The sequence below is a fragment of the Phoenix dactylifera genome, chromosome 4 (genome assembly GCF_051530095.1).
Source record: "Phoenix dactylifera cultivar Ajwa chromosome 4, Ajwa_hap1_PhDact_Kaust_v1.1, whole genome shotgun sequence".
In the NCBI taxonomy this organism is placed as follows: domain Eukaryota; kingdom Viridiplantae; phylum Streptophyta; class Magnoliopsida; order Arecales; family Arecaceae; genus Phoenix; species Phoenix dactylifera.
The window spans coordinates 12560818-12632906 of NC_143193.1; the positions used below are offsets into that span (position 1 = coordinate 12560818).

The window sequence follows — 72089 nt, forward strand, 5'->3', positions numbered from 1 at the left end:
ATCTCGATGATCGATAAACCCTAATGAGTTGAGTTGGAATCGTTCCAACCCATTGAAAGGAGTTTTCAATGATATTGTGATAGAGATCGCAATATATCTCACTACCAGTCAGAGTAGAGCTTATGGGGTCACACACACTAGAAGTATTGACCGATCCGATGGTTGAAAAGTGATTATGAATCACAAGTAATCAATTCGATTGATAAGAAGCTGAAGAAGGAACAAAGGAAATTAATTAATTGGACTTAAACATAAATCCTACTTCGGGTAGGATTCCTAGAGTCCTAATTGGATTAGGACTTGGAATCCTAGTTGGAGTAGGACTGGGATTCCTACTTGGAATAGGATTCCTACAATCCTAATGAGATTAGGAATTTTGAATTAAAATTGGATTCCTACTTGGAGTAGGATTCCTAGAGTCCTAATCGGATTAGGACTTCGGATTCAAATAGAGTCCTAATTGGATTAGGACTAAAATTAAATATGTCCTAATTTGGATTAGGATTTCTTAAGTCCTAATTAATTATTAATCTAATGAATCAACATGACTCCTAATTGGATTAGGATTAAAGAGTTCAATTGAGTCATAGTTCATTCAAGTCCTAATTGGATTAGGACTAGCATAGATTAAACCCGATTGATTCATGATTTGGTTAATCCTAATTAGATTAGGACTAAACCATGAGAAGGGCACCTAATCCTCTTTGGAAGAGGATTGGGTTAACCAAGTAAGAGGGGCATAAGCCCCTCTCATCCTTGATTAGGTGCGGCATGAAGAGAGGGGGCCGGCGCCCCCTCTTGGAAAGTATTCAAGGGCTCCTAACTTGTAGGAGCCCTTCATCCTTATTAAAGGAGGACTAGGGCCGGCGCCCTAGATGAAGCTTTTCTCCTCTTCAAGCCGTGGCCACCTCCCTCTATCTCCTCTTGGTTCAGCCGCAAGCAAAGGGAGAAGAAAAGTCCAAGAGTTGGCGTCCTCCTCCCCTTCCCTTCCTTCATCCAACGCAAGGAAGAAAAGAGGGCTGCGTGGGGATTCTTCTTCTTCCTCTTCTTCATCCTTCTTCTTCCTCCTCTCAAGCACAATCAAGGGTTGATTGAAAGAGAGGAGATCAGCCATCAAAAGAAGTCTTTGCAAGGGAGCTAGCACCCCGAGAAGACAAGAAAGATTTGATCGGTCCTCTACTTCGTGTGGATACCCGTAGAGGCCGGACGTTTGAACGGTTTCAAGCGAACCCTCTTCCGAAAACCACGAATTCAGATTTGCGGTGATCATCTACCCGCGCAAGGTGAAGATCTGATCTTCCTAATGGTTTTAAAAGTTTTAATTCTTACCTAATTACGAAAGGTCTCGAAACAACGTTCATGCGATGAACGTTGATCCCGCACATGCCCCCTTTCCGCTGCCATCTGATTTTGTTTTGAAATATCAGCGGCATGGGCGGGTTCCCAACACATGCAAGTGATTGTTTCATTAGAATCCATCTTAAATAATTCATATTTATGAACTAATATATTTATTTTGGATTCTTTTACTTGATTTGTGCCCTCATGGGTCACTTCAAGTCTATCCCAAATCTCTTTTGCAGAAATGCAAGTAGAGACTCTATTGAATTCATTTCTATCTAATGCACAGTAAAGCATATTCATTGCTTTGGCATTTAGTTGTGCCTTCCTAATGTCATTGTCATCCCAATCCTTTTCAAGCTTGGGTATGGTGACACCCTCTACATAAATGAATGGGATGTATGGTCCATTTAGAATGGTGGTCCACATCTCATAGTCTTGGGCTTGGATAAATATTCTCATCCTAGCCTTCCAATATGAGTAGTCGGATCCATTAAAGAATGAAGGTCTATGTGTGGACTGGCCCTCAATGTGAGAAGATCCAAATGGGGTTGTCATTTTGATCTTTTACTCTTTGGGTAATAGAGTTCCCGCTCTGATACCACTTGTTGCCCAGATAGACAACCCAAGAGGGGGGAGGGTGAATTAGGTTTTAAAATAATTATTGCAATTAAATGGTTTGTGAAATACTAATTAATACTTTTTGCAAGTTGATTAATTAGATGCTATGTGTAGTGAATGAAATGAAAGTAAAGACGACAAGGCAATCACAAACACAATGATTTTATAGTGGTTCGGAGCTAACCCTTGCTCCTACGTCCACTTTCCAAGCCTCACTTGGGAATTCACTATAACCCCTCGGATTACAGCCGGTTGTTTTACAAGCTCACAACCTAACTTGTGTTAGATGTATGCCCTAGAAGCCAATCTAGCTGACACATTGTTAATTCTAGGGACATAATTTTGTACTTGACTATTTATTATTGAATAAATAAAAGGCATTTTTTTATTCATATTATTTATGTGTCTATGAATCGTCCAAAAAATTAATAAGATGATGATGCATATTCTCAAGAGTTGAGAATTTGAGCCATGTATCATTGGTGATTAATTTCTAAATGCTCCTGATCAATGGATCATCACGAGGACGGTGATCGATCCGATCAGTGCACAGATCACTTTCCTTCTGGATGGACGAGACTTGAGTCCACAGTGTAGGGACACTGAAGTGATAGTGCAGGTGCTTGTTAGAGAACAAGGGTACTGAGCGTGACCAAGACAAGAAGTCACTTGGATGTCTATCCACTCGTCAGTGACTTGCTTGATGTTGCAGTAGTATGACTGGTCCTTTGACCTGCGGTGCTTCAGCTACTCACAGTGAGGTTATTGTAGTTTGACTACACGTATACATGGTCTCTAGTCATATGGGTCCTTGTAGTGTAGATTGGCTGCAGTAAGTTCACTGTAGGAGTAGGGTATGCACTCACATGGAATCTATCGACCTTGATAGAAGAGGAGTGATCCTATGTGATTTGTTAGACTGAGTTCTAAGACCTTGGCCAGGGCAGTAATATAAAGTGGAGAAAGAGTTTTCCACTAACGAACTCGAGTCGAATAAATCTTGACATATGACAGACGAAGGGGTTTGACGAGTTATCCATGACCTCCGTCCTGTAGGGATCCACGATAGTAGGACTGTATCACACGATAACTGCACCTAGAGGTTCATCATTCTATTCTACTGGGTAGCCACTACATGCTGCTAGGTGTCACTGGTGGATGGTGGGACTCACAGGGATTATCTCGATGATCGATAAACCCTAATGAGTAGAGTTGGAATCGTTTCAATCCATTGAAAGGAGTTTTCAATGATATTATGATAGAGATCATAATATATCTCACTACCAGTTAGAGTAGAACCTATGGGGTCACACACACTAGAAGTATTGACCGATCCGATGGTTGAAAAGTGATTATGAATCACGAGTAATCAATTCGATTGATAAGAAGTTGAAGAAGGAATGGAAATTGATTAATTGGACTTAAAACACAAATCCTACTTGAAGTAGGATTCCTAGAGTTCTAATTGGATTAGGACTGGGAATCCTATTTGGAGTAGGACTGGGATTCCTACTTGGAGTAGGACTCCTACAATCCTAATTAGATTAGGATTTTGAATTCATCTTTGGATTCCTACTTAGAATAGGATTCCTAGAAATCCTAATTGGATTAGGACTTCGGATTCAAATAGAGTCCTAATTGGATTAGGACTAAAATTAAATATGTCCTAATTTGGATTAGGATTCCTTAAGTCCTAATTAATTATTAATCTAATGAATCAACATGACTCCTAATTGGATTAGGATTGAAGAGTTCAATTGAGTCATGGTTCATTCAAGTTCTAATTGGATTAGGACTAGCATAGCATAGAACCCGATTGACTCATGATTTGGTTAATCCTACTTAGATTAGGACTAAACCATGAAAAGGGCACCTAATCCTCTTTGGAAGAGGATTAGGTTAACCAAGTAAGAGGGCCCCTCTTCACTTGGTTGGTGCGACATGAAGGGAGAAAGGGGCCGGCGCCTCCTCTTAAGGAAGATAGTCTAGGGCTCCTAAATTGTAGGAGCCCTAGATAGTTTTTAAAGAGGACACAAGGGGGCTGACGCCCTAAGCTTGGAACTCCTCTCCTTCAGCCGTCATCACCCTCTCCCCTCTCCTTGTTTCATCCGCAAGCAAAGAAGAGAAGAAAGAAGGGTTGGCGGCACTCTTCTTCCTCCAATCCTTCTTCCAACGCAGGGAAAAGAAAGGCTGTGTTCTTCTTCCTTGAGTTCATCCTTCTTCTTCCTCCTCTCAAGCACAATCAAGGGTTGATTGATAGAGAGGAAATCAGCCATCAAAAGAAGTCTTTGCAAGGGAGCTAGCACCCCGGGAAGACAAGAAAGCTTTGATCGGTCCTCTGCTTCGTGTGGATACCCGTAGAGGCCGGGCACTTGAACGGCTTCAAGCGAACCTTCATCCAAAACCACGATCATCAGTTTGCGGTGATCATCTATCCGCACAAGGTGAAGATTTGATCTTCTAAAAGTTTTAAAAGTTTTAATCCTTATCTATCTACGAACGGTTTTTGAACAACGTTCATGCGATGAACGGTTGATCCCGCGCATGCCTCTTCCGCTGCATCTGAATTTTTTTAAATTTCAGCGGCATGATCGGGATTTTCTAACAACTTGTTGTTTTACGAGATCACAACGAACTCGGTCGGTTTTTCCAGGCTCACCGACTAGAACCACCCAATTGTTTTTCCGGGATCACAATCAAACCCTTACACGTTGGTTTCAACCTAGGCTCACCAACAAACCTTTACACCCTTGATTCAATCCCCTGATTGAATCAAGTAAGGACCAAATGAATAGAAAAACAAACAGAAAAATACAGCTTCTAAACAAGCAGATATTCAGCTATATGAAATAGGAGAGAAGTTAAGAGCCCTCAAACAAGTTTATGATGATGTAGAGGAGGGCTTCTCGAACTCTGGGTCTCCTCTTGAATGTCTTGACGACTTGAAGGCTGAAGGAGACTTCTTTAATGCTGGAAAGAGTTGGTTGAATGGAGTTAATGGCCCTCTTCCTTCTTTTCCGTTGAAATCCTTTGGCAGATGAAGATTTCGTGTTTTCTTTGAAAGGAATATCACTTCTCTACCTTGCTACAGTTCTCTGTGGCTATTTAAGCCATTCCCCACAGAAACTAGCCGTTAGACACAATCTTCTAGCCGTTCTGCACATTCTGCACATCCTGACAATGTTTCCGTTGGGATCGGAGTCGACTCGCGCGATCTGGAGTCGACTCGGCTGCAGCAGGAGTCGACTCATGCTTTTCTGGAATCGGCTCGGCAACTATTCCGGATTTGAATTAAAGTGCTCTTCTCGACTGGGAGTCGACTCGACTTAACTCAGAGTCGACTTCCCAAAGTCTGGAGCTGACCTGGCACTTTTGGAGTCGACTCATTCCAAGGAATCCATAGAGGTATTCTTCAACTTTGCTCACTCGAGTCGACTCGAAAATTCTGGGAGTCGACTCGGCGCTCAGAGTCCGAACTCCCGATCTTCTGTCTTTTGGCTCGTGCTGTCTTGGAGTCGACTCGGACTGTTTCGGAGTCGACTCGGCTCTCAGTATCCGAAAAACAGTCTTCTGTCTTTTTGGGATAGCGCTGCCTTGGAGTCGACTCGAACTGTCTTGGAGTCGACTCGCCTCTCAGAGATGAAAATACTGTCTTCTGTCTTTTTGGGGTCGCGCTGTCTCGGAGTCGACTCGGGCTTTGCGGGAGTCGACTCGGCGCTCGGTGTCCGAAAGTTGCTCTCTGACTTTTGCCTTGTATTACACTGGGAGTCGACTCTCGCTTCCTTTGGAGTCGACCAGCCAACCATCGGAGTCAACTCGAGTTCCTCAGGAGTTGACTCGGCTCTCAGAGTCCAAAATAACTTCTCTGTCTTTCTGTCTGTAACTCCCTGGAGTCGACTCATACTACTCTGGAGTCGACTCGGCAAGCATCGGAGTCGACTCGCGCTCTTCAGGAGTCGACCCGTTGACAGGTTTTGAGTTGGATCTTTCTGTCTGTCTGTCTGTTCTCAGTCGGAGTCGACTCGTAAGGTACAGAAGTCGACTCGAGCCTGTGCCAGTGCTTCTGATACGCTTTGAGGATGATAGTGTTATTTTGATAATTAACAAATAATTATCTAGAGTATGTTATAAGTTAAATTGATACTTCATTTATAAGTTCATTACTCTCAGTATATTTGTGTGATTGATAATAGATACATGCTTTGTTCATTTGAATGAATCTAACCTTGAGAATGCAGCAAAGTGTGGATTGAGTCGACCCAAAGATTGTTTGAGTCGACCCCGGCACATCAAGAAATCATTTGGCACACTCCTGCAAAAATGGCACAGATGAACAGTTGGTTGGGTCGACCTAAGGTAAGCATGAGTCGACCCAAACTTCAAGAACCTCAAACCATGAAGGAAATATGTTCTCTGGATTTACTGAGAGGGTCGACCCAAACAGTGGTTGAGTCGACCCAAGCTTGAGTCGACCCAAACTCTGAGAGGGTCGACCCAAAGGCAAGACAGAAAGACAGACAGAAAATGGTTCTCTGAAATTACTGAGAGGGTCGACCCAAGAAGAAGTTGAGTCGACCCAAGTGAACTTTGAGTCGACCCAAAGAAAGGATGGGTCGACCCAAGTGAAGGAAGGCTGAAATCAAAGTTTCTGTGTTCTCTGAGAGGGTCGACCCAAGGAATGTTTGAGTCGACCCAAGGCAAAGTTGGGTCGACCCAAGGACAGGTTGAGCCGACCCAAACACGGGCTGAACAGTAACGGCTAGTTCTGCAGATGTACTTTTTGTCCTTTCCAAGGTCAGTAACGGCTAGTTTTTGAATTCTAACCATTGGGGCTTGACCAAAGAAGGTGGGAAGCTATTTAAAGAGGCACTATTCATCAGAGAGAACAACTTTTACAAAGGAATATCAAAGAGTACTCAAGAACACAAAAGTGCCCTAATCTTCTTCATCAAGAGCTTCATTCAAGAATCAAAGAAAGGGATTGAGCAGATTCAAAGAGGCATCAAGAGCTCCATCCCTCCTTGAAGAGTGAAGCATCCTTGACAAAGAAGAGCAAAGCCACTTCAAAGCGATAAATACTTTCTAACTCTTCTTTGTAGTTTATATTGTTTCATATGCTCATTTAGGAGTTTGAATCTTTTCTTTTTGTTTGTCAAACACTTTGTAAAGGTTCGTTGGTTAGCCCGCAAAACCAACAAAGGTTTTTGGTGAACCCGAAAAACCAAAGTGTAAAGGTTCGTTGGTGAGCCCGCAAAACCAACAAAGGTTTTTGGTGAACCCGAAAAACCAAAGTGTATAGGTTCGTTGGTGAGCCCGTAAAACCAACAAAGGTTTTTGGATTGTGAGCCCGGAAAACAATCCAACTGTAATCCGTGGGATTATAGTGAATTCCCAAGGGGACGCTTGGGGAGTGGACGTAGGTGCTAAGGAGAGCACCGAACCACTATATATTGTTGTGTTTGTGTTGTGCTTGTGCTTACGTTTATTCTTGCATCATCTTCTATCTTTGCACTAGTTTAAATCAGTCAAATAGTTTAAGAAAGCATCCACCGCACTTAATTAAGAAAATGGTTAAAGCACCAAAATTTGAAAGAAACCAATTCACCCCCCCCCCCTCTTGGCTTGTCTCCTTGGGCAACAAGTGGTATCAGAGCAAGGTGCTCTAATAGTACTCATTGATCTCACAATCAAGAGTTAAAGATCATGACGACCCAAGTGGGATGTTCTATGAGTGAGGGACAATTAATTGACAGACCTCCACTATTTGATGGTATAAACTACATATATTGGAAAGCACGCATGCGCATTTTCATTCAAGCACATGACTACGATTTATGGAGTATCATAGTCAATGGGCTACACACAAACACTAATCATGATAAAGAAAGGGCTCAGCAAAATGCAAAAGCCATGAATATTCTATATTGTGCATTGGATGATAGTGAACTTAATAGCATATCTTTTTGCATAACTGCTAAGGAAATATGGAATATGCTTGAAGTTAAATATGAATGCACTAACGTTTCTAGTGAATTTGAAACTAGTTCCGAAGAAGAAGAGTATCAAACTGAAACTGAAAATCTATGCTTTGTAGCACATGAAGATGAGGTATGTACTCGAACACAAAGTGATTTCTCATTCAAAAATCAAGTACATACTGAAGCTCAATCTGATTTTACATTTGATGAACTTCATGATGCTTTTTCTGATTTATACTTAGAATACAAGAAGCTTAATTTAAAAAATAAGAAGCTTAGTTTAAAGAATAAAAAGCTAAATCTGAAAATGTCAGAAGAAAGAAATTCTACCGTTGAAATGAAAGACAAATTAAATTTTGAGAATGAACATTTAAGGTTAAATTCAGAAGAATTAATTCAGAAAAATCAAAATTTAATTAAAGAAAATCAAAACTTAAGTAAAAAGGTTAACCAACTGAAATCTTTTATTAACAAATTTACTATAAGTTCAGAAAGATTAAAAACAATGTTTGAAAGCCAACATGCTGATTTTGATAAATCAAAACTTGACTGGACTTCCTTACTTAACAATAAATCCCTAAATAAAAAGGTAATTAATTCACCAAGCAAACCATCAAATAAGATAACTTGTTTCAAATATGAAAAGAATAGGCATAAAAACTTTACCTATTGTTTCAATACAAGCAAATCAAATGATAAAATTATTACAATTAAACATATTTGGATTCCAAAAGGAACCATATGCACTAACTCCCAAAGACCCAAGCAAGCTTGGGTACCTAAAATGAAAAACTGAGATTATCTTGCAAATGTGTCAAAGCAGCCCTTGAAGCTCATGTGAAACTCTTAATTGGGTGCCATGGCACGTGACTTGTAAATAAATTTTATTTCATCATTTGTGAATGTAATTTAAATTGTCATTTTATGTCTTGATATGCTTAACTTTATAAATTCAGTTAGGCTATTGAATATTTATTAAATGCCTTGTATGTATGACAAATCTTATCTACACGATCTTAGCATGAAATTTTCTAGTGCTTGCATGATGATAAGAAAACAATGAATGAATATGTATAACTTTCTCCTTCAAGTTTTCGAAATCTAAATTTTCTCTCTAGTATAAATGATTGATGCTGATTTCATGCTTTCATGTTAAAACTTCATTAAGCATAATCATTGTATCCATGATTAATATCTTTCTCTAAAATTATCTCAAATTCTACTGATTAATTGTAACATGTCATGCTTAACTTGATCATAATAATCTTTTAAAGCATGAATATTAATTCTTTTAAACTATCACTCATAAGTCAAAATAAAATCCTAATTGCTCTAAAAGAAGATTGCTCAACTCCCTGAAACATGATTATTAGTGTTGAAAACTAAATCATAATCAAAATTTTTGATAGAAACAACTGTTTAAGATAATTTGATTAAAACTCAACTTGTATATCTTATTGATAATTATCTTAAGCAAATAGAATCTAAGCTAAATTAATTCTGAAAATAAAAAAAAAAATTTGATTTGACCTTGATGAATCCTTCTATTGCCTCACATGCTTGTCCTTGAACCATTTTACTTAATGAAGTTATCTCTTTAGTTCAAGTGACTTGTGCTTGCTTATATTTAGGCAATCTTTTGAGTAAAGTGACTCAAATTCAATTATTATCATGTCTCATGTTGAGTCATCTAGTTAAGAAATATGTTGTATGAATGTTTTTGTATCCTAGAGAACCTAATGAATTGCCTTCAAGAAAAGAAAAAGATTTAGCTAATGATACAGGACTTATGAGCAAGAAATTTCAACTTGAAGGACACCTCGATGAAAGATACAACAAACATCCCCTTGCAAACAAAAAAAAGAGAGATTTTCTTCAGCCAAGGATGTAAAGAATTTAAAAGATATTTGGCTTGAAGAATGCTAAATGCATTGGTAATCTAAACCCTTCTCTTGTGAGTTAGTTGAGCAAAATTAATAGTCTGAAATTATATGGTAGCATGATTAAACATTTAATTGCTAATCTTCTTGATATCATGCTTCATTCTCATGCTAATGATAATTGTTTCATGGTATGATTAAATTGAAGTTCACTTTTGCCTGTATAATGCATAACCATGAAATACACAAGTTTATGCCTCAAGTTTCTAATTCAAAATAACTTGTGATAAGCTATGAATCATTGGGCATAATGAAAATGCTGTTTGCATGATATATATTTATATGCAGCATATTAGATTAATTCTTTATTCTGCTCTTTCATGTAACTACTTGAAAATGACAAAAAGAGAGAGAGATAAAGAAAAAGAAAATGAACATTGCTCAGAAGAAGTAAAAGCTAAGTAAATACTCCAATCTTAAGTAAAAGCAGCGCAAGCATAATATATTCATCATATTTGTGAGACTTGTGTGAACATTCTTTTGGAAGGGATAAAATCCATAATTAATTATATTTAAATAGGAGGAGTTTATTTGAAAAGAATTGATTTTGATCATTGACATGCTTGCTCTTAATATTTTAATGCATGACTTAACGCATAATATATTTTGCATATGGCATGATGTCTTGAATTATGGGTTCTCAATATTTTGTAATACTCCATGCTTGGACAATTTGATTGAATGTTTGAAATACTACATAAAATTTTTATTTGGTATTATTGAAAAGAAATTTCAGAATTGTCGTTCACAATCATCTTTAAAATCTGAAAGTTGAATAAATTTGTAAAAAGGAGAAGAGAAGGATATCTCTATTTAGGCAAAATGAATTGATTTTGTTTTATCCTTCAACTTGCTTAACTTTGGTATATAATGTTCAAATTCATACTAAAACTCAACATAAATACAAATATTCTGAATATGCTCTTATATGTTTGAAATATGTGTTTTCAATCGTAATGATTTAAGATGAGCTACAATGTGAAGATACATATCTCAAATTACAACTTTGAAAGCCTCCTTGAGAATCTTTATGAAATTCAGAATCTGATTTTGTATAAAAGCTTAAACTCAATATGAATTTCTAGATAAAACTACAGCTTAAGAAAAATAGAATAATTCTGATGCCTTGATTGCTTGCCCCGATACGCATCTGAAACATATCATTTCTTATCTTCAAAGTGTACTAATATTGGTCTGAATGATGTGTCTTTCGATGATCTTGATTGCAAACAAATATTTTTAAATATGTGATTTTATTTTGATATTGAAAAGATTTATTGTGCTTCATATATACATTGCTGAAAAACTTTGATTAAGAAATTGAGTTCTATAAATATATATACTTCAATGATCATCTATATATTTTTTTTTCCTCTCCTACATTATTAAAGACTTCTATCAAAATATATATGTATATATATATTATTAAAAGAGTGAATGATCTTAAGTTTAGAAATATTTCAGCTCACTCAAATGATTCTTAAAAGAAAGAAAATGTAAATGCTTTTGAAAGAATTTGAGCTTCAAATGAATTATTTTCTGATTAATATTTCAGTACATTTTCTCAAAGATTAAGAGGAAGCATAACTTGTTCTTAAAAGATTAAAAAGAGTGATTGCTATAAATTTTGAATAATTCTAGATCACTCTACATTCTTGATATCATAAAGTTTCAGTTTTATTCACGTTTATCATTAAAATCTGAAATTCAACAAAAGATAAGAATAATTAAAGAAGAATGCATCTTTTAAGGGGGAGCTTTAGATATTCAGTATCTTATCCTAAAGTTACTTTAATTTGATGCATACCTTGAATTTTATGGATTGATTTTGATGAACCTCCTTATATTGCAAGACTTGCTTTAATTATATAATAACTTTATACCTTGAGATGAGTTCTATAAAGGTTGTCTTATCTCAAACCTTGAGTCTTATGAAAATAAAATATATTTTCGAGATTGACAATTTTATTGAACAAATTCTAAAACTCTCAAATGGAATGATTAATTAAGGGGAAGAAAGAAAATTTCAGAGGGAGAGATCATATAGAACTTAATCATGTAAATTCACAACTAAAGATGAGAGAAAGAATACTAAATGTAAAGTGGTATTAAACTTTGTGCCTCATTGAATATCTTTTGAAAGTTGGATTTTCATCTGTACTTAATTGGTAAATCACTTGTTTTGAAAACTAAGTGAAAAGGATTCCATTTGTCTTAGTATTGGAAATTTACTTTGGAATCTACTAATGAGCTCTTATTGGCTTGCACTTTAGTGTTTCAATTATGAGCCAATTCATTTTAATTGATTTTGATGATATGATCTTTAAAGGAGTAAAAGAAAGTCTTTGAGAGAGCTTTCAAAGAACTTTCAAAGCCCTGAATTTTATGTATCCTACATTGCATAAATTCATATTTTGGTATCTATGCTCCAATACTTTTATATCATGAAAGAACTTTGAAGTCATTAAGAATTAAGGATTCAACATAATCTTATGTTTTTCGAGTATATAAGTTTTGATCTTTATCTGCTCTTATACTATACTCTAAAAATTAATTAGATTGCTCTCATGTTGCTATATATTTAATATATTAAAAAAAAAGGGTATTGAAGTTTCATTCGTGCTTTCTTTGAATATTATTCTTGATACTCCTTGAAATAACTTGAAAAAGATTCCATCTACACTTGATTTCAAAACTATCTTTGGAATCTACATTTAGAGATCACTTCTGGCTTATATCCTAAATATCTCATTCCTAAAGCCAAACACATAGAAATAAGATATGATTTTATTAGGGATCATGTGCAAAATGGAAACATATGTATTGAGCATATATGCACTGAAAAACAATTAGCCGACATATTCACAAAACCCTTGAGTGAAGATAGATTCTGCACGCTAAGGAGAGAATTAGGTATATGTGATCCTTTTTATTGAAGAAATATAAAAGGGAGCAAGTAGTCTCATGATACATTCCTCCAATTTCTAAAAATCCATGAAACATGAGTCAAACTTGTTATCTATAGATTCCTTACTCATGTATCATTGTCCCAGAAAGAATTTATAAGGATTGGAAGCAAGAAAAATTTTTAGAAGCAAAAAGGAAGAGAAAAGAAAAATTCTGCACTTGGGTCAACCCAACCCAGAATAGGGTCGACCCAACGTTGAGTCGACCCAAGAAGTTTCTTGAGTCAACCCAACGTCGGGATCCCACTGTTAAAAGGGGGACCCGTGAGCTATCTAGGGCACTGTTTACCCTTTGTCCTCTTCCGAAAACCTTATTTTCTACTCTCAAATCTTCTCCAATCATCTCCAAACAGTAGATTACTTCAAGATCTTGGAGAAATGGGACCCGAGAGAGCCGTAGCCAAGCGATCCGGGAGAGGAATATGTATCTAGTTCTCATATGTATTTAGTGGTTATCATGCATCTTTAAACTTTGATTGAGGAATATTGTATTTGCTTTTGCTTTTGATATACTAAAATGTTCCTATTTCGATCAATGAAGTTTGAAGTTTGGTATTTATTGCATCTTTCCCATGTATCTGTTTGATGATAACAAAAAGGGGGAGAAGAAAAGAAAGAGTATTTAATTTGAGAAGTAAAGAAAGAGTATTAATTTTGGGAGAAGTAAAGATATTGTTTAGGTTAAACAAAGTAACAAAAAGGGGAGAAGTAAAGATGTCTTAAGAGTAAGTAAAGCAAGCTAAAGAAAGGATTATGTAAAGAAAGAGAAATAAGAACTTATGCAAGAAAAGAGAAATAAATGGGCAAACAAATTGAAAATCATATAAGAAAGCTTATACATCTAAGGGGGAGCAATTTGTAACAATGAAATTGATTAAATCAAAAATTTCTATCAAATTTCAGAATTTGGCACATATAAATTCAGAATTTGGCACGCACCTCTCGCACCCCGATACATAAGCTGAAACTCATATTTTATCTCAAATTTTTGAAGTTTCATCACTAATGAATTATAAATGAAAGGGGGAGCAATTCAAAGAGTCAAATTGGCAACATTTAAATGATAAAGGGGGAGATTTCACTCGTATATATGAAAAGCTAAAATTCAGCAATTTAATCCCTTTTACAAACTGATTTTAAAGACAAGTATCAACAGGCTTATACTCTTTATTTTGTAATCATCAAAAAGGGGGAGATTGAGGATGATAGTGTTATTTTGATGATTAACAAGTAATTATCTAGAGTATGTTATAAGTTAAATTGATACTTCATTTATAAGTTCATTACTCTCAGTATATTTGTGTGATTGATAATAGATACATGCTTTGTTCATTTGAATGAATCTAACCTTAAGAATGCAGCAAAGTGTGGATTGAGTCGACCCAAAGATTGTTTGAGTCGACCCCGGCACATCAAGAAATCATTTGGCACACTCCTGCAAAAATGGCACAGATGAACAGTTGGTTGGGTCGACCCAAGGTAAGCATGAGTCGACCCAAACTTCAAGAACCTCAAACCATGAAGGAAATATGTTCTCTGGATTTACTGAGAGGGTCGACCCAAACAGTGGTTGAGTCGACCCAAGCTTGAGTCGACCCAAACTCTGAGAGGGTCGACCCAAAGGCAAGACAGAAAGACAGACAGAAAATAGTTCTCTGAAATTACTGAGAGGGTCGACCCAAGAAGAAGTTGAGTCGACCCAAGTGAACTTTGAGTCGACCCAAAGAAAGGATGGGTCGACCCAAGTGAAGGAAGGCTGAAATCAAAGTTTCTGTGTTCTCTGAGAGGGTCGACCCAAGGAATGTTTGAGTCGACCCAAGGCAAAGTTGGGTCGACCCAAGGACAGGTTGAGCCGACCCAAACACGGGCTGAACAGTAACGGCTAGTTCTGCAGATGTACTTTTTGTCCTTCCCAAGGTCAGTAACGGCTAGTTTTTGAATTCTAACCATTGGGGCTTGACCAAAGAAGGTGGGAAGCTATTTAAAGGGGCACTATTCATCAGAGAGAACAACTTTTACAAAGGAATATCAAAGAGTACTCAAGAACACAAAAGTGCCCTAATCTTCTTCATCAAGAGCTTCATTCAAGAATCAAAGAAAGGGATTGAGCAGATTCAAAGAGGCATCAAGAGCTCCATCCCCCCTTGAAGAGTGAAGCATCCTTGACAAAGAAGAGCAAAGCCACTTCAAAGCGATAAATACTTTCTAACTCTTCTTTGTAGTTTATATTGTTTCATATGCTCATTTAGGAGTTTGAATCTTTTCTTTTTGTTTGTCAAACACTTTGTAAAGGTTCGTTGGTTAGCCCGCAAAACCAACAAAGGTTTTTGGTGAACCCGGAAAACCAAAGTGTAAAGGTTTGTTGGTGAGCCCGCAAAACCAACAAAGGTTTTTGGTGAACCCGGAAAACCAAAGTGTATAGGTTCGTTGGTGAGCCCGTAAAACCAACAAAGGTTTTTGGATTGTGGGCCCGGAAAACAATCCAACTGTAATCCGCGGGATTATAGTGAATTCCCAAGGGGACGCTTGGGGAGTGGACGTAGGTGCTAAGGAGAGCACCGAACCACTATATATTGTTGTGTTTGTGTTGTGCTTGTGCTTACGTTTATTCTTGCATCATCTTCTATCTTTGCACTAGTTTAAATCAGTCAAATAGTTTAAGAAAGCATCCACCGCACTTAATTAAGAAAACGGTTAAAGCACCAAAATTTGGAAGAAACCAATTCACCCCCCCTCTCTTGGCTTGTCACCTTGGGCAACACTCTTGGAGTCGACTCGTAATATCCCGGAGTCGACTCGAGTCTCAGACTTTGGTTCAAATTGACTTCTTAACTTATCCAAAATGTCTTGAACCAAATCTAGAGACACTTAACCATAAATTTACAAGAATTTCACTAAAACACTAGATTGAATTCATTAGTAAACATAAGATATACTCAAATGCTTTGAGCTCATCAAAATCAAATAGGGTTATAATCAATCACTCCACAGCAGAAGTTTCAGCAGTGGATTAGGGGCAGCATTCAAAATTTTCTACCCATGATTGCTTTCTTTTATGTGTCTCGGAGACCTCACTTTGTGATCATATTGTTCGAGAGCTCCATGGCGGAGGCCTTGGTAGTCACTTTGGCTATGTCAGGATAGTCACTATGGTGGAGGATAGGTTCTATCTGCTAACCCTGCATAAGGAAGGAGACTTTGTGTTAATGCAGTTGAGTGCTGAACGCCGAAATTTTTGGAAGCTTCAACCTTGCCAAGTCGAATTCTTCAAGGTGCTGAAGTGGATGGGACCCAAGAACTTTGTGCTTGAGTTATCAGATGATTTGCAGGTTAGCTCCATCTTCTATGTTGAAGAGTTGCAGCCCTACGATGGTCACTATGTTGAAGAGTTGCAACCCTATGATGGTCGCCATGTTAAAGATGAAGACATCCCACCTGTATCATCATCACTTCTTCGACGATCAGCCCCGACGGACACCATTGAGGACATCCTAGTTGATCAGATCATGCCCACATGCCGAGGAGGATACCAAAGTTTTTTATTGGAGGACCGACTAATTTCAGATTGCACATGATTAAAGACGAAGGGAGTCCAACAGCCGAACCCGAACTTCTACGAGCTCTATCAATTGCAAAATTGGACGGAGTCGAGTCTTTTTTCAGAAGGGGGGAATTGATGTTAGAAAACCCCGATCATGCCGCTGAAATTTAAAAAAAATTCAGATGCAACGGAAGAGGCATGCGCGGGATCAACCGTTCATCGCATGAACGTTGTTCAAAAACCGTTCGTAGATAGATAAGGATTAAAAACTTTTTAAAACATTAGAAGATCAGATCTTCACCTTGTGCGGATAGATGATCACCGCAAACTGAAGTTCGTGGTTTAGGATGAAGGTTCGCTTGAAGCCGTTCAAGTGCCCGGCCTCTACGGGTATCCATACGAAGCAGAAAACCGATCCAAGCTTTCTATCTCCCCGGGGTGCTAGCTCCCTTGCAGAAATAACTTTGATGGCTGATATCCTCCCTTTCAATCAATCCTTGATTGTGCTTGGGAGGAGGAAGAAGAAGGATGAAGAGAAGAAGAGGAACGAAGCCCTGCAGCCTTCTTTTTCTTCCTTGCGTTGGAACCAAACGGAGGAGGAAGAAGGAGGCCACCAAGATCCTTTTCTTCCCTTTGCTGTTGGTGGCTGAAAAGAGAGGAGAGGAGGGTGGCCACGTGATGGAGAGGAGGAGGGCTTCACTTATCATTAGGGCACCTCCTTTCAAAGCCTTATAAAGGCATCTAGGGCTCCTATTTGGTTTAGTCCAAATCATGAATCAATTGGGTTCAATCTATGCTAATCCTAATCCAATTAGAACTTGAATGAACCATGACTCAATTGAACTCTTCAATCCTAATCCAATTAGGAGTCATGTTGATTCATTAGATTAATAATTAATTAGGACTTAAGAAATCCTAATCCAATTAGGACTTGTTTAATTCTAGTCCTAATCCAATTAGGACTCTAATTTGAATTCGAAGTCCTAATCCGATTAAGACTCTAGGAATCCTACTCCAAGTAGGAATCCAAATTTAATTCAAAACTCCTAATCTAATTAGGATTGTAGGAATCCTACTCCAAGTAGGAATCCTAGTCCTACTCCAAATAGGATTCCCAGTCCAAGTAGGAATCCCAGTCTAAGTAGGAATCTCAGTCCAAGTAGGATTCCTAGTCCTAATCCAATTAGGACTCTAGGAATCCTACTCCAAGTAGGACTCTTGTTTTAAGTCCAATTAATTAATTCTCTTTGTTCCTTCTTCAGCTTATTATCAATCGAATTGATTACTTGTGATTCCTAATCACGATTCAACCATCGGATCGGTCAATGCCTCTAGTGTGTGTGACCCCATAGGTTCTACTCTGACTGGTAGTGAGATATATTGTGATCTCTATCACAATATCATTGAAAACTCCTTTCAATGGGTCGGAACGATTCCAACTCTACTCATTAGGGCTTATCGATCATCGAGATAATCCCTATGAGTCCCACCATCCGCCAGTGACACCTAGAAGCATGTAGTGGCTACCCAGCAGAATAGAATGATAAACCTCTAGGTGCAGTTATCGTGTGATACAGTCCTACTATCGTGGATCCCTACAGGACGGAGGTCATGGATAACTCGTCAAACCCCTTCGTCTGTCATATGTCAAGATTTATTTGACTCGAGTTCGATAGTGGAAAACTCTTTCTCCACTTTCCATTACTGCCCTGGCCAAGGTCTTAGAACTTAGTCTAACAAATCACATAGGATCACTCCTCTTCTATCAAGGTCGATAGATTCCATGTAAGTGCATACCCTACTCCTACAGTGAACTTAATGCAGCCAATCTACACTACAAGGACCCATATGACTAGAGACCATGTATACGTGTAGTCAAACTACAATAACCTCACTGTGAGTAGCTGAAGCACCGCAGGTCAAAGGACCAATCATACTACAATAACCTCACTGACGAGTGGATAGACATCCAAGTGACTTCTTGTCTTGGTCATGCTCAGTACCCTTGTTCTGTAACAAGCACCTGCACTATCACTTCAGTGTCCCTACACTGTGGACTCAAGTCTCGTCCGTCCAGAAGGAAAGTGATCTTTTCACTGATCGGATCGATCACCGTCCTCGTGATGATCCATTGATCAGGAGCATTTAGAAATTAATCACCAATGATACATGGCTCAAATTCTAAACTCTTGAGAATATGCATCATCATCTTATTAATTTCTTGGGCGATTCATAGACACATAAATAATATGAATGAAACGATGCTTTTTATTTATTTAATAATAAATAGTCAAGTACAAAATTATGTCCCTAGAAGTAACAATGTGTCAGCCAGATTGGCTTCTAGGGCATACATCTAACAATCTTCCACTTGCACTAAAGCCAATCAGTCATATATGTAAGCCCCATCTTCTCAAGGTGGGCTTCAGTCTTTTGCTGACTTAGCTGCTTAGTGAACGGGTCTGCCACGTTATCCGCGGAGTCTACTCTCTGCACCTCTACATATTTCTTCTCAACATAGTCGCGTATGAGGTTGAAGCGCCGCTCTATGTGCTTGGACTTCTGATGAGACCTTGGCTCCATAGCTAGTGCTATGGTGCCAATGTTATCGCAGTAAAGTGTTATGGCATCTAATGACATTACACCTAACTCTGCAATGAACTTTTAACCAGATGGTTTTCACTGCACCCTTAGATACGGCTTAACATTCAGCTTCTAAGGTAGAATCTATAATGATCGGTTGTTTGGAACTCTTCCAATTTACTGAACCATCATTGCACATATTCTGATGTAGACTTTCTATCATCAATATGTGTGCATCCTTCTACCTTCAACTCTGATCTTCTCCCAAGGACCAAGAACATGTCCTTAGTTCTTCTCAAGTACTTAAGACTGTTCTTCACAGCTATCCAGTGCTTTTTGCCTGGATTTGATTGACATATGCTCGTGACATTCACAGCATGTACTATATCAAGTCATGTACACAGCATGGCATACATGAGGCTCCCTATTGCTGATGCATAGGGGATCTTGCTCATGCGTTGAATCTCTTCAGATGTGTTGGGGCACATCTTCTTGGAGAGATTTATTCCATGCCTCAGGGGTAAGAGACCCCTTTTAGAGTTTTCCATGCTGAACCTTTTCAGCACTTCCTCTATGTACATCTTCTATGATAGGCCAAGCATCCTTTTAGATCTAACTCTATAGACCTTTATTCCCAAAATATAGGATGCTTCCCCAAGGTCTTTCATGGAGAACCTTTTTGACAACCTGACCTTGACCGAGGTTAGCATGGGAATATCATTTCCTATCAGGAGGATGTCGTCCACATACAGTACGAGAAATACGACAGCGCTCCCACTAACCCTTTTGTAAACACATGGTTCCTCTTCGTTTTTTATGAAATCAAACGTTTTGATTGCGTCATCGAAACGAGTGTGCCAACTTCGAGATGCTTGCTTTAGTCCATAGATGGACTTTTGCAGCTTGCAGACCTTGTGATCTCCATCACTGGAAGTGAAACCCAAAAGCTGTTCCATATAGATGTCTTCATCAAGATATCCATTCAGGAAAGCTGTTTTCACATCCATCTGCCTCATCTTATTAATTTCTGAAATGCTGCAATGGCAAGCAATGTTCGGATGGATTTCAGCATGGCTACAGGTGAAAAGGTCTCCTGATAGTCAATGCCCTCGCGCTGACTATACCCTTTCGCCACAAGCTTCGCCAATGCTCCTCTGAGACGTAAAAATTGTATCCTAATGACTCTTTAGGATATCCTATAAAACGAGCACTTATGGTCCTAGCCTCTTGTTTGTCCGCCTGTAGTTTCTTGACGTGGGCCGGACATCCCCAAATCTTGAGATGACCAAGACTTGGTTTCTTACCATGCTATATCTCATACGGTGTGGTAGGAAGGGATTTAGAGGGAACTCTATTCAACAAGTAAATAGCTGAAAATAGGGCATCTATTTAAAGAAACAAGGGTAAATCAGTGAAGCTCATCATGGACTGGACCATATCAATAGAGTTCGATTCCTCCTCTCTGACACTCCATTGAGCTGAGGTGTTCCAGGAGGAGTCCATTATGAAACTATACCATTCTCCTTGAGATAATCACGGAACTCTCCATTAAGGTATTCACTTCCTCGATTTGATCGAAGAACCTTAATGAGTTTTTTGTGCTTATTTTTCTACTTCATATCTAAGCTTTTTGAACCTTTCAAAAGTTTCATATTTGTGTCTCATACACATATCCATACCGTGAGTAATCATCGGTAAATGAAGTAAAAAATTATAACCCCTAGCCTGCACATCGAATGGGCCACACACATCAGTGTGTACTAGGATAAGTATTTCAGTGGACCTCCCTGTGTCCTACAAAGGATAACTTGGCCATCTTTCCTTGAAGGCAGAATTCACAAATCAAATATGACTCGGAAGTCAATGAGCCCAAAAGCTTATGTTTCTCCAATTTGTTTATTCTGTCTTCTCCTATATGGCCAAGCCTGAGGTGCCACAAATACTTTAGATTTATCTCATTTTTGGATCTATTAGATCCTATGGTATTCACTGTTTGCTCAGATATATTCACAGATACATCCATATGTATGTGATAGAGACTGTCAATCATAAAACCATGTTGAATCAATTTATTTTTCAAATAAAAATCTTTCTGTGCTAAATAAAATACAGTAATCAAATTTCTGCTAGCAATAGGTAACAGTCCATAAGTATCCTGAGCATATCTGACATACCTTCTGAAGGTCTGTCACCCTTCATATTCTTTATGCTTTCCCATGTATGTAGGACAGTTCCTCTTCCAATGGCCATCCATGATGCAATGGAAACATTTTTCCTTGCAATTGGCCTTTTCTTGGAACTTCCTCATTTGGCATTTTCTCGGTCTTCTGTTTCTTCGCAGGCTTTTTCTTCTTCCAAATAGACTCTCTCTTGGAAGTAGAAATCAACTCAACAGTGAGAACGATGCCCTTTGAACTCTTCAGCGTCCCTAAGGTAGTTACCAATTTTTTTAACAATTCTGTTTTGGTGCATACAATCTTGTTCATATGGTAATTTACTATAAATTGTTCATATGAAGCTAGAAGGGATTACGGGATCAAATCCATTTGCAGTTTCTTGTGCATGGTCATGCCGAGCTTCTCAAGCTTCTTTAAGTCCTTTATCATGGTCAAACCATGATCATGGACATACTGCCCATCGTGCATCTTGGCTTTGAAGAGCCTCTTGGACACTTCAAACCGAGCTGCGTGACTCTGATCACCATACAACTCTTGCAGGTGATTTAATATGTCCCTGGCAGTCTTCATGTTCTCATGCTGGCATTGTAATGCATTGGACATGGATGCCATTGTGCAGCACCTAACTTTATTGTCATTGTTCGTCCACTTAACAAGCGTCTTATGCTGATCAGTGATCGGACGGATTGGTAACACGGAGATTCCATGGTCTAGCATATACCCGAATTTCTCATAATTCAAAACGATTTTTTTTTTTTTTGAAATTTGCTGAGCTAATCTTTATAATTGGGTTTGGTCAAACGGTTGTTCTATAGGATATGAGTTAAGAGTCTAGAAGCTGAATTTATAATCCTTAGAGAGTAAAGATTCTAGTTAGACTTTTGTACTTGATCCTAATCTGTTCTAAGGTCTTTTAGAACAAATGTAACTCCCACTATTTTTTCGAATTCCTCACACTCCCCTGGTAGGAAAACGGAAATCCCACACGACTAGGGTTTCTAGTGGGTACTGCGGTCCCACCGATTTACATGCCACCTCACCTAACAGTTATTGGTGACACATAGATTGATGAATGTACAACTCTTGTACAATGCTTCTCAAGCATGTTGCAGTGTAACTTGGTCTCTAAGCCATGAAAACCTCACCTAACAGTTATTGGTCTCATTTCTTAGTTAAGTCAGACCCACCGTATAACCGTAGGAATAAAGTCGTCATTGGGTCCTCACCTAACAGTTATTGGTGCCCAACCCCACCTTTACCCTACAACATCTCATGTCTATAGAGAGGTCCAGCCCCCCGATGCAACTTGACCACTGTATCCAGCCGAGACAAATCAACATCAGAAAGGCCTTAGCATCTCTACTACAGTGGAAGACCTATTGACTTAATATTGGTTAATCAGGTCTTAGTGTTTGCAACTTGAACTCTTCATAAGAGGTAATCGAACAATTGGCCAGGTAAGCAGGTAGGAGGCTCCCCTTACTCAGAGAGTAAGGTCCTAATTAAGTAACCACCTTTCATGCTTTCCTAGACACTAATTAGATCAATTAATCTAATATGACTTGCTCATGTTGGTTCACTCTTGACTTGATTGAGGAGGTTTTAATTTAGGTCTCAATTGGGTTTGTTACATCACATGTAAACCTATCTACCCAGCTTTCATTCACATCACATGCAAACGGCACATTGCAGGCAGTTATAATCGCAGCAATAATTAAAGCTAAACTTTAAATAGGTGATGATCATGGATTCTAGTTAGGTCGTATTACAAGCACATGCACATCAATCGATCAATTGGTCTTCAACTCTTGAATTGGTTCCAAGCCTCCTTGATTCGATCCTTGATCAACTCTTGATCCAATCGCTATCAACCGCTTAGATCACCTGTTCATCTCATGCCTTGTCTTCAACTTGATCGTTGACGTACATCACATCACAGAAATACAACCAGATGTAAAATAAAAATAATAATAAATTACATCTCCTTTTAGGAGGCACGCAGGCCTCTCAAAACATCAAATAAGATGCATGCAAGCATCTGAAAAATTACATGACATCACAGATCACATCGCAGGTCATTACATTTGATACCAAAAGAGTTTGAATCCTATGATCATCACCACATGCAGCAATTATAATTTTCAGATCTGAAAACTAACTAATTATCTCATGACATAGGTTGCTGATCATGCTAATCATGATTCTAAACTTTGTAATCTCATTAACAATGCAATTAGAATCATCATCTTATCATATAAAAATCAGCATGCAAAAATCAGCACCCTAGAAAAAATCTGCATGTAGAAAATTTTCAGCATGCATAATCTTTCAATTTTCAGATCTAATAAGCCTACTAATAATTAATCCTTACCTTAATCTATGAAGCCTAGGCTCTGATACCACTGTTAGAAAACCCCGATCATGCCGCTGAAATTTAAAAAAAATTCAGATACAGCGGAAGAGGCATGCGCGGGATCAACCGTTCATCGCATGAACGTTGTTCAAAAACCGTTCGTAGATAGATAAGGATTAAAAACTTTTTAAAACATTAGAAGATCAGATCTTCACCTTGTGCGGGTAGATGATCACCGCAAATTGAAGTTCGTGGTTTAGGATGAAGGTTCGCTTGAAGCCGTTCAAGTGCCCGGCCTCTACGGGTATCCACACGAAACAGAAAACCGATCCAAGCTTTCTATCTCCCCGGGGTGCTAGCTCCCTTGCAGAGATAACTTTGATGGCTGATATCCTCCCTTTCAATCAATCCTTGATTGTGCTTGGGAGGAGGAAGAAGAAGGATGAAGAGAAGAAGAGGAACGAAGCCCTGCAGCCTTCTTTTTCTTCCTTGCGTTGGAACCAAACGGTGGAGGAAGAAGGAGGCCACCAAGATCCTTTTCTTCCCTTTGTTGTTGGTGGCTGAAAAGAGAGGAGAGGAGGGTGGCCACGTGATGGAGAGGAGGAGGGCTTCACTTATCATTAGGGCACCTCCTTTCAAAGCCTTATAAAGGCATCTAGGGCTCCTATTTGGTTTAGTCCAAATCATGAATCAATTGGGTTCAATCTATGCTAATCCTAATCCAATTAGAACTTGAATGAACCATGACTCAATTGAACTCTTCAATCCTAATCCAATTAGAAGTCATGTTGATTCATTAGATTAATAATTAATTAGGACTTAAGAAATCCTAATCCAATTAGGACTTGTTTAATTCTAGTCCTAATCCAATTAGGACTATAATTTGAATTCGAAGTCCTAATCCGATTAAGACTCTAGGAATCCTACTCCAAGTAGGAATCCAAATTTAATTCAAAACTCCTAATCTAATTAGGATTGTAGGAATCCTACTCCAAGTAGGAATCCTAGTCCTACTCCAAATAGGATTCCCAGTCCAAGTAGGAATCCCAGTCTAAGTAGGAATCTCAGTCCAAGTAGGATTCCTAGTCCTAATCCAATTAGGACTCTAGGAATCCTACTCCAAGTAGGACTCTTGTTTTAAGTCCAATTAATTAATTCTCTTTATTCCTTCTTCAGCTTATTATCAATCGAATTGATTACTTGTGATTCCTAATCACGATTCAACCATCGAATCGGTCAATGCCTCTAGTGTGTGTGACCCCATAGGTTCTACTCTGACTGGTAGTGAGATATATTGTGATCTCTATCACAATATCATTGAAAACTCCTTTCAATGGGTCGGAACGATTCCAACTCTACTCATTAGGGCTTATCGATCATCGAGATAATCCCTATGAGTCCCACCATCCACCAGTGACACCTAGCAGCATGTAGTGGCTACCCAGCAGAATAGAATGATAAACCTCTAGGTGCAGTTATCGTGTGATACAGTCCTACTATCGTGGATCCCTACAGGACGGAGGTCATGGATAACTCGTCAAACCCCTTCGTCTGTCATATGTCAAGATTTATTTGACTCGAGTTCGATAGTGGAAAACTCTTTCTCCACTTTCTATTACTGCCCTGGCCAAGGTCTTAGAACTCAGTCTAACAAATCACATAGGATCACTCCTCTTCTATCAAGATCGATAGATTCCATGTAAGTGCATACCCTACTACTATAGTGAACTTAATGCAGCCAATCTACACTACAAGGACCCATATGACTAGAGACCATGTATACGTATAGTCAAACTACAATAACCTCACTGTGAGTAGCTGAAGCACCGCAGGTCAAAGGACCAATCATACTACTGCAACATCAAGCAAGTCACTGACGAGTGGATAGACATCCAAGTGACTTCTTGTTTTGGTCACGCTCAGTACCCTTGTTCTGTAACAAGCACCTGCACTATCACTTCAATGTCCCTACACTGTGAACTCAAGTCTCGTCCATCCAGAAGGAAAGTGATCTGTGCACTGATCGGATCGATCATCGTCCTCGTGATGATCCATTGATCAGGAGCATTTAGAAATTAATCACCAATGATACATGGCTCAAATTTTCAACTCTTGAGAATATGCATCATCATCTTATTAATTTCTTGGACGATTCATAGACACATAAATAATATGAATGAAACGATGCCTTTTATTTATTTAATAATAAATAGTCAAGTACAAAATTATGTCCCTAGAATTAACAATGTGTCAGCCAGATTGGCTTCTAGGGCATACATCTAACAATTGATGCAGGAGCATCCCCCTTGGGCATGGTGTATTGGGTCTAGTCCCTTGGGAATGGAGATTGAGTTTCCTTCTTGGGTGTGCACCAAGTTTCATGGGGTTCAAGGAGTTCCAATATCAATCATGTTGAGCCCAATTGAATCATGGGGAGAGTGTGGAGATGAAGGCCAACCATGAAGCACCACCCTCATTCTAATGGCGTGGAACATTGGGTGAAGGAGTGGAAAGAATTTTAGTCCAAGCAAAGTTGAGTCCAAGCTGAAATTAGATTGAGTCCCTGCAATTAGTGATTTGATTCACAATGGGTTAGCCTCTTTAGTGTCAATTAGATTGAGTCCAAGGCGTGAATGGGTCCATGGCTAATTAGAAGTGGTCACATGTCAAAATAAAGAGAAGTTCAACCATGAAGACCTCTCACATGTGGAAGAAATTCAGAGTTCAGATCCAGTTCAAATCCATGACAGATTGAATACTATATGGTCTTTTGAAGATTTTGGGAGCTACAGAAGTATGATTAAGTTGATTCAAATTTTGTTGGAAAGTAGACATCTGTAGCTTTCCAATGACTATAAGAACATAAAATTTAGAGATCAGATGACATTTGAGGAGTCTCCTGAACTTCACGCTGATGTTGGTACCCGAGAAGGAGTTCCACCTAGATATTCATGGCATGCGGCTGAATTCCTTTTGATGGGTTTCAATCCACACGCCATAGATATGGATCTTAGGTGTCTAGGCTTAGGTGTCAAGGCCTTTGATTGGTCAATTAGAAAATTTAAATTTTGAATTGAGTCCACATGTAATTAGGAGTCCAATTTAAAATTCTGTGTAGTCCTTATCCTTTGCCAACCTTTCCTTCTATATAAAGGAGGGTATGATGAATGAAGTTAGTTTTGGATTTCGAAATTATTTTTTTGTTTGCGTGAAGAGAGGCTACTCCTCTTGCTGGTGCGATGCCAAAGGGGTTGAGGAAAGGTGGGATGCCTCCCCTTCACGCCATTTGAAATTGGGTTGGTTTTGGATGAGATTTTCCTAACTAACTCAACCTTACCCTTATCCATTCTCTTTCTCCTCACACCTCCACCCTTTGTGTGCGCCATCCTTGCTTTCCACCTCATCCACCGGCAATTTCCTCATGCCTATTATCCTCTCACGTCCTCCCCTTGGGTCCAAGGCAATTCAAAGTCAAATTAAACCCATTTCAGCCTACATGCAAATGAACCAACCAATTTCAGCTGCCCACTAAACTTGGTGCCTAATTTTGGTCCATTGGCTGACCCTCCTTGAACCCAATCTCGCCATCCAGCAACCCATCTTCTTCCTCCTTCCTTCCACCACAAAGAACCCTAGCCTCCATTGCCATTGCTTAGAAAAAAAAAAATTCAGCCATCATCAGAGAAGAAAAATTCTGCAGCCCACCCCGATTGCGTCAGATGGGCTTCTTTAAGAATTTTCTGTTTAATTTCCAAATCCATAGGTACACAAATTCTATTCCGATACCTCAAAATCCATCCTCATGTATCTCGAATTTAGATATATCTCCTGCTTCTACTGACTCCCGAATCTTCAATAACTGTTGGTCATTACCCTGAGCTGTCTTGATCCTCTCTATGAGTGTCGGCTGAACCTACATATAAGCCAATTGAGTCCCCAAGCCAAGTACTCGGATCTCTAATTCAAGTTTCCTCACATCTTCCAAAATATGTCGTTGGCTAGTAATCAAAGTGGCCATATTTCCTATTGACTTTCTGCTTAAAGCATCTGCAACAACATTAGCTTTTCCAGGGTGATAATTAATCGTTAGATCATAGTCCTTCAACAATTCCAGCCATCTTCTTTGTCTCAAATTCAGTTCCTTCTGGGTAAATATATATTTCAAACTCTTGTGATCTGTAAACACCTCGCATCGTACTCCATAAAGATGATGTCTCCAAATCTTGAGAGCAAAAATCACAGCTGCTAACTCCAAATCATGAGTGGGATAAATTTGCTCATAAGATTTTAATTATCTAGAGGCATAGGCTACTACTTTACCGTGCTGCATCAAAACACAGCCGAGTCCCTTTCTTGAAGCATCACTATAAATTGTGAATCCATCATCACCTGTAGGTATAGTAAGAATAGGTGCCGTAACCAATCGCCTCTTTAATTTCTGAAAGCCTCGTTCACAATCTTTAGTCCATTCAAACTTAACTCTTTTTTGAGTTAAGCGAGTCAAAGGTATAGCTATAGAGGAAAATCCTTCCATAAATCGTCTGTAATAGCCTGCCATTCCTAGAAAGCTGCGAATCTCAAAAACATTAGTTGGCCTGTTCCATTGCACTACATCTTCCACTTTTGCGGGATCCACAGAAATCCCATCTCCGGATATAATATGCCCCAAAAACGATATCTCATTCAACCAAAACTCACACTTCTTTAATTTAGCATAGAGCTTCTCCCTCCTTAAGAGTTGAAGTACGCTTCGTAAATGTTCCTCATGTTCTTCTTTTCCTTTTGAATAAATTAAAATGTCATCAATGAACACCACCACAAATCGATCTAGAAAAGATTTAAATATTATGTTCATTAAGTCCATAAAAGCTGCTGGGGCATTCGTCAATCCAAAAGGCATCACCAAGAATTCATAATGTCCATAACGAGTTCTGAATGCAGTCTTGGGTACATCTTCCGCTTTGATCTTTAGCTGATGATATCCTGTGCGGAGATCAATCTTAGAGAAAATATGTGCACCTTGCAACTGGTCAAATAAATCATCTATTCGAGGCAAAGGGTATTTGTTCTTTATAGTGACTTTATTCAATTCTCTATAGTCATTGCAGAGTCTCATGCTTCCATCTTTCTTTTTCACAAAGAGCACTGGAGCTCCCCAAGGTGACACACTAGGTCGTATAAAATCCTTGTCCAGTAAATCTTGCAACTGATCTTTCAATTCTTTTAATTCAGCTGGGGCCATTCGATAAGGAGCTTTAGAAATCGGACCTGAATCAGGTACAAGATCAATAGTGAATTCAATTTCTCTGTCCCATGGCAATCCTGATAACTCCTCGGTAAAGACGTCCGAAAATTCATTCACTATAGGAATATCCTCTATCTTTAGTTCATCTTGTTGTATATCAATTACTGAGGCCAGATAACCTGTGCATCCTTTTCTTAACATTCGTCCAGCTTGCAAAGTCGAGATAATATGAGGAAAAGCAGTTCCTTGGTTTCCACAGAAACTGAATGCCGGTTCTCCCGAAATTTGGAAGTTTACCCTCTTGCCATGACAGTCTACTGAGGCATGATAGGTAGCAAGCCAATTCATCCCCAAAATGACATCAAAATCCCGCATATCAAGTACAATCAGATCCACAAGTAACTCCCTATCTATTATTTCAATTTTACATGACTTGCATATAACATCAGTGCTCAACATACCGCCTACTGGTGTCTCCACATAGAACTTAGTGGTCATGGATTCACACAATATGTCATGTGTTTTGACAAAGTTTGAGGATATGAATGAATGTGTGGCACCAGGATCAAATAAGACATAAGCATAAATATCAGATATAGGAATAGTACCTGTCACCACTGCATTAGAAGCTTGTACATCTTGCTGTGTAAGTGCAAATACCCTTTCTTGAGTCTTTGGCCTCTGGCTTCCTTCCATTGCTTGCGTAGATTTATTCTCGTTTCTTTGTGGGTAGTCTTTAATTTTATGACCTTTCTGTCTGCAATGAAAACAAGAACCTGTAACCCAGGGACAATTTGCAAATTCATGTTTACCGCCACATCTTGAACACTTCCCACTCTCATTTTTGAGATTTCTATCTTTATTTGGCTTCTGAGCTAGATTCTTGAAATTCTTGTTTCCCCCTTTAAATTCAGTAGGTCTTTTTCTTTTCTTTTGGTTTCTTTCCCTTTCAGCAAAAGCTTCGTTGACTTTCCTTTCAATGATTAAAGCTTTATTCACCACAATTGCGTAGGTAGTCAACTCATAGGGTACCACTTGCTTCCTAATTTCAGTCTTCAATCCCATCTTAAACTTGTGCACTCGGTCTTGCTCATCCTCTACCAATTTCGGAACAAATTTGGCTAGTTCTGTGAATTTGGCTTCATATTCGGCCATTGTCATGCCCCTTTGCTTCAAATGGATAAATTCTTGTTCCTTCTGTATCCTTACACTTCGAGGAAAATATTTATCATAGAATGCTTTTCAAAATTTATCCCAAGTGAGAGGTTCCCCATCATGCTCAAATTTATGCTCCAACATCTGCCACCAATTAAATGCTTCTCCCTGCAACATGTATGATGCAAACAGAAGTTTTTCATCGTCCCGGCATCTTCAGACAGCAAATGCTTTTTCCATCTCTGTAAGCCAATTGTCTGCTTCCAAAGGTTCTGTAGTCCCCTGAAAAGCTGGAGGAGCCAGCCTCTTAAATTCAGCTATGCTGCTACGATGTTCACACTATTCCCCTCGTCCTTGCTGTGGCTGTGTCTGGAGCAACTGCGCTTGTTGTTGGAGCAACTGCTGTTGCACCTGCTGTTGCATTTGCATGAGGCTCACCATGGTCTGCATAACCTGGCTTAAGCCCGATTCCTGTCCCGTTTGAGGGCTCATGACTTCCTCCTGCTGAGGGATACTCCCAACCCGTTGGGGTGTGCTGTCAGTATGCCGGTTCGGTGTCTCATCTGCAGCACTAACAGTAGTCTTTTTTGCCCGACGTTGAGGCATCCTGACCTATATGCATCAAATAACAGCAGACTCATAAAAAGAAAGCTCACCGAATTAAATTATTATTATTATTATTTTTATATAATAATAATCATCACATTCTTCACACCTAATGTCCCAATGTCCCTAGTGTCTACCCACCTACACTCATATCGTGTATGATTCTTTGTCTTAGATTCTATCCATGTATGCTCTGATACCACTTAAGTTGTCACGCCCCCGTCCCGAGATCGCGAGCCGGGGGTCGCGCCAACCGCCGCACACCCGTAAGAAACTTTTCCCACGAGCATGCAAGGCATCTAAACCAAACACCTCAATTATGTAATTCTAAAATAATTTAACAGAATAAATGCAATCTTATTCCATTGACTAACTCGAGTCATAATGTCTCACAAGTCTAAATACGCGGCGGAATAATCATTTACCAACATGCAGAAACCTAGTTCTTAAAATAATAAAAGTCCACCAATCATAATAAATGTCCATAATAACAAATCAACTTAAATAACCCTAATCTAAGATAACTTGTGCCACAATCCTTCTAGTCGCTCTCCCATTTTGAATCCCCAATAGACTAGTTCTCGAAATCTGTAAAACAACAAGAGATGGTATAATGAGCTAGACAGCTGGTGCTAAAATAAAATTATTCTCCCAAGTGCAGGAGATTCGCACAAGTAGTATAACTCGGAAGTCCGAGGTCGATTCCTCAGAGAACGATCTATGGATTATTAGCATAATCTCAGATTAATTAATTCAGTTAATTTGTTGATTAAGATGATGTTTTGCAAATAGAAAACAAATTAGTACACAGAGAATTAAAGTATGGATAGATTAAGATCGAGTAGGGATCTGGAATCCTCCTTGATAATTTTGCATTCAAGAAATAAATTCTTCGATTCTTGATTAAAGATATAAATGTAGGATAGATCAAAGCATGAGATATATTTTAGGGACATATGAACTCTATTTCTAAGCATTTATCGTGCCTATTACATCAACGATAAATCAAATACTAAAGCGGTCCACATGTCGATCAACATAAACCATTAAAGAACTATCTACAAAATAATTATGCAAGAATCCATAATATATTGGAAATATAAATTTATAAGAATTAAAGGTTTAGAATTTACTTTAAAGATAGCAATACATCAAGGGTTCCTCCATCACCCAGGATTAGCCAGCCATCAACATCAAAGACTCTCCCCTGTTACTCCTCTCTCTATTTTTTTTCTTCTTTTTCTTTTCGGAAACAGGGCATCCCCTGTTTCCCTCTCTCTTCTTCTTTCTTGTTTTCTTCCACTGCAGCAGCCGACTCCTCTATTCTTCCTCTTCCCCCCCAAATCGGAGCCCCTTTCTCCTCCTCTTATAGATCCCACCAGAGATCAGCCAGCGATGGATCTGATTTTGCGTGGAGAGGAGGAAGAACGCCTGCGTGATGGTTGGGGCGGAATGCATGGGATCGGCTGGATCGATGGCGCTGGCCGCGGGATTTGGGGAGTCGCTTGGGTGCGCAGAAGAAAAGTCATAGACTCTATTCTGCAGTTGGGAGGATGCATCCTTTTTAGATGAATTTATATAAAATAATGTTAAAAATTATAATAAGTGCTAAGGATAAAATATTAATCATGCAAATATTAACATCTATTATTTATCATTATTTTGCTAGCATTAGGCTAAGTTAATTGGTACTTAGATCGCACTTTTGTGCTCTCATCATACCCCCCAACTAGCTTATTGCTAGTCTCTAGCAATTCAGAGTAAATAATAACATGAGAGTACAAAAAGTGTTGGTCAATTCTTTGACTTTTTATTAAAGCTAACGACATAAAACTAAGATATGTACCCACTTTCGTAGGGCATCACGATTGCACTTAGCACGTGCAACAAGCCGTTAAACTCCTAGGTTACCCTAGTGGACGAGTGTTGTCTCGTGAGGGTTTTCAGGGATGTTACCCACAAACATCATGAATGATATGACATGAGATCCTAAAAAAAAAAAAAATGAAATAAATTTTAAGCTAATGCACATGTAATTAATTAATATATATTTTCAAGCATGGAAACTATCAAAGCAAGGAAAATATGAAAGTGTAGTGTGCATAAAATAGTATGACTTTCTCGGAGTACTACTACCTCCAACACAACATGGCACCGCTTGAATTTTAGGTGTACTACTCAAGTTCACAAGTGTTTACTACAGTTTATTAGAGCCTGATCCATCAAATTTTCGGAATATCTCATGTTGTCTAAAATTGTCAAGAATGGTTTGCATAAAAAGAAGGAGCTATCAATCCCAACTAAATATCCAAAGTACACAAAGGTCCAATACAATGGAGTCAAACCAGCCATTACCACATGTCACTGGGTTCAGCCCGACCAACCCTATTCATGCTTTTTTTTTTAATATTTTTTTATACATATGGTGATTACAATAGTCCAACCCCCTTAGACTCTAGCAAGGTCCATGTAGCGAGTTTTCGGCCAATAACTCCTGATCCAGTTGGCTCAAGGCATTAGGTGAAACACCCCTCGGACTTAATTACTCGAACCAGACTACGCCACGAGGTTAGACTTGTCATCTCCTCATTTTTTTTTTTAAATCAAGAGAGAAGGTAAACTGAACCATATAATGTGACTGCAACGTGACTATAGGTCAACCAAGGTTGGAACATAAGTCACTTAGATGATCTAGCCGGGGTATTCAGCCTCTATCTTTATGTGAAAACCAAATCAAGAACCTTTTAGTACGGATAAGGATACTCGTACTTCTTTTACAGATATGGCTTAACAAAAATGCATTAAACAAATGTGAACTCCTGAGGCCTTCCTATAATCATTAAGTAAATGTGCGGAGATCTAATAATAGGTCTCTGATCAGTCATAATGTGCATGTGTTCCTTGCCTTAATGGTTGCACAAACTCAATATGAAAATACATGTGCATTTGCTTAGAAAAGAATGCAAAAATAATTTTTTTTTAAAGCAAATTACTTTCCTCCCCCCAACTTAAACATTGCATTGTCCTCAATGTAATAGATACAAGAAAAATATAATAAAAGACAGTAGAGAAAATAATATTGGAGAGAAGAGGAATACCTTGAGCTGTTGATATCCAGAAAATAAAACCTACAAAACTAGAGAAATAATCCTTACTAATATACATATACCTTTGCCTTCATGCTCAGTCATAAGAAGGCTCCCCCAAGAAAAAGGAGTCCTCTTCATCTGTAAAATTCTCAAGAAAAGGTTTAAGTCTGTGTCCATTTACCTTAAAAATTCTACCATCCCGTGGATTCTCAATCTCAACCGCCCCATGTGAAAAAATAGTTTTTATAATGTAAGGACCTGTCCATCTCGATCGCAACTTACCAGGAAACAGATGTAAGCGGGATTCATATAAAAGAACTTTTTGCAAAGGTTCAAAAGATTTTTTTAAAATTGATTTATCATGTATGATCTTCATTCGTTCTTTGCAAATTTTAGCATTGTCATAAGCATCTCTGCGAATCTCATTAAGCTCGTTCAATTGTAATTTTCTAGCTAGACCGGCATCTTGTAAATCAAAATTCAATTTTCTAATTGCCCAATACGATTTATGTTCTATTTCTACAGGCAGATGACACGCTTTTCCACAAACTAGCCGGTAGGGAGACATGCCAAGAATGGTTTTGTATGCAGTATGATAGGCCCATAATGCATCTGATAGTTTCAAGGACCAATCTTTTCGTGATGGGTTCACCATTTTCTCTAAAATACGCTTGATCTCCCTATTGGCTAATTCTACCTGGCCACTAGTTTGCGGATGATATGGGGTAGCAACTCTATGGGTGACACCATAGTTTTTCAATAAGGTCTCGAAAGGCTTATTACAAAAGTGTTTTCCACCGTCACTAATTATGACCTTAGGCATCCCAAATCGTGAAAAATTATTTTCTTTTAAAAACTTCAGGACAGGTTTGTGATCATTGGTCTTACAAGCAACAGCTTCTACCCATTTGGACACATATTCGACACCGACTAAAATGTACTCATATCCAAAAGATGATGGGATGGGCCCATAAAATCGATGCCCCAACAATCGAAAATTTCGATAATAGTAATGGGTTGAAGAGGCATCATTTGCCTACGAGTTAGACTTCCAATACGTTGACATGGATCACATGTCCTGCAGAACTCGTAGGCATCTTTGAACATAGTGGGCCAATAGAAACCACATTGCAAAACTTTTGCAGCAGTTTTCTTAGAGGCAAAGTGTCCACCGCAAGCATCAGTGTGGCAGAAAGAAAGTACGCTTTGTATATCATGATCCGGTATGCATCGTCTAAAGATTTGATCATTGCAATATTTAAACAAATAGGGTTCGTCATAGTAATAATTCTTTACTTCGCGCGAGAAAATTTTTCTATCTGTCGACCCCCAATGCTCCGGCATCCGGCTTGTAACAAGAAAATTTACAATATCTGCATACCATGGTATACTAGAAAGTGCAAACAACTGCTCTTCAGAGAATGAGTCCTTGATGGAAAACTGTGGCACTGAATCATGAAAAACTAATCGTGATAAATGGTCAGCAACCACATTCTCTACTCCTTTTTTATCTTTGATAGTGATGTCAAATTCTTGGAGTAGAAGTATCCATTGTATTAAGCGTGGTTTGGCCTCTTTCTTATCCAACAAATATTTTAGTGCCGCATGGTCCGTGAAGATAACAATAGGAGCACTAAGGATATAAGAGCGAAATTTATCTAAGGCAAATACTACTGCAAGCAATTCCTTCTCGGTGGTAGTGTAATTCATTTGAGCATCGTTTAAGGTTTTGCTTGCATAGTAAATGACATATGGCTTATTATCCTTGCGTTGTCCTAGGACAGCTCCTATTGCATAGTCGCTAGCGTCGCACATAATCTCAAAAGGTAATGACCAATCGGATGGTCGCACGATGGGTGCAGTGCTAAGCATAGACTTCAACTTTTCGAATGCTTCCTGACAGGTTTCAGTCCAATTGAACGGTGTATCAAGGGATAGGAGATTACATAATGGTCGAGATATGACACTAAAGTCCTTGATGAACCTCCTATAAAATCTGGCGTGACCCAAAAATGATCTAACATCTCTAACCGTCTTGGGTGCAGGTAGCTTAGCAATTAAATCAGTCTTAGCTCTATCTACTTCCATGCCCTTCGATGAAATAATATGTCCTAAGACAATTTCCTTTGGCACCATGAAGTGGCATTTCTCCCAATTCAGTATCAAATTCTTTTCCATACATCGAGCTAAGACAGCTTGTAAATGTGACAGGCAATCATCAAATGTGTCGCCAAAAATGGAGAAGTCGTCCATGAACACTTCCAAAAATTTCTCGTTCATGTTTTCAAAGATGCTGAGCATGCATCTTTGGAATGTTGCAGGTGCATTACACAACCCGAATGGCATTCGTCGGAAAGCAAATGTGCCAAAAGGACAAGTGAAGGTAGTCTTCTCTTGATCTTCCGGTGAAATTTCAATTTGATAATATCCCGAATAGCCATTGAGAAAACAATAGAAATCATGCCCTGCAACCCTCTCCAATACTTGGTCTAGGAAGGGTAGAGGAAAGTGATCCTTTCATGTGACCAAATTCAGCTTTCGGTAGTCAACACACATGCGCCAACTCGTCGGGATACGAGTTGGAACTAGTTCACCTTGTTCATTTTCTACTACCGTCAAACCCGATTTCTTAGGAACGACTTGAGTAGGGCTTACCCACTTGCTGTCGGAAATTGGGTAAAAAATATCCACGTCAAGCAACTTGAGGACTTCTGCCTTAACCACATCTCTCATTGTAGGATTTAACCTTCGTTGTATTTGCCTTGTGGTTTTGGCATTGTCCTCCATATATATCCGGTGCGTGCAAATTAAGGGGCTAATTCCCTTCAAATCAGCAATGGACCACCCTAAGGCTCTTTTATGATTCTTTAAAACATCAATTAATTTTCTTTCTTGGGTATGATCAAGTCCAGACGAGATGATTACAGGAAAAGTATCTTCGGATCCAAGAAAAGCATACTTAAGTTCCTTTGGTAAGGGTTTCAATTCGAGCTTGGGTGCTTGCTCATGGGATGGTACTATTTTCACCTCTCGAGGCGACAATCTCTCAAATTCTCCTTCTTTTGGTCTCCACCCATTGACCATCTTGATATCCAGATTATCCACAATAGGTGTGACTGACAAATCATCATCATTGGTTCCATTAGGACACCAATCAATTAAGCTATCATTGAATGGGTCGTTAATTGCTTTAGCTAACAAATAATCTTCTGTGATGGTTTCAACCCAATCAACCTCCTTACTCTCTTCGGGATCATTGGGTTGTTTGCACACATTAAAAATGTTCAATTCTAAGGTCATGTTACCAAAAGAAAGCTTCATGATGCCATTCCTATAATTAATCAATGCATTAGAAGTTGCAAGGAATGGACGTCCTAAAATGACCGGAATCTGAGACTGTGAGTTCGAAGCCGGATGTGTGTCCAATACAATAAAATCGACAGGAAAGTAGAACTTGTCTACTTGGACTAATACATCCTCGATAATCTCCCTTGGAATTTTAACTGACCTGTCAGCTAATTGCAAAGTGACGGAGGTTGGCTTCAACTCACCTAAACCAAGTTGCTCATATACAGAATATGGCAACAAATTCACACTCGCCCCTAAATCTAACAATGCTCGCTCTATCCTAAAGTTGCCTATGATGCATGAGATGGTTGGGCAACCTGGATCTTTATATTTAGGGAGAATGTTGTGCTGCAAAATAGCACTCACATTTTCAGTTAAAAATGCCTTCTTCTTAACATTTAATCGGCGCTTAACAGTACACAAGTCCTTCAAAAATTTGGCATATGAGGGTACTTGTTTGATTGCATCAAGAAGAGGTATGTTGATCTTTACTTGTTTAAAAAGCTCAAAAATTTTAGAATTAGGTTCGAGCTTTTGCAACGGCTTAAACCGTTGTGGAAAAGGTGGAGGAAAAGGACATTCAACTTTCTCGGTAGAAGTTGGGACCTCAACTTCTTCTTTGTTCCTTTCATCGACTTTGGGAGCATCAGAATTAGAAGTGACTCGCAGTCTCAATGGGACGGTTTGATCAATGACTTTCCCATTACGCAAAGTCATGATGCTCTTTGCATGCTCTGTATGCGAACTAGAAGGAGCCGTATTATTACTACCGTGCACTTGTGGGTTAGGTTGGGGTTGAGCTGGAAGCTTACCCTTCTCTTGGGTACTTAGGACGGTAGTCAACATTGACAATTGGTTCCTTATGTCTTCAAAATTTCGAGTATTTTGAGCATTGATATTAGCTTGACCTTGTAGAAAAGTTTGTATGGATTGCAAGGTATCCTCGATATTTGGCTTTTGAGAAGGTGATGGTGCATAAGTAGGATGTGCAGGTTGAGGAGCCACTACAAGAAAATACATATTCAGCGACTAAGATTTGAGTCGCCGAATAACCATATTTGGTTGCCGAAACCTTTTCGCGACTAGAATACTCTTCGTCGCCGAACCCTAGTCACTGAAAGGTTTTGGCGACCAATATTGTGTGGTCACCTAAGGTACACCAACAACGACCAACGTTTGGTTGCCAAAGCAACTTTTCAGCGACCAAATTTGTTGTCGCTAATTCCCACGCCGACCAAATAGTTGGTCGTGGAATGTTTGTCTTCCGCTACCAAAAATATGGTCACTGAATGTCTATCTTCCCCCACCAATAGTTTGGTCGTAGAATGTATTGGAATGCATTGGCAACAAACATTTTTTGGTGGCAGAAAGTATTAACCTGTATTTAATTAATAATTCAAATTATAAGCTTAATATTTATTTTTGGGCTCGTTCCAAATCCTGTACAACCAACACAGCCTATCCATTATCCATATTGCACAATACATTTGCTCATCCAAATAGAAGTATACACAATGTTGGAGAATCCATAATCATTCATTATAAATATCATCATCTATAAGTCTAAAGTCAAGCAAACCTATTAACCATTCATCAAAATATTTCATCCATACCATATGTTAAGGTGATAATCATCACCAAACACATCAAAATGTAAATTAAAAATCCCAAAATATCTGATCTTGCAATTCATCCAAACAACCATCATGTAGATAAAAATATGAATAAACAAAAAACTGATTTCTGCTTGTAGACAACTCCACCATGATCATCTGAACAAAAGCTATCCATGTACCAAAAACTAGATTCACATGCTCATAACTCCACCATGTATCTGAGAAAGTAAAAAAGAATACACAATCAATAACCACATGTGAAAAATAATAAACTAAAATTCAAGTATAAGTTCACAATGATATTTCACTTAATTTGGTCCAAATCTCTAAATAACCTACGTAATATAAATGAGAATACATACCAACGAGTATTTGTGCCACCAGTTGATGACATGGCCCCATCATGATGGATAGACGACTTATGCGTTTGAGTCTTTTCCTTTAAGAACTCTGTCACCAAACTTGTAAGATGTGCAATTTGCTTCTGTTCTTCCTCTCGCTCTTTCTTTTCCTCCTCACGCTCTCTCCTCTCCTGTTCCAATTGCCTCCGCAGCTCCTCACGCTCCATCTTCATCTCCTCCATCTCAGCTTTAAGTTTCTGTAACTCCCCAACATGGTCTTGTGACACACGACTAGGTGTGGAAGAAGATGAAGAGGGCTTCGGCCCATCCCCAAATCCAAGAATGTATCTCTTCCTTTTTCCAAGTGCCTGCCTAGACATCTCCTCTGATGTTAATTGCACACCGGATTAGGAAGATTCTTCTCGCAAGCTCAACATCTTTGACTGTCAATGCAAAGGTAACAACAGAATTAAATGTATATATAATCTTGCAAAAGCATAAAGTGATTTAAATTATTATTGAGATTTTAGATACCTACATGTTTCACGGCGCAAATAGGATCAATCCACTCTTTGTTCTTCTTGGTATGAGTTTTCTTATAGAATTCTGGAAATTCAAGGTTTTCAGAACCATTAAACTCCGGCTGCAAAGTGTAATTTAGATTAGCATATAGCCACTATATAATAAAAAAACTAGAATAACTGTCAGATCTACTTGCATAAATGATTCCAAAAATATACATGCAGCAAACTAGAATAAAAAATCTACTTGCAGCAAATTATCTATTTTACAATAGCCAAGACTATCCCATAGACTGTTTCACAGGCAATTCACTAAAAATATAGCCAGTACATACTCAAAAATATATTACCTGTATAGTCATTGTTGCAACAAATGACCGAGATCCTGAACAATGATTGTATTCAAGCTTTTTCCTATTCTTTTTGCCAGCTTTTGATCTCACCTTCAAAAAAAATACAAATTAAAAATCTAAAAAAAACATTATGATCAAATATTTTACTTATAAACTCTGAAGCACTAAATATGTAAGTTACCTTGTGTTCTTTGCTTTTCCACACATCGTCAATTAAGTGGCGCCAATCCTCTTGAGTCACATGTTCGTATGGATGACTATAAGGATCCACATGTAAGACGTTCTTAACATGCTTGTAATGCAATTTCATATTGTGCCTTCAATTGCATATTCTCCATGTTGCACCCAAGTCTTGTAAGAAGGCGAGATTCCTTTTAACATTAAATGAATCTTGACAACTTGAATGCTTTGTTTTTTGTCATTCATGCACTCGACACAAGGACACCAAATATCATTTGCTGAGCCTAAATTTGCCACCGCAAATTCAATAAAGGACTTCACCCCTTCTCTATACTCTTTACTCTTCATTCTATTTTTTATTGTCATCCAACTCTTGTCCATTTTGACTGACCTACAAAGTACTTCATCAAGTTAGATTGATTAGTTTATAGATTTATTTTTGTATCCTGCAAAAAAAAGTTGCAGCAGAAAACCAGAGACGGCCCAATACATTTGGAGGCCTAAGACAAATTCAGTGAATGAGACATTTCCTTTTTTTTATTATTATAATAATACTAAATTTTAATAAGTACAAAATAGTTAAAAAATGATATGAAAATAGATAGTTGTCAAGTATACTATTTCAACAAAGATGCATGAATCTAACAAAGATAAAAAAGCCTCTTCAGTTTAATATAATTCTTGAATAGGAGCATGAAAATATATTTAGTTTAAAAGAAATCCCATCTCCCATCTCCCATCTCCCATCTCCCCTTCGATACCACAGCACGGCAACCATTCAACCCAAATAGAAATGGGAAGAAAAAATTAAAAAAATCTCCACCCTCTCCAATCCCCCTATCTTTCTTCCCGATGGCCCAGCTGGATCGGAGTAACGTGAGGGAAGGAAAACCAAGACCAAAACATCCTCTCTCTCCACCCAAAACAAAACCACCGTCCCCAAATCCCTCCTCGCTCTCTCTCCCTGCCGGCCTAGGAAAAGGACCTAGCCCCAAATCTCCTCCCCGGTGGCGGCGGCGGCGGCGAAGGAGGAGAAGCCCTCCGCGGTGGATGCGGCGGCGGCGAAGGAGGAGAAGCCCTCGTCGGTTTCTTCTTCTCTCGCCTCGCCTCCAAATTCCCCGGTGGCGGCGGCGGCGGCGAAGGAGGAGAACCCCCGAGGACCCCCGGCCACCGCTCCCTCTCCCTCTCCCTCTCCCTCCCGGCCTCTGCAAAATAAAAGGGTTTCTTCTTCTCCCGGCTCGCCTCCACTGGTTCCCGACGACCCCCGACGACCCCCGGCCACCTCTCCCTCTCCCTCTCCCTCCCGGCCTCTGTTTCTCTCCCAGCTTATCAATCCTCTCCCGGCTGGCCTCCTAATTTCCCGACGACCTCCGGGCACCTCTCCCTCTCCCTCTCCCTCTCCCTCTCCCTCCCGGCCTCTGCTAAATTAAAATCGAGAAGAGAACGTACCTTGGGACGCCGACGCCGAAGGGATGACCGAACGGGCGAACCGGCGAACAGGCGATGCCGACGTGCAGACGTGCGGGTGAAGGCAGGGTGAAGGCGGGGTGAAGGCGGGATGAAGGCGACGTGCGGGTGAAAAGGAGAAGAATAGGGAATTAGGTTTTTTTTTATTTGGTTTCCCTGCATTCATACCGCGACTAAATTGGTTTAGTCGCTACATATGAACCTTTAGGAACCAAAATTTAGTCGCTAAAACTTTTACCTCCAGCCCACGCGAAATACTGGACTCGCGCCAACTTGGTTTTGATTTTCTACGATCAAATATGCATTTAATTGATGTAAAACAATCATTCAGTAACTAAAAAGGATGCGTGCAAATTTATTTCGGAGCGGATTTTCGATCCTGCCCGTAGGATGTCCAAGAATTCTATATATTTTTAAGCGAATTTTCGTTCCTGCCACGTCCTCATGTCGCGTATCCTGTCGATCCATATATTTATTTGATAAGGAGTCAAGCATCGAGCTCGAGCTTTTAAAATTATATTATAATAATAAAAAAAAAAAGAATTTAAGTATGAAGAAAAGTTGTGGGATTGAGATTTAGCCGAAGAGACAAGAATATGCATGCCTAAGTGAATTAAGATGTCAAATGGCACCGTTTGAAAATAAGTAGTTTTTTCTTTTTTTGAACTTAGAAATTAGCATTTTACAGGGGCTAGCACAACATCGTTAGTTTTACCTCCAGCCCGCGCGAAATATTAGACTCGTGCCAACTTAGTATTGCTTTTCCGCGACTAAATATGCATTTCGTCGGTGTAGGATATTTATTCCGTCACTAACAAGGATGTTGGTCGCCGATAGCCTTCTTTTCCGTGACCAAACGTTAGTCGCCCAAAGTTTTACCGCCACCTGCCAACTTGGTTTTGCTTTTCCGCGACCAAATATGCAGTTCGTCGGTGTAGGATAATTATTCCGTAACTAACAAGGATGGTGGTCGCAGATAGCCTTATTATCCGCGACGAAACGTTAGTCGCCAAACGTTTACCTCCACCCCGCCAATTTGGTTTTGCTTTTCCGCGACCAAATATCCATTTCGTCGGTGTAGGATAACCATTCAGTAACTAATAAGGATGTTGGTCGCAAATAGCCTTATTTGCCGCGACCACGATTCATGTAGTCGCCGAAAGTGGTCGCTGAAAGTGTATTTTCTTGTAGTGAGCTGAATGGTGTGACTGTTGAGGATGATCGTTTCTCCACCTAAAGTTTGGATGATTCTTCCAACCAGGGTTATAGGTATTCGAGTATGGATCGTTATAAGGCTTTTGGTAGGAGTTCATAGCATTTGCTTGATCGTGCAAGACTTCCTTGAATGCCGGTATGGTGGGGCAATCTGTAGTGGTATGACCCGACATATCGCAGATACCACAACACTCGTTTCTAAGCTCTATAGTCTTGACAGGCTCAACCTTCCTAAGCTCAATTTCTTCTACCTTCCTAGTGAGGGCTGCCATTTTAGCATGAAGATCATCCTCAGTTCTGAGGTTGTAAAGGCCTCCCTGTACAAAGCTAGTAGGCTTAGGCAAAGACTTGTTGTTTCTATCCCCGTTATCCCAAAGTTGGGCAGTCTCAGCAAGGGAATGCAAATACTCCCATGCCTCATCAGGTTGTTTTTCTAAAAATCTACCATTGCACATGGTCTCTACAAATTGTTTCAACTATGGAGATAAACCTTCATAAAAGAAGCTAATAGTTCTCTAAGTTTCGAACCCGTGATGAGGGCATGAGAGAAGAAGGTCTTTAAATCTTTCCCAATATTCATAAAATGTTTCATTATCTTTTTGTTGGAAATTGCTAATATATCTTTTTAAAAAGTTGGTCCTTTGTGTGGGAAAGAACATTTTTAAAAATTCTCTCTGCATATCTTGCCAAGTTCTTATTGATCTAGGTCGCAAGGAGTTTAGCCATGTTTTGGCCTTATCCTTTAGAGAGAAAGGGAACAATGTCAACTTGAGGACATCCTCGGTGACGTTTGGCACTCTAAATGTAATGCTCAATTCTTCAAAATCCTTTAAATGAAGATACGAACTTTCGGACTCTAACCCATAAAACTTGGGCAGCAATTGGATTACCCCTGGTTTGATGTCAAAATGTCCTACATTATCAGGAAAAATTATGCATGAAGACTGACTAGTCCTAGCCAGTTGTAGGTATTGTCTTAGAGTCATAACATGGGGTTCTCGTTCTCGATTGTGGTGACTCCCCGCATCTTCATTTAAATCAGCCATCTCACAAGGTGTGAGATATTGAGAAGAAATTTCAGGGGTCTGTCCTAAGGGATGATCTAAAGTTGTACGACTTAATCGACCAGTGTCGTCCCTATTCCACTTTAGCATGCAAAATATTTCTCTCTCTTTTTTTTTTCTTTTTTTTTAATTATAAGTACCAACTAAAGATAACCTAAAACGACACCCTAAAACAAAAATCTATTCACAATCAAACATGCAACAAAACATTACACCTCAATTTCTAATATTTTTCTTAAATTTCTAGACAGCTCCTAACTGGTTTGAAGAGGGCACCTAAGCCTCCAATCCGGTCTAATGAACTGAGTTGACCAGGTAAGCTCCCAGGTAAGTGGAGGGGTCACGATGCGTTCGCAAAGGTCCCACTTAAAACCCACTTGCCTCGAATAGATGAACTGTCTCCCTTATAGGGACAAAGCTTGCCTAGACATCAACTAAGCCACAGAGCGAAATTGGTGCAACTTTCGGTGGTCTTCGTCCTATTGAGCTCGAATGTCCTTATGGGCCAACGTCTAGTTGATTTTAGTTAAGCTTAGGATATTTATGTATTGGGGTGATTTTTGGGCTAAGGACGAGTGATGAAATCCCGATCTTATCTTTTTTAATGGGTTCTGCCCTTAAAATATTTTATACTGATGCCTTATACTATATGCAACAATCAAGAGATTTTTTTTTAATGTTTTATGACATGACATTAAATTATATTGAATAGGTGATCAAGCAAATTATTTATTTATTTATTTTTTAAATTTTATGAGTTGAAGTCTGAAATTTGAAATTTGAAATTTGAAATTTAAAATTTTTAAAAATTTAGGTTTTCCCTCTTTTTCTAATTTTGATTGATCACACTTGATCTTTTCTTAAAGTTATTTTTTTTTCAATTTTCAATTATCAACAAGGGTTAATAAGATATGATAACAATAAATTTCTTATTCTAAAAAAAAATTAAATGCAGAAAATTCAAAGCAGAAAGCAGCAAGGTTTCGTATTAATCTAATGGTCTTAAAAGTCTCAGAATGTCAATCAGACCGTTCCGATTATTGAAAAATATATCTTGCACTAGCTGACCAAATTTGAGTCCAATCAGACGGCTAATATCTATGATATCAGAGTTTGATGCAAACTATGTAGTGAATTGAAAATAGTAGTAAGGATGTAATTTAATTTATTTTTTTTTCAAAATAAAAATACTAACTACTAAGGTAAAAATTAATCTAAAATTATACTAATAACTCAGCCGTTCCCCGGCAACGGCACCAAAAACTTGGTGCTAAAATAAAATTGTTCTCCCAAGTGCAGGAGATTCGCATAAGTAGTATAACTCGGTAGTCCGAGGTCGATTCCTCAGGGAACGATCTATAGATTATTAGCGTAATCTCAGATTAATTAATTCAGTTAATTTGTTGATTAAGATGATGTTTTGCAAATAGAAAACAAATTAGTACACAGAGAATTAAAGTATGGATAGATTAAGATGGAGTAGGGATCTGGAATCCCCCTTGATAATTTTGCATTCAAGAAATAAATTCTTCGATTCTTGATTAAAGATATAAATGTAGGATAGATCAAAGCATGAGATATATTTTAGGGACATATGAACTCTATTTCTAAGCATTTATCGTGCCTATTACATCAACGATAAATCAAATACTAAAGCGGTCCACATGTCGATCAACATAAACCATTAAAGAACTATCTACAAAATAATTATGCAAGAATCCATAATATATTGGAAATATAAATCTATAAGAATTAAAGGTTTAGAATTTACTTCAAAGATAGCAATACATCAAGGGTTCCTCCATCACCCAGGATTAGCCAGCCATCAACATCAAAGACTCTCCCCTGTTACTCCTCTCTCTATTTTTTTTCTTCTTTTTCTTTTCGGAAACAGGGCATCCCCTGTTTCCCTCTCTCTTCTTCTTTCTTGTTTTTCACTGCAGCAGCCGATTCCTCTATTCTTCCTCTTCCCCCCCCCAAATCGGAGCCCCTTTCTCCTCCTCTTATAGATCCCACCAGAGATCAGCCAGCGATGGATCTGATTTTGCGTGGAGAGGAGGAAGAACGCCTGCGTGATGGTTGGGGCGGAATGCACGGGATCGGCTGGATCGATGGCGCTGGCCGCAGGATTTGGGGAGTCGCTTGGGTGCGCGGAAGAAAAGTCATAGACTCTGTTCTGCAGTTGGGAGGATGCATCCTTTTTAGATGAATTTATATAAAATAATGTTAAAAATTATAATAAGTGCTAAGGATAAAATATTAATCATGCAAATGTTAACATCTATTATTTATCATTATTTTGCTAGCATTAGGCTAAGTTAATTGGTACTTAGATTGCACTTTTGTGCTCTCATCAACAGCCCAGTAAGTAATGAACACTCTAGCTAGATAAATCAAGCAATAATATATGGAAAATAAATAAATATGCAGTTCCAAAGTATAAGTCAAATATTTCTTAAATTCATAAGATTCTTTTCGCGGTTTCAAGATTCTTTCACATATTCAATTTATCATGTCGATCCTGGACTATGACCACATGTTCCCTATGGTAGGGTCATCAACACCGACTAATCTTCTTACGGTGAGTCCTTCAGGACAGTCAATTGCCAACGTATCTGCCCCCATTGGTAGGATCCTCAACATAGCCAGGTCGATAGTTCAATTAGTTCTTTATTTCATATTTCAGTTATAAAAACATACAGTGTCAAAACCAAATATCGTTCATATCTTAACTTCTTTCAATTTATCATATTCAACTCAACAGCCAGGGACTATGACCACATATTTCCTGTGGCAGGGTCATATCACCGACTATTCTTCTTGCTGTACCAATGTATTAGCCCCCATTGGCAGGGTCCTCAACATAGCTCGACTTCAAGTCTGAGTCTATTTCAAGTCATTATCTTTTCTTACATTATGTTCAGTGTTTCAAGCCGAAAAATACAATGTCAGAGCAATTAAATATAATTCAAACCAGAAGCAAATACGTTCAATCAGAGTCATACAATATTCTAAAAATATACATATAATTCATGCATCAAATTCGTAATCACAAATAATTCGATTCGTAAAACAGATATTTAGTTTGCCGATAAATCTAGTAAAGAGGTTACATCACTTACCTTGCGAACGCGATCTACGACAAATCCAATTAATTCCGCAAATTCCTCGCAGAACCTAATATTCAAAAATCATATCTTCTTTTAAAATTCATCACAACATATATATATACCAAGACTTAAATTTTAATATCCTCCCATGGCTGGCCCTGCAGGAGTGCCAAACCCCGAGTTTGGGTTCATACCCGAATACCACCCCCTCTCTTTATTATTATATTTATTATATATATATATATTTCTTTTCTTCTTTTCTTTTTCTTCTTTTCTTTCTTCTTTTCTCTCTTCTTTTTCCTTCTTTTCTTTTTCTTCTTTCTTCTTTTCTCTCCCGACTCCCTTCTTCTCCTTCGGTGAAACAGGGGACCCCATGACCCCCTGTCGGCGCCCCCTCTTCTCTCCTCTCGGTTGAACCCAAGGCGGCCGCGTTGGCCGGCCTTGGCAACGGCAGGAGGTGGCGGAGCAAGCCCGGCCACCCCCGGCGACTGGCGGCGGCGAACACGCCGACGGCTAGAGCAAGCCGTTTTGGACCCAAATCCGGCGATCGGCCGGCTCAAAAACCCATACACCAAGGCTAAACATCAAAAGAGGAGGAGAAGAAGGCGAGGGACTCTTACCTCAGCCCCGATGAAGACCGGTGGTTCTCCCCCTCTCCGACGGCAATGAAGAAGAAGAAGACCCCCGTACGAACCCAATAACCCTCTCTCTCTCCCTCTCACTTTCGGCGGCAACGCGAAGAAGTCCCTCCCCCTTTGCGGCGGCTCTCCTTCGGTGGGTTCAAAGGAGAAGGAGAAGGAGAAGGAAGCCCTAAAACAGGGCTCTTCCTTCTTCTTCGGGATGGAAAGAATCCATCCCGTTGCTGCTTCACGTGCGTTGCACGTGAGGCCAAGTATTGGGACTAGGCCGGTCAAGTGGACCGGGCCCAGTTCCAGGGTCTCACAATTTTAATGCAACTTTTGCTTAGGATAATTTGTCAATCGAATTGATCAAATTATCTTTGAATGATTCTTAATCATCAATCAGCCATTTGATCAACCTAAAAACTTCTATGCGTGTGACCTCATAGGTTCGAACCTAAGCCGGTAGTATAAGAACGTCTTCCTATACTAATCGATGTGACCATCTTGCAATGGTACCTGACGTCTGGATTGTCCGAATATATGTAAAGCAAATATTCTGGAATCCTGGACTATGGTTACTGTATATTTGAATCCCTTTGACTCCTAATGCCAGGTGGACTTAGAGCTCACTGTCAATCCTATAATTATGTGATTAACTTTAGATATCCCGTGACTCCTCACTAGGATTATCCTGGCCAAGGTTTTGCTAAATTAATCACAAGACATTATCTCCTGTTTCTAGGAGAGGTCAATTTCATCTCGACTCACAACTGACTATGCAAGTACTTGACTGCACCCAATGACCTTCCATCACTGAATTAGAAATTCAGGTAGTCCGGTACCAAAGTACAGTGAGTTGCTTGCTAGTCACAGGTTGCGATCTCAGATCAGAGGGCCAAAGTTATACCCATATCCACTCGGAACATCTCTTGGCAGTAGAGCATTCCGGAATTGGTCACATTCAGTGAAATGTACTCCTACACTTCACCTGTGTGGCATACCAGTATCTCCACACTTCTTGGTTAGGAGGACAACCAATGTATATGTCACACAACGACCTAATCTCGATAATGCTGCCGTCCTAGTTACAACATATCATTTGGTCGCGAACAAGTTTAAGGACTCAAAAATAAATCCTCCTTTATCATAACATAATTTCTAAGGACTTCATCATATAAGGGTTCATTTGAAGATGAAATGATGAATAATGCCAAATAATACTTTATTAATTTGTCAATTCATTTACAAAATTCAATCATCAATATGCAGACGATTTACATTTAGGATACAATTCCCAACAAGGAAAGCTGCCGCACCTTCATCGCTCCTTTTCCTCTCTTGGTGATTAGCCATGGTGTATGTGGGTTTTGAGCTAGCCGATCGCTGGATTTTGACCCAAAATGGGATGTTCTACTTTGGCTGTGTGCTTTAGCCGCCGGCGTGTTCGCCGCCGCCAGCCGCCGGGGGTGGACGGGCTTGCTCCGCCGCCGCCAGCCACCGTCGGGGCCGGCCACCATGGTCACCCCAGAGTCTAACTCAGAGGGAAGAAGAAGGGGGCGGCGGGGGGGGGGGGTCACGGACCCCTATTTCGCCAAAGGAGAAGAGGGGAGTCGGGAGAAGAAGGAAAAAAAAGAGAGGAGAGGAAGCTTTGGGAGAAGAAGGGAAAAGAAAAAGAAAAGAAGAAGAAAAAGAAAAAGAAAAGAAGAAGGAAAAAGAAAAAATAAATAAATAAATAAATAAATAAAGAGAGGAGATGGTTTATGGGTATAAATCCGAACTCAGGGTGCTAGGCACTTCTGTGGGGTCGGCCTGTTGGGAATTATGTTATAAATCCAATCAATTGTTGATTGTAAATGTATTTGAATCAATTATAAATAACATGGTATTTATTCATCACCAGAACATCTTCACAAACTCCGATGTGATGAAGTATTTAGGACTGCTATGTGTAATGAAATATGATTTTGTCACACAGGTCCTTAAATATTCATGATCGTATGATATACTTGAAAGTGAATCCTAGGTTCTTCGGTGTTAAGCATGCTGTTTTTTTTTTTTTCATTTTTTTTAAAACCATGGCTGAACCTGATCGGGTTGCCTACGTACCCCTTCATAAGGAGGATCAAGCTATACGTAGTTCTTTTTAAGTTTTAAAATGCAGCGGAAAAATCGAATCAAATAATTTAATTCATGCATGCTTACAAGATCAAATCTAGAAATCAGCACCTTAAGAACACATAGGATTATGCCGGAATCGTTTAAACAATTATGCTAAAACTTTCATGCATGATTAACTATCAGATCTGAAATTTAAGAACTCTATTCCGATTAATCTCCGAATATCCATCGAATGGATTCTGGAGATAACTCCGTGAGGAGCCCCAAAGGAGGGTAAAACCTCGGGGAATCAGACCTAGACCCTGACTCCAAAATAAAATATTGATGTGGGATTAATACCTTTTATGATGGAAGAAACTTATGGATCTGATCCTTGACTTCGCAGCCACGCACACGAATGGCCTCTATGAGAAGTACACGCGAAGCCCTAGGTAGATCGTCTTCCGCGGGAGTGCTAGCTCGCGCAGGAACGCGGCAATGGCTGAAGCTTTCTCCTTTTAAACACTCAACCTTTAATTGTTCTTCAAGGAGATGGAGGATGGACATGAGGAAGAAGGATAAGAAGGGATGGAGGCCCTCAGGGAATTTTTTTCAGAATTTTTTGAAACTTCTAAATATGATATATATTGAACCCAAGGCATGGGGGTCTTTTATAGCCCAAAGATCCCCCCACGTATCACACCTAATTTAGCCAACTAATTTGGCTGATAAAATTTCCAAAAAATTCTGGTGGTTTGGAAGCTAAGAGGAGATAAACATATCGAAATTTCGTGAATTTTGGATCCCTAAAAGATAGGAATTCATGCGTCCAAAATTCAGCCGCAGACCACCCTATTTCATGCACCATGCAATCCCTACAAATTAGAAAATTCACCTAAATCTTTCTAGAAAGATTTAAGGTGTAATTTTTATAGGAATTATAGCCCCACACCTCCTCTCTTATCACGCCAATTTTTGGCCAAAAATAAAGAGGATAGGCATAGAAAATATTGGGAATAAATTAAGGTGTCATTCTTCTCCAGGAAGATAAGGATGAGTTCCTAAAATTTAGGAATTCTTCTCCTTATCCAATTCTGATTATTTGGACTCATAATGCTCATCAAATAAGGTCTTCTAATTGATTTGAATGAAGCCCAATCCAATTGGGTCAAGTCCCATCAATTGGGTCAAGCTCAATCTACTTGGGTTGAACCCAATCCAATTAGGTCAAACCCTGATGCAGCCCAAATTGAATCCTATTCAATTTGGCTCAACCTAAGTCCAATTTACTCAATCAAATTGAGTTCATTAGCAACCTAATTGCTAATTAGTCCTCCAATAATTTAATAATTATTTTAATGCAACTTTTGCTTTGGATAATTTGTCAATCGAATTGACCAAATTACCCCTGAATGATTCTTAATCATCAATCAGCCATTTGATCAACCTAGAAACTTCTATGCGTGTGACCTCATAGGTTCGAACCTAAGCCGGTAGTATAGGAACGTCTTCCTATACTAATCGATGTTACGATCTAGCAATGGTACCCGACGTCCGGATAGGCCGAATATATACGAAGCAAATATTCTGGAACCCTAGACTATGGTTACTGTATAATTCAATCCCTTTGACTCCTAATGCCAGGATGACTTAGAGCTCACTGTCAACCCTATAATTAGTACATCCATTATGTGATTAACTTTAGATATCCCGTGACTCCTCATTGGGATTACCCTGGCCAAGATTTTGCTAAATTAATCACAAGACATTATCTCCTATTTGCAGGAGGGGTCAATTCCATCTCGACTCACAACTGACTACGCAAGTACTTGACTGCACCCAGTGACCTTCCGTCACTGAATTAGAAATTTAGGTAATCCGGTACCAAAGTACAGTGAGTTGCTTGCTAGTCATAGGTTGCGATCTCAGGTCAGAGGGCCAAACTTATATCCATATCTACTCAGAATATCTCTTGACAGTAGAGCGTTCCGGAATTGGTCACGTTCAGTGAAATGTACTCCTACACTTCACCTGTATGGCATACCAGTGTCTCCACACTCCTTGGTTAAGAGGACAACCAACGTATATGTCACACAACGACCTAATCTCGATAATGTTGTCGTCCTAGTAACAACATATTATTTGGTCGCGAACAAGTTTAAGGACTCAAAGATAAATCCTCCTTTATCATAACATATGTCCTAAGGACTTCATCATATAAGAGTTCATTTGAAGATGAAATGATGAATAATGCCAAATAATACTTTATTAATTTGTCAATTTATTTACAAAATTCAATCATCAATATGCTGACGATTGACATTTAGGATACAATTCCCAACAACTCCCACTTAGCCTAAAGCCAATCAGCACAGTATCTAATACCCATCTTCGACTTGTATTCGTTGAACTCTTTGATGCCGAGGACTTTGGTAAATGGGTCAGCCATATTTTCTTTTGTTTCAATTTTCTGTAGAATCCGCCACTATGTGCTGCTTGGAACTCTTCCAGCAGATAGCACCACCCTTAAGAGTGAAGATATATCCCGACACGCTCTTGCTATCATCTTGATCTGACTGAAAATTTGAATCGGTATATCCCTCAAGTTTTAAGTCAGAATCACCGTAGACAAGCCACTAATTTATAGTATTTCTCAAATACTTAAGGATAGTTTTTACAACCTTCTAGTGGTTGCTACCTGAATCAGACTGGTATCTGCTCACTACTCCTAGTGAGTATGCCACGTCTGGTCTAGTATATATCATGGCATACATTATAGATCCCACTGTCGAAGCATATGGAATTCTATCCATACTCTCTTTTTCTTGAGGGGTTATCGGACAATCCCTTTTAGAGAGATTAATTCCATGGCCCTTCGGAAGATAGCCTTTCTTAGAATTAATCATACTGAACCTCTTCAGTATAGTATCAATGTATGTGGATTGGGATAATCCAAGCAATCTTCTAGATCTATCTCTATAGATCTTCATCCCTAGGATGTAAGATGCTTCTTCCAAATTCTTCATGGAAAATTAAGATGATAGCCAAACCTTTATTCCTTGTAATGCAGGATTGTCATTTCCGATTAAAAGAATGTCATCCACATACAAAGCAAGAAATATGATAACTGAACCATTTGCCCATTTATAAATGCAAGGTTTCTCTTCATTCTTAATGAAGCCATATATTTTGATTACCTTAACAAAACATATATTCCAACTCCGTGAAGCTTGCTTTAATCCATAAATAGATTTTTGAAGCTTGCACACTTTAGACTCATCTGCAGATGTAAAACCTTCAGGTTGTATCATATACACTTTCTCTTCTAAATCTCCATTTAGAAATGCGGTCTTTACATCCATTTGCCAGATTTCATAGTCTAAATGTGCTGCTATCGCAAGCACAATCCGAATGGACTTGAGCATTGCCACAGGAGAAAACGTCTCGTCATAGTCAATACCATAACGTTGATGATAACCCTTGGCAACCATACGGGCTTTATAGGTCTCTACTTTTCCGTCTGCGCCCCGTTTACTTTTGAATATCCATTTACACCCTATGGATTTAATTCCTTCGGGTGGGTCAACTAATGTCCAAACATCATTGACCTTCATGGATTTCATTTCGGATTGCATGGCTCCAAGCCATTTATCAGAGTCATACCTCTGCATTGCATCCATATATGTGATCGGATCCTCATCGTTTTCATCAAGTTCGATAGGATCCCTGTCCCGGACCAAGAAACCGTAGTATCTGTCCGGATGACGTGATACTCTACCCGATCGCCTTAATGGTGCATCTAATATGGGTTCTGGATCTGATCTAATCAAATCTGACTCAATTGGTTTAGTGGATGGTGTCGGGTCTTCTACATGTTGAACTTTCCTAAGCTCAACATTAGAGCTTTTAGTTCCTTCACTAAGGAATTCTTTCTCTAAGAAAACAGCTCTATTGCTTACGAACAATTTTTGTTCTTCAGCAAAGTAGAAGTAATATCCTTTAGTTTCTTTAGGATAATCAACAAAGAAACATCTGTCAGACTTGGGTTCAAGTTTGTCTGTTTTCAAACGTTTGACATATGCCGGACACCCCCAAACCCTAAGGTGAGAGAGCATTGGCTTACGTCCAGTCCATATCTCATGTGGTGTTTTATTTACAGACTTACTTGGAATCTTATTTAGAATGTAGCAGGCTGACTCAAGTGCATATCCCCAAAAGGATATGGGCAGACTCGCAAACCCCATCATGGATCGAACCATGTCTAACAGAGTTCGATTTCTTCTTTCTGATACACCGTTATACTGTGGTGTACCAGGAGGAGTCCATTGGGAGAGAATCCCATTTTCTCCTAGATATGTCAAAAACTCAATGGTGAGGTATTCACCTCCTCGATCTGATCGAAGAGTTTTAATACTCTTTCCAGTTTGTTTTTCTACTTCATTACGATATAATTTGAACATTTCAAATGATTCAGATTTATGTCTCATTAAATAGACATAACCATACCTAGAAAGGTCGTCTGTAAACGTAATGAAATATGAATACCCACTTCTAGCATTTGTGCTCATTGGCCCCCATATATCAGAATGTACAAGGGTCAATAAGTCACTGGCTCGTTCATCTTTTTCGGTAAAAGGTGATTTGGTCATTTTACCAAGAAGGCATGATTCACAGGTTGTCAATGATTCATAATCATTAACATCGAGGATTCTCTCTTTACTAAACCTGTTCATCCTGTTCTTGTTAATATGACCTAGCCTATGATGCCAAAGGTAGACATCCGTGACATTATCTATTCTAGGACGCTTACTTGACGTGTACATTACATTAACAGGTTGTGATAACAAGTAGATGCCATTGCTCAATTGTCCATTCATTACAGTAACACCATTCATAATGATATCACAAGAACATTTCTTTATTGAAATTTCATAACCGTTCATGGCCAAAAGGCCTACGGAAATTACATTCAATAAGAATGTAGGACAATAGTGACAATCACTCAAGACAACTACATAAGAATTGAAAACAAGTTTGAGATTTCCTAAAGCTAGAACTGGAACAGATCTTCCATCTCCAACATTCAGGAATCTCTCGCTGTTTTCAAATCTCTCATTGACCTGAAGTCCTTGCAACGAATTGCATATATTAAACGGACTTCCAGTATCTAATACCCAGGTCGAATTATCACATATAAAGAAATTACAAGGTGTTATCATATAAATACCTTGATCAGCAACTGATTGCCCTTTTCTCTTGCTTGGCCTGTTCGGGTCAAGTGAGGTAAGGTACTGAGGACAATTCCTCTTCCAATGCCCCTGCTTCTTACAATAGAAGCATTCTGCCATATTGTGGTCAGCCTTAATCTTTTTGGTCTGACTTGGCTTAGCATGTTGCACCTTTTTCTTTTGATTCTTATTTTTCTTCTTTCCTTTAAAGGTACCACGACCTCTGGACGAACCTCCCACTAAATTCACCGACCCTTTTAGGAGTTGGTGATCCTTCTCAAAAGTTTGTAGTAAACCCAACAATTGGTGATAATTTACTACCAGTTTCGTCATACGAAAGTTGGTGAGAAATGGGCAATACGAACCAGGAAGAGAATTTAGTATAGCATCCTTCCCCAATTGATCATGTAGGAGAGATCCAAAAATGCCTAGGCGCTCGATTAACTCAATCATGTACAATACATGATCGGTCACCGAAGCTCCATCCTTCATACGTGCGCTGAAAATAGCACAACTAGTCTTGTGCCTTTCAACATCATCAGGAATACCGAAAGATTCATTCAACACTTGAATGATGTCTTCCGGCTGTGCATTCTCAAAATGCCTACTAAACTCATCATTCATTGTAGCGAGCATAATGCAACGGACAGTGATATGATCACTGAGCCACTTCTGATAAGTGTCTCTGACTGTACCCCGTGCATTAGCAGCGGGCTGCTCAGGTGCCGGATCTGTTATCATATAAAGGATCCATTCATGCTCTAGCACAATTTTCAGTTTCCTATACCAATTATTGAAGTTGGGACCTGTCAACTTGTCATTATCCAATAATGAGCGAAGTGACAAATTAGTGGCCATTTCTGTATAAACGAAAATTTGGCTATTAGTATATGAATTGACTAAACACATTAGACTTGGACTTTAGTCTAAAGGTACTCCCACTATTTTATACAAATTGGTAGCCTCTACCTCCAATTCAAAAAATTACTCCTAATTCTTTAGTGGGCACTAGAACCCAATAGATCGCATATAAGCCCGAGTGTGGCTCGGCTAACCCATATGCACCTATTGGTAGGTTCTAAACCAGTTGCTTCACCAAGCAACTTTTAGTGATAATTTTGCCCTAAATTCTTCGGCAGGCGTGTGGCGCCTCCACCGAATACCCTAGTCAGGTCCAACCATTAAATGATAGGGTTAAGTCTAATCAACTAATAGACGACCAAGCCCGAGTGTGGCTCGGCTCACCTGACCGTCTATTGAAGGTACACTTAACTCATCATATATTGAATGACAATTCCAATGCTTGATAAGTACCAGGCGTGTCGCGCCTCCAATAATTATCAAAATATTGGACCCATTATCACCCAACTTAATGGGAGGCTATGACCTAGTTATCCCCATAACCATTTTATTTTAAGGACCTTATAATTTTAGAGGATTTCATAATTAGGATAGATGAGAAGATCCGATTAGTCTAATTTCTCCCACTGACTTCACCAAATCAGATTAGACTCAAACTGGTTAAGGAGGCACCTAAATCAGTCAAACTGATTTTTCTTATAGGCATGGGCTAACTCTAATCATTAAGTGATCCAATCAAAATGTGATTGACCATGTCGGCCAGGTAAGTGAGATCGGTGGAAGGGATATGCTATTAACTCAACAAAGACGAATCAGTGCGAGTAGCTCCCAATTAAAAACCACCGGTCAAAACTGCCAAACTTATCTTAGACACCGACTGGTTAATCAATTTCGATTTGATTACTCAAATGACTCGGGCTACACCTCTGAGCCTAAATCAAGTTCCATCTTGGTCTAATCAAAGATATGGACTTGATCCATCTACAACTATTGTAAATTGATCTAGAATTTTCTTGACCTAGTCTAGTTACTACTTAATTAGATTTGATCAATTAATTCTATTTGTCCATGTATGATTCTAACCTTAGGTCTAACCCAATCCTAGGAACTTGATTCAAGCTAACCCATATGCCCAAAGAATTATGCAATGTCAATTAATTGAGTTACAATTCTATTTCATAACACTTAATTCTCAATTAAGTTTAGACTTATGAAATTTTTGATCATTGCATATTTCTTTTTAATTACATATTAATTACAATCTTTCAATTCTTAAAACACATTTTTAGATCTGAGTTTTTGTAATTAATCACATGTAATCAGATTTAATTCATGTTTAAGTCATTATGTTTTAATGTTCATGCATCACATATACATAACAACATGAATTAATACAAACAAATACATCTTATGTATTTATTTTTTTTTACTTTTATTTTCAGATCTGATTTGTTCATTAAAATCAGAGATCATATAAATCATGAACTTTATTTAGATCAAATCTAAATAATATTATAATTTCAGATTTATTCATGTTACTAATCCTAACACAAACATGCATCATATGCATCCAAAATTTCAGATCTACTTAATCATGCATAATCAGCAATTAAATCAATCATACAAATACTTTAGATCCAATCTAAATATGTTAATAATTTTAGATTTAATTACAAGAATTAAAACATAAAAGTTTAAACATGAACCTGGCTCTGATACCACTGAAAGTGAATCCTAGATTCTTCCGTGTTAAGCATGCTGATTTTTTTTTTATTTTTTTTAAAACCATGGCTGAACCTGATCGGGTTGCCTACGTACCCCTTCATAAGGGGGATCAAGCCATACGTAGTTCTTTTTAAGTTTTAAAATGCAGCAGAAAAATTGAATCAAATAATTTAATTCATGCATGCTTACAAGATCAAATCTAGAAATCAGCACCTTAAGAACACATAGGATTATGCCGGAATCGTTTAAACAATTATGCTAAAACTTTCATGCATGATTAACTATCAGATCTGAAATTTAAGAACTCTATTCCGATTAATCTCCGAATATCCATCGAATGGATTCTGGAGATAACTCCGCGAGGAGCCCCAAAGGAGGGTAAAACCTCGGAGAATCAGACCTAGACCCTGACTCCAAAATAAAATATTGAAGTGGGATTAATACCTTTTATGATGGAAGAAACTTATGGATCTGATCCTTGACTTCACAGCCACGCACACGAATGGCCTCTATGAGAAGTACACGCGAAGCCCTAAGTAGATCGTCTTCCGCGGGAGTGCTAGCTCGCGCAGGAACGCAGCAATGGCTGAAGCTTTCTCCTTTTAAACACTCAACCTTTGATTGTTCTTCAAGGAGATGGAGGATGGACGTGAGGAAGGAAGGAGAATAAGGGATGGAGGCCCTCAGGAAATTTTTTCAGAATTTTTTGAAACCTCTAAATATGATATATATTGAACCCAAGGCATGGGGGTCTTTTATAGCCAAAAGATCCCCCCACGTATCACACCTAATTTAGCCAACTAATTTGGGTGATAAAATTTCTAAAAAATTTTGGTGGTTTGCAGCTAAGAGGAGATAAACATATCCAAATTTCGTGAATTTTGGATCCCTATTTCATGCACCATGCAATCCCTACAAATTAGGAAATTCATCTAAATCTTTCTAGAAAGATTTAAGGCATCATTTTTATAAGAATTATAGCCCCACACCTCCTCTCTTATCATGACAATTTTTGGCCAAAAATAAAGAGGATAGGCATAGAAAATATTGGGAATAAATTAAGGTGTCATTCTTCTCCAAGAAGATAAGGATGGGTTCCTAAAATTTAAGGATTCTTCTCCTTATCCAATTCTGATTATTTGGACTCATAATCCTCATCAAATAAGGTCTTCTAATTGATTTGGACCAAGCCCAATCCAATTGGGTCAAGTCCCATCAATTGGGTCAAGCTCAATCTACTTGGGTTGAACCCAATCCAATTAGGTCAAACCCTGATGCAGCCCAAATTGAATCCTATTCAATTTGGCTCAACTTAAGTCCAATTTACTCAATCAAATTGAGTTCATTAGCAACCTAATTGCTAATTAGTCCTCCAATAATTTAATAATTATTTTAATGCAACTTTTGCTTTGGATAATTTGTCAATCGAATTGACCAAATTACTCCTGAATGATTCTTAATCATCAATCAGCCATTTGATCAACCTAGAAACTTCTATGCGTGTGACCTCATAGGTTCGAACCTAAGCCGGTAGTATAGGAACATTTTCCTATACTAATCGATGTGACCATCTAGCAATGGTACCCGACGTCCGGATAGGCCGAATATATGCGAAGCAAATATTCTGGAACCCTGGACCATGGTTACTGTATAATTCAATCCCTTTGACTCCTAATGCCAGGATGACTTAGAGCTCACTGTCAACCCTATAATTAGTACATCCATTATGTGATTAACTTTAGATATCCCGTGACTCCTCATTGGGATTACCCTGGCCAAGGTTTTGCTAAATTAATCACAAGACATTATCTCCTATTTGCAGGAGGGGTCAATTCCATCTCGACTCACAACTGACTACGCAAGTACTTGACTGCACCCAGTGACCTACCATCACTGAATTAGAAATTTAGGTAGTCCGGTACCAAAGTACAGTGAGTTGCTTGCTAGTCACAGGTTGCGATCTCAGGTCAGAGGGCCAAACTTATATCCATATCCACTCGGAACATCTCTTGACAGTAGAGCGTTTCCGAATTGGTCACGTTCAGTGAAATGTACTCCTACACTTCACCTGTATGGCATACCAGTGTCTCCACACTTCTTGGTTAAGAGGACAACCAACGTATATATCACACAACGACGTAATCTCGATAATGTTGTCGTCCTAGTAACAACATATCATTTGGTTGCAAACAAGTTTAAGGACTCAAAGATAAATCCTCCTTTATCATAACATAAGTCCTAAGTACTTCATCATATAAGAGTTCATTTGAAGATGAAATGATGAATAATGCCAAATAATACTTTATTAATTTGTCAATTTATTTACAAAATTCAATCATCAATATGCTGACGATTGACATTTTGGATACAATTTCCAACAATACTATTAAGAGGACGATAGTATTATCGGGCGTAGATCATTGTGTATCATATTTGTTGGTTGTCTCTCTCTAAGCAAAAGTCCTGCCTCCTTCGAAATTCCAAACCAAAGAGTACAGAGATACTAGTATGGTATACAGGTGAATGGTAGTATACGTTCACTGAACGTGACTAATTGACGGACTCTCTCTTGTCAAGAGTTGTTCCGAGTGGATATGGATATATGTATCCTTTAGACCTGAGATTGCAACCGGTGGCTTGCAAGCAACTTACTGTACTTTGGTGCCGGACTACCTGAATTTCTAATCCAGCGTGGAAGGTTTCTGGGTCCAGTCAGGTATTTATGGTAGTCAGTTGCAGATCAAGATGGGACTGACCTCCCTTAGAAATAAGGGTGAATGCCTTGTGTTTTCAATTAAGTAGTACCCTGACCAGGAAAAATCAAATCACACCTTGGATTGGCTTTAAGCTTATCCAGCCAGCCTGCGGGGCCCACATTCTGGACATGTGGCACAGTGCATGTGTGCCACCTCCACCCTACAGGACACCTCACACCTTGGATTGGCTTATCCATCCAGCCTGCGTCCTGGACATGTGGCACAGTGCATGTGTGCCACCTCCACCCTACAGGACACCTCACACCTTGGATTGGCTTATTCATCCAGCCTGCGGGGCCTGCGTCCTGGACATGTGGCACAGTGCATGTGTGCCACCTCCACCCTCCAGGGCACCTCACCCCCTAGACTGAGATTCTTTCTCATAGCCATCCAATCACACTTCATGAGAGCTTTATAGGCTATCATGAGCACCAGGACATGTGGCATCATGCATGTTTGACCTGTGGCAAGTGAGCCCCTTTGTTGGACTTCCTCTCCCTCTATAAATAGGGGAGATGGCTGCCATCTTTGTAGAGAGAAAAAAAAGATCTGGCTTAGAGTATTTGGTGTTTTGACACCGGTTGGGAAAGAGTGAAGTGAGCTTTAAGAGTTGTTGCCCAGAAAGACAACCCAAGAGGGGGGGTGAATTGGGTTTTAAAATAATTTTGCAATTAAAACGTTTGTGGGACTAATTAATACTTTTGAAAGATGATTAATTAGTTGCTATGTGCTGTGAGTGAAATGAGAGTGAGAGAGAGAGACACAAGCAATCACAAACACAATGTTTATAGTGGTTCGGAGCTATCCCTTGCTCCTACGTCCACTCCCCAAGTCTCACTTGGGAATTCACTATAACCCCTTGGATTACAGCCGGTTGTTTTACAAGCTCACAACCCAACTTGTTGTTTTACGAGCTCACAACGAACTCGGTCGGTTTTTCCAGGCTCACCGACTAGAACCATCCCGATTGTTTTTCCGGGATCACAATCGAACCCTTACACGTTGGTTTTACCCTCGGCTCACCAACCAACCTCTACACTCTTGATTCAATCCCCTGATTGAATCAAGCAAAGACAAGATGGAAAGAACAAAGACAAATAGAAAAACAGAGCTTCTAAAAGCAGATATACAGCAATATAAATTAGAGAGAAGTTAAGAGCCCTCAAACACGTTTGAGTTGGAGTAGAGTAGGGCTTCTTGAACTGTGAGTCTCCTCTTGAATGTCTGGTCGACTTGAAGGCAGGAGGAGACTTCTTTAAATGCTGGAAAGAGGTAGCTGGATGGAGTTAATGGCGCTCTTCCTTCTTTTCTGTTGAAAAATAGTTGGCCGAGATAGGATGCTTGATTTCTTTGAGTGGAATGGTGCTTCTCTACCTTGCTACAGTCCTCTGTGGCTATTTAAGCCATCCCCCACGGAAACTAGCCGTTAGACATCTTTTTCTGCCCGTTCTGCACACTCTGCACATCCTGACAATATGTCCGTTGGGGTCGGAGTCGACTCGCGCGATCTGGAGTCGACTCATGCTTTTCTGGAGTTGGCTCGGCAACTGTTCCGGATTTGAATTAAAGTGACCTCCGCGACTGGGAGTCGACTCGACTTAACCCGGAGTCGACTCGCCAACTTCTGGAGCTGACTTGCCATTTTCGGAGTCGGCTCATCCCATGAAGTCCATGGAGCTAATTTTTCAACTTGGCCCGCTCGAGTCGACTCGACAATCCTGGGAGTCGACTCGGCGCTCAGAGCCCGAACTCCCGATCTTCTGTCTTTTGGCTCGTCCAGTCTTGGAGTCGACTCGGACTGTTCCGGAGTCGACTCGGCTCTCAGTTTTCGAAACACAGCCTTCTGCCTTTTTGATGTAGCGCTGCCTTGGAGTCGACTCGAGCTGTCTGGGAGTCGACTCGGCTCTCAGAGACAATAATTCGGTCTTCTATCTTTGGGGTCGCGCTGTCTCGGAGTCGACTCGTGCATTGCGGGAGTCGACTCGGATCTCAGAGTCCGAAAACTGCTCTCTGACTTTTGCCTTGTGTATCACTGAGAGTCGACTCTTGCTTTCTTTGGAGTCGACCTGCCAATCATCGGAGTCGACTCGCGTTCCACAGGAGTCGACTCGAATCTCAGGATCGAAAATCGCTCTCTGACTTTTCTGTCTGTAACTCCTTGGAGTCGACTCATACTACTCCAGAGTCGACTCTGTAAGCATCGGAGTCGACTCGCGCACTTCAGGAGTCGACTCGCTGACAGGTTTTGAGTTGAGTCTTTCTGTTCGTCTGTCTGTTCTCAGTCGGAGTCGACTCGTAATGATCCGGAGTCGACTCGAGCCCGTGCCAGGGATTCTGATACACTTGGAGTCGACTCGTACTATTCTGGAGTCGACTCGAGTCTCAGACTCTGGCTCAAACTGACTTCTTAACTTATCAAAATATCTTGAACCAAATCTAGAAACACTTAGACAAGATTTTCACTGAAACACTCAATTGAATTCATTAGTAAACAAAAGATATACTCAAATGCTTTGAGCTCATCAAAATCAAATAGGGTTTTAATCAATCACTCCACAATCTCCCCCTTTTTGATGATGACAAAACATTGAGTATATGTAAAGTGAATTGCTCAATAAACAAGGAAATACGATCTATAAATGAATTCAAGTGTCTGGTTATTTAATTTATCCAAGCTTGAAAGGTGTGAAACAATAAATTTTGGAGTTAAAGCTCTCCCTTTCATTTGGAATTATATAAACCTTCATATTATGCAATCAATTGTTTGGCTTATATATATTTAATGATTTAGCTTTAAAAATTCAGATTCTCCCCCTCAACATATGCATTCTACTTTGTTTTGATTCTTTGAATTTTCTTTTAATGCATTGAAGTTTTTGAACTTAAGTATTTGGTTTTTAGAGGGAAAATCTGTCAATTTGTTCTTGAGTAGGATTCAACTAATCTCCGAATATCCCTTGAATAGATTCTGGAGATTACTCCATTAGGAGCCCCAACAGAGAGATAATGAGCCTCGAGGTATCAAATCCACTAAGAACAAATTATTGTGTGTTTTAAAAGTTTTTTTTTTATTGATTTTCATTTATTCCTTTTACATATCTATTACATATTTCTCCCCCTTTTTGTCATCGTATCAAAAAGGAAGTGAATAGAACACACAAGCAAGCAGAGATCAATTGGCACAGTATTGAAATGAATATGTCTACTCATTGTATTGATGTATATATAAATACATTTGTGAATACAATAAGTAAAGCAAAAGATACATGTCAAAATAAAACAAAAGCAGCTAGGGTCTCCTCGAGGATGTGGCTCCTCCTCTCAATCTGTTTTGTTCCATGAGGAGAGTGACCCCGTCTGTGACATTCCCAAGCTGGGAGATAATGGCCGAAGTGGCCCTGCTGTGTGTGGTGGAGAGCTCGGTCAGGGTCTCCTGCAGTGTGTCCAACTTGGCGATCAGTACATTCGCCAAGCGCTCTGCCCCCTGGGTAGTGGTGCCCATATCCTGTCGGACGTTATCGCGCATCTTTCGAGTAGTGCTCGTGACTTCGCTCATGCTGTGGAACTGGGCTTGGATCAGGAACCTTACATTGTCGATCTCTTCCCGCACATGGGCCGTCATCTCAGCCACGGCGGACAGGGAAGGGACCAACGCTGAAGAAGGTGCAGGAGAAGAAGCAGGCACTGAACCCCAGAGCTCCCTAAGTAGGTCGTCCCGGAGATCTCTAACTATCTCCTGCCGCAAATCCCGGAGCTGCTCAAGAGCGATCCGGACCTCCATGGGCTGAGTAGGTGGAGCTGAGGAGGAGGGTCCGGCTGAGGTGGTGGGACCAGAAGTGGAGGGAAAGGTAGGATAGTCTGAGTCTAGGTCAGGACTGGGAAAATGTCTGGTGGTATGTGTAGAGGTGGATGATTTCCTAACCCAGGTTCCCTCGACCTTTCGAAACCCCATCCTGTGTAGGGTTCCCGGACGTATGCGATCTGTCCATCGCAATGCGCGAGAGGGTTCCCCCTCAGGAATGGGAATCTCAGCCTCCCTAAACAGAAGAGTGAACATCATGCCATAGGGGAGGGTGAGCCTAGGTCTATCTAGTGGCTCACATAGATATCTATACATCATCTTGGGAAAGTTGATTGGGGTGTCCTAGAGGATGTAGAACATAAGAGCTAGGTCTCTCTCAGATACAAAATCGAAGCGGCCAGTCTTCGGAAAGAGGGACCTAGAGATGATACTCAAGAGGAGCCGCATCTCAACAGAAAGTGAGCTAGCGGACACCTCATCTAAGGGGGACTGAGGTGGATGTCCTAGAATGGCCGTAAGGGCCTCAGTCCTATCCTCGGGGTGTGTGGGAGCTACCCCTACTTGTGGAAGGTGGAGGGTTTGGGCTATGAAATCCTCGAAAATAAACAATGGGACACCGGCTACAGTTCCCTCTATTCCCCCATTGCCCCTATGGACAGTACCATAAAACTCTCTAACTAGGCCAGGGTATGTGGGGAGATCTAAGGAACAAAAATACTCTAAACCCTGGGCCCGCAATCTCTCTCCTATGGTAAAGCCCTCCCGGAAGAGATAGTCAAAATCGACGTATCTCCCGGTGGAGACCGCCTTCCCGGCGCACGGCCTCGAGGGAACCTCCCTTGGCGGGGAACGAGCCGGAGGTTGTGGCCTCACGGGATCGTTCCGAGCTTTGGACCGTCGCTCGGTGCCGCTCGCGGGTTGGGGCCTCTTCCGGCTTGGGACAACGGCTTTACGAGGCATGGTCGACCTAGAATGGGGTAGAACGCTAATGGACGGAGGAAGGTCGACGGAAAAAGTCCTAAGGACGGTCGGAGACGATCTAGGAGACGGCTCTAGGGTTTTTTGAATAGTGGCGGCGGTGAATAGAAGTGTTGATAAAATGCTTGGATTAGGGTTAAAAACCCGGATCCCGACCTCGAGTCGACTCCACTGAGTCGCGAGTCGACTCGACCTCGAGTCGACTCCAAAGTATGCGCGAGTCGACTCCCCCTCATGAGCCATCGACTTAGAGTCGACTCCCGTCAATGTGCGAGTCGACTCCTCTTATGCTTCATCTTCCTCGAGTCGACTCCCGTCTGTGTGCGAGTCGACTCCTTCTTATGAGCCGACTCCGAAACTTACTCGAGTCGACTCGAACTCTGGCACGCACCTAAAAGTTATGCTATTTTCGTACCAAACCAGGGACACTCACTAAGTTATGATCTAATTTGATGATCATAGTTGAGAAACTCTATTTTTAATCATCAAAATCAATGAACTAGTGGAAAATACCACTAGGATGGATCAATCACTCCTAATCCCCTCCTAAGCACACTAAATCTCTCTTCACTTAAGGGTTTTGTAAAAATGTCAACTAATTGATCATCAGTGCAAACAAATTGAAGTGTCACATCACCATTTAGTACATGATCTCTTATGAAGTGATGTCTTATCTCAATATGTTTAGTTCTTGAATGCTGAATTGGATTTTTAGTTAGGTTAATGGCACTTGTATTATCACAATTAATGGGAATTTTATCTTGTTTAATGTCATAATCTTTCAATTGTTGTTTGATCCACAAGATTTGAGCACAACAACTCCCAGCTGCAACATATTCAGCTTCAGCAGTAGATAATGCAACCGAGTTTTATTTCTTGCTAAACCATGAGATTACGTTTTCTCCTAGGAATTGACATGACCCGCTGGTGCTTTTTCTATCAAGTTTACATCCAGCAAAGTCTGAATCTGTGTATCCTATTAAGTTTAGGCTAGATTCTTTAGAATACCATAACCCTATATTCTTTGTTCCTATTAGGTATTTAAAGATTCTCTTGACTGCAATTAGATGAGATTCCTTAGGATTAGACTGATATCTAGCACACATGCAAACACTAAACATGATATCAGGTCTACTTGCAGTAAGATACAATAAAGATCCTATCATACCTTTATATAATTTCTGATCTACAGATTTACCTGATTCATCTTGGTCTAATTTGCATAATGAGCTCATGGGGGTGCTGATTGACTTGTTCCCCTCCATATCAAACTTCTTAAGCATCTCCTTGATGTACTTAGCTTGATTGATGAAGATGCCTTCTTCATATTGTTTGATTTGAAGCCCGAGGAAATAATTCAGCTCTCCCATCATGCTCATTTCAAATTCACTCTGCATCAAGTCAGCAAATTCTTCGCAGAGGCGATTGTTAGTAGCACCGAAAATAATATCATCAACATAAATCTATACTAACAACATATCTTTGTTTTTCTTCTTTAGAAACAATGTTGTATCTACATTACCCCTAGAAAACTCATGTTCTAATAGGAATTTGCTAAGCCTCTCATACCATGCTCTAGGTGCTTGTTTTAAACCATAAAGTGCCTTGTTCAATTTATATACATGATTACGGTATTGATGATTTTCAAAACTAGGAGGTTGTTCTACATATATCTCCTCATTAATATACCCATTTAAGAATGCACTTTTTACATCCATTTGAAATAATTTGAAGTCCTTAGAGCATGCAAATGCTAGTAGAAGTCTAATTGCTTCAAGTCTAGCTACAGGAGCAAAGGTTTCATCAAAATCTATACCTTCTTCTTGATTATAACCCTTTGCTACTAGTCTAGCCTTATTCCTTATTACAATTCCATTTTCATCAAGTTTATTTTTATAAATCCATTTGGTACCTATAATTGAATATTCAGTAGGTCTTTCAACTAGATTCCATACTTTGTTTCTAGTAAATTGGTTTAATTCTTCTTGCATTGCATTTATCCAATTTACATCTTTTTCAGCTTCTTCTATGTGTTTGGGCTCAAAATGTGAAACGAAAGCTAGATGACTGTTTAAGTTCCTAAGAGATGCTCTAGTCCTAACAGGTTGAGATGGATCATCTAGAATTAATTCCTTAGGATGCCCGTGAGCAAACCTCCAAGCCTTAGTCAGCCCATGATCCATAATAGCCTCTTGGCTTGATGATGCATTTCAAATTAATTTTTGATTATCATCTTCTAATGTCATCTCATCTATCTTCTCTTCAAGAATTTCACCATCATCATCAAAATTAACTCTCTTGCTAGAAGAGATATCACTAAAATCATCAAAAACAACATGTATGGATTCTTCTATAACTAGGGTTCTTTTATTAAAGATTCTATAGGCTTTACTAGTTGTGGAGTACCCCAAGAATATACCCTCATCAGATTTAGAGTCAAATTTTCCTAGATTATCTTTTCCATTATTATGAACAAAACACCTACATCCAAAAATATGAAAATAGTTCACTTTTGGTTTTCTGTTTTTCCAAAGTTCATAAGGTGTTTTCTTTATGATGGGTCTTAATAAAACTCTATTTAATATATGACAAGAAGTATTGACAGCTTCTCCCCAAAAGTACTGAGGGAGGTTACTTTCACACAACATAGTTCTAGCCATTTCCTCTAGAGTTCTATTTTTTCTCTCCACAACTCCATTTTGTTGTGGTGTCCTAGGTGCAGAAAAATTGTGTTATTCCCTTTTTACTACAAAACTCATTAAATAAATGATTTTCAAATTCGGTACCATGGTCACTTCTAATAGCTATTACAGAAGTATCTCTAGCATTTGTTACTTCTTTACGAAATTTCTTGAAAATTGAAAATGCTTGATCCTTATGGCCTAAGAACATGACCCAAGTATATCTAGAATAATCATCTACGATAACTAGACCATATTTATTTCCACCTAGACTTGTGATTCTAGTTGGTCCGAATAGGTCCATGTGTAGTAGTTCTAGAGGTCTAGAGGTAGAGACACAATTTATAGATTTAAAGGAGTTCTATGATTGTTTGCCAAATTGACATGCTTCACATATTTTATTCTTTTCAAACTTTAATTTTGGCAAACCTATCACAGAATCTCTTTTAACTAGTTTAGATATGGTGTCCATGCTTGCATGACCTAACTTACGGTGCCATAACCAACTAGCATCATTATCCTTAGTTTCATTAACAACTAAACATGGGTTGTGTTTGGCAAGATCCTCAAGGTCTACAACATACACATTTCCACGTCTTATTCCTTTAAAACTAAACTATTGTCATTTGGGTTTGTTATGATGCATAGTGATGGTTTAAACATAACATTATAACCTCTATCACATAATTGACTAATGCTTAATAAATTATGCTTAAGACCATCAACATATCGAACATTATCAATAAAAGTTGAAGGGGTAATTTGTACTTTACCTATACCAATGATGTGACCTTGGTTATTGTCTCCAAAAGTCACAACACCTCCCTTCTTAGCTTCAAGGGTGAAGAATTGATCCTTGTCACCCGTCATGTGTCTTGAGCAGCCACTATCCAAGTACCAACAATTTTTGTCGACCTTGGCTGCAAGACACTCCTACACAAGCAAATCATATAATCTTAGGTACCCAAGTTTTCTTGGGTCCTTCATGGTTAGTAATGTTGGTTCCTTTTGGAACCCAAACCCTCTTAATTTTTCTTTTAGTTTTTCCTTTCCTATACTTACACACATTTACTTTATGTCCTAAAATTCCACAACAAAAGCAGGTTATTTTCTTAGTTTTACTTTTCCCTGCTTTAACAAAGAAGTTACTAAGAAGTTTTTGCTTATGTTTAGGTTTATACCCTAAACCCGCTCTATTGAATACCGCTCGTTGACTATTAAGTATCATATTCAATTTTTCAGAACTATATGTAAATTTTTCAACCAAGGATTTGTATTTTTCAAGTTCGTTAGTTAGTGTTTGTTTTTCTGCTTTTAGATCATTTAGTTCTTTTGTGAGACTCTCATTTATATGTTTATTGTTTTTGGGTTCTAATGTTTCTTTGTTCAGCCTTTCATTTTCTTTAGTTAAGGTATTATTCTTTTGTATCAAGATTTGGTTACTTGTTTTAAGTTCTGCATTTTCTTTGATAAGAACATCTTTATCCTTAACTAATGAATCATACTTACGGAGATGAGTTTGGTTAGTTACTTTTAGTTCTTTGTTTTTAACGTTTATTGTTTTGTATTCATCCATTAATTCATTGAAAGCATCATATAATTCATCGAAAGTAAAATCTAAAATGTGATGCGGATGTTACCTCATTTTCATTGGCCATGAAGCAGAAATTGGCCTTTTCTCCTTGTTCCTCATCCGATGATGATGATGATGTGTCGGAGTCCGATAGCGTGGTGACAAGGGCTTTCTTCTTCTTGTACTTGCTCCCCTTCTTCAGTAAAGGACACTCAGCTCTGATGTGTCCCGGCTTCTTGCACTCATAACATCCAATCCCCTCATTTTTCCTTTCCTTACCTTTATCCTTTCGATAGAAATTTGAGGGGCCTCTCCTTTGATGAAAGGACTTCTTTTGGTTGATGAATCTTCTGAACTTACGTACGAGAAGAGCCTCATCATCCTCTCCCTCGTGATCTTCTTCTTCACTGCTGCTACTGCAAGACAAGTCTTTGTTAGATGATGTAGATTTGAGAGCTATTACCTTTTTCTTATGGGAAGACTCTTCTTCGCTGTGTTGCTTCATTGTTAGCTCGTGCGTCATTAGGGATCCAAGAAGCTCCTCAAGTGGTAGCTTGTTCAAGTCCTTGGCTTCTTGGATTGCCGTCACCTTGGTTTTCCATGACCTTGGTAGACAGCGAAGAATCTTCCTGACAAGATCACTGTTAGTATAGTTTTTGCCAAGGCTTTTTAGGCCATTGACAATGTCAGTAAATCTAGTGAACATGCAAGTGATTGTTTCATTAGAATCCATCTTAAATAGTTCATACTTATGAACCAATATGTTTATTTTAGATTCTTTGACTTGATTCGTGCCCTCATGGGTCACTTCAAGTCTATCCCAAATCTCTTTTGCAGAATTGCAAGTAGAGACTCTATTGAATTCATTCCTATCTAATGCACAGTAAAGCACATTCATTGCTTTGGAATTGAGTTGTGCCTTTCTCATGTCATGGTCATCCCAATCCTTTTCGAGTTTGGGTACAGTGACACCCTCTACATAGATGGATGGGATGTATGGTCCATTTACTACAATGGTCCACATCTCATAGTCTTGGGCTTGCATAAATATTCTCATCCTAGCCTTCCAATATGAGTAGTCGGATCCATTAAAGAATGAGGGTCTTTGGGTGGGCTGACCCTCAATGTGGGAAGATCCAAATGGGGTTGTCATTTTGATCTTTTACTCTTAGAGTAGAAGAGTTTAGGCTCTGATACCACTTGTTGCCCAGAAAGACAACCCAAGAGGGGGGGTGAATTGGGTTTTAAAATAATTTTGCAATTAAAACGTTTGTGGATGACTAATTAATACTTTTGAAAGATGATTAATTAGTTGCTATGTGCTGTGAGTGAAATGAGAGTGAGAGAGAGAGACACAAGCAATCACAAACACAATGTTTATAGTGGTTCGGAGCTATCCCTTGCTCCTACGTCCACTCCCCAAGTCTCACTTGGAAATTCACTATAACCCCTTGGATTACAGCCGGTTGTTTTACAAGCTCACAACCCAACTTGTTGTTTTACGAGCTCACAACGAACTCGGTCGGTTTTCCCAGGCTCACCGACTAGAACCACCCCGATTGTTTTTCCGAGATCACAATCGAACCCTTACACATTGGTTTTACCCTCGGCTCACCAACCAACCTCTACACTCTTGATTCAATCCCCTGATTGAATCAAGCAAAGACAAGATGGAAAGAACAAAGACAAATAGAAAAACAGAGCTTCTAAAAGCAGATATACAGCAATATAAACTAGAGAGAAGTTAAGAGCCCTCAAACATGTTTGAGTTGGAGTAGAGTAGGGCTTCTTGAACTGTGAGTCTCCTCTTGAATGTCTGGTCGACTTGAAGGCAGGAGGAGACTTCTTTAAATGCTGAGAAGAGGTAGCTGGATGGAGTTAATGGCGCTCTTCCTTCTTTTCTGTTGAAAAACAGTTGGCCGAGATAGGAGGCTTGATTTCTTTGAGTGGAATGGTGCTTCTCTACCTTGCTACAGTCCTCTGTGGCTATTTAAGCCATCCCCCATGGAAACTAGCCGTTAGACACCTTTTTCTGCCCGTTCTGCACACTCTGCAATATGTCCGTTGGGGTCGGAGTCGACTCGCGCGATCTGGAGTCGACTCGGCTGTAGCGGGAGTCGACTCATGCTTTTCTGGAGTCGGCTCGGCAACTGTTCCGGATTTGAATTAAAGTGACCTCCGCGACTGGGAGTCGACTCGACTTAACCCGGAGTCGACTCGCCAACTTCTGGAGCTGACTTGCCATTTTCGGAGTCGGCTCATCCCATGAAGTCCATGGAGCTAATTTTTCAACTTGGCCCACTCGAGTCGACTCGACAATCCTGGGAGTCGACTCGGCGCTCAGAGCCCGAACTCCCGATCTTCTGTCTTTTGGCTCGTCCAGTCTTGGAGTCGACTCGGACTGTTCCGGAGTCGACTCGACTTTCAGTTTCCGAAACACAGCCTTCTGCCTTTTTGATGTGGCGCTGCCTTGGAGTCGACTCGAGCTGTCTGGGAGTCGACTCGGCTCTCAGAGACAATAATTCAGTCTTCTGTCTTTTTGGGGTCGCGCTGTCTCGGAGTCGACTCGTGCATTGCGGGAGTTGACTCGGATCTCAGAGTCCGAAAACTGCTCTCTGACTTTTGCCTTGTGTATCACTGAGAGTCGACTCTTGCTTTCTTTGGAGTCGACCTGCCAACCATCGGAGTCGACTCGCGTTCCACAGGAGTCGACTCGAATTTCAGGGTCGAAAATCGCTCTCTGACTTTTCTGTCTGTAACTCCTTGGAGTCGACTCATACTACTCCAGAGTTGACTCTGTAAGCATCGGAGTCGACTCGCGCACTTCAGGAGTCGACTCGCTGACAAGTTTTGAGTTGAGTCTTTCTGTTCGTCTGTCTGTTCTCAGTCGGAGTCGACTCGTAATGATCCGGAGTCGACTCGAGCCCGTGCCAAGGATTCTGATACGCTTGGAGT

The 72089-nt window shown here is 39.5% G+C and overlaps 2 protein-coding genes and 1 non-coding gene across 6 annotated transcripts; 1 reads left to right on the forward strand and 2 right to left on the reverse strand.

Moving 5' to 3' along the window:
* Nucleotides 1-27591: 27591 nt before the first annotated feature.
* LOC149753657 (uncharacterized) lies at nucleotides 27592-29900 on the reverse strand. Its single transcript, XM_089930355.1, has 2 exons — nucleotides 27821-29900; nucleotides 27592-27722 (listed from the first exon to the last, which is right to left on the reverse strand). The coding sequence occupies exons 1-2, from the start codon at nucleotides 29898-29900 to the stop codon at nucleotides 27592-27594; spliced, it is 2211 nt and encodes a 736-aa protein (XP_089786481.1).
* An 8676-nt stretch (nucleotides 29901-38576) lies between these two features.
* On the reverse strand, nucleotides 38577-41559 carry LOC149753658 (uncharacterized). 4 transcript variants are annotated; one of them, XM_089930086.1, is made up of 6 exons: nucleotides 41404-41559; nucleotides 39956-40345; nucleotides 39772-39864; nucleotides 39435-39543; nucleotides 38922-39343; nucleotides 38577-38777 (listed from the first exon to the last, which is right to left on the reverse strand). In XM_089930086.1, exons 2-5 carry the CDS (start codon nucleotides 40082-40084, stop codon nucleotides 39273-39275), a joined length of 402 nt encoding a protein of 133 aa, XP_089786212.1. In that variant the 5' UTR covers nucleotides 40085-40345; nucleotides 41404-41559; the 3' UTR covers nucleotides 38577-38777; nucleotides 38922-39272. The 4 variants fall into 4 exon arrangements, 3 of the variants coding, with proteins under 3 accessions (XP_089786212.1, XP_089786211.1, XP_089786213.1); XM_089930085.1 differs by having other exon boundaries at nucleotides 39956-40400; XR_016400210.1 differs by lacking the exon at nucleotides 41404-41559 and having other exon boundaries at nucleotides 39439-39506; nucleotides 39956-40493.
* A 1602-nt stretch (nucleotides 41560-43161) lies between these two features.
* LOC149753659 (small nucleolar RNA R71) lies at nucleotides 43162-43271 on the forward strand. The gene has a single exon (XR_016409320.1). It is a non-coding gene; the product is annotated as a small nucleolar RNA R71 (small nucleolar RNA).
* Nucleotides 43272-72089: the final 28818 nt, after the last annotated feature.

Coding starts and splice junctions, on each gene's coding strand:
- LOC149753657 (XM_089930355.1), bottom strand. CDS start 29,900: ATGGCCGAATATGAAGCCAAATTCACAGAACTAGCCAAATTTGTTCCG. Junction 27,723..27,820: donor CTGTGTTTTGATGCAGCACG/GTAAAGTAGTAG, acceptor TTTGCTCTCAAG/ATTTGGAGACATCATCTTTA.
- LOC149753658 (XM_089930086.1), bottom strand. CDS start 40,084: ATGAAATTGCATTACAAGCATGTTAAGAACGTCTTACATGTGGATCCT. Junction 39,865..39,955: donor GGAAAAGCAAAGAACACAAG/GTAACTTACATA, acceptor TTTTTTTTGAAG/GTGAGATCAAAAGCTGGCAA. Junction 39,344..39,434: donor TTGCGCCGTGAAACATGTAG/GTATCTAAAATC, acceptor TTGCATTGACAG/TCAAAGATGTTGAGCTTGCG.